The sequence below is a fragment of the Emys orbicularis genome, chromosome 9, assembly GCF_028017835.1.
Source record: "Emys orbicularis isolate rEmyOrb1 chromosome 9, rEmyOrb1.hap1, whole genome shotgun sequence".
NCBI lineage: Eukaryota > Metazoa > Chordata > Testudines > Emydidae > Emys > Emys orbicularis.
Genome location: NC_088691.1, coordinates 84,216,470 through 84,288,558, shown reverse-complemented (window position 1 = coordinate 84,288,558; position 72,089 = coordinate 84,216,470). Strand labels below are relative to the sequence as shown.

The following is a 72,089-nucleotide window of genomic DNA, read 5'->3' as shown; positions in this document are numbered from 1 at the left end:
TATGTGATTTTTAGCATTTTGTGGCAGATAAACAGGAGTCAAGTCAATTTAGACAGATGTTCTCACTAACAAGCAGACATGCTGAGCAATAAGCAATGAATCTGTAGTGACTATGTGCCTAGCAAATGCAAACTAAAAATATTGATGTAACAATAATTCAGTTCCCAAGGAAATTTTTATGATTTCTCTGTTTATTTGCCACAGTGATAAATTGTGCCTGATCCTGAAGAGCTTGAGAGGAATTTAAACATTTGGAAATGTTAAGCATATGTGAGTAAAACGGGAAACAGAATGTTGATATAAGATATTGAGAAACCTCCAGAGTGGGAACCTTTATGTGGCCTGTAGCTTGCCTGGAACACCTTAGAATACTGTAAAAGTGATAAAATTGACCTATAATATTCATTTGATAGCACTTGTGCCCTATGCTGCAAGAAAAATAAATGAAATTTTTTCAAGTTTCCCTTTTTATAACTAAAGACAACAAATACCAACTACAGATTTTTTTTAAATCAGCACTCCTAAGAAAGATACTGAATAATTCTGTTTTCTATAAGGAAAATATTTCTGCTTTCTGACACTGCATTTCCTACCACAATCTTGTCAGTCAGAATCACTACAGCAGTACAATATTTGAGGGGGGGAAAAAAGTCAGTTCCCAGAGGACTTGGAAAGGAGAGCGTTGCTGACCTTACAGTAACTTGAGTTCTTCAAGATGTTTTGTCCCTGTGGATGCTCCATCATTGGATGTGTGCACTCCCATGCACACTCAACCAGAACACACAAAGAAGTCTCTGTGAGCCAATCTGCGCAGAGCAGCTCCTCATGTTCCCAAATAAGGACATATACCTCTACCCCGATAGAACGCTGTCCTCGGGAGCCAAAAAAAATCTTACCGCGTTATAGGTGAAACTGCGTTACATTGAACTTGCTTTGATCCGCCGGCGCGCGCAGCCCCGCCCCCCCCCCAGCACTGCTTTACCGCGTTATATCCGAATTCGTGTTATATCGGGTCGCGTTATATCGGGGTAGAGGTGTATAAGCAGGTGCAGACCCATCACCACTCAGTTCCTTCTCAACCATGAAGTAGAGCCTCCATAGCTAAGGGAAAGGAGGATAGGAAGTGGAGCAGCCTTAGGGACAAAACAGCTTGAAGACCCCAAAGTAACCTCTCCTTCTTCAAGTATATGTCCCAATGGGTGCTCCACCATAGGAATTCAGCAAGAAGGTGGGCACTGAAGAGGCAAGTCCAAACACTGTTTGGAGGACTGTGTTACCAAAGCCAGTATCAACCCTGGAAGCACGTAAGATGGCATAATGCTTGACAAAGGTGTGAATGGAAGATCAAGTTGCAGTCCTACAAATTTCTGTTAGGGGAACATCTTTCAGTAGAACTTCTTCTTGTGTCATTCCACCGCACTCATAGGTTTTTCCGATGTTGGGCACATGATATGACCCATTCTATAGCCCTGGCAAGATATTCCATGGTGCAAGCTTCCTCCAGAAGCCAGCAGACCAACTGATGTTCCACGGTTTATGATTCACCGCAGTCACGTGTCTGGGTAGTTGGAATAGTCCCACTTCTGCATATTGACTTTTGACCTGGCAATTCTTGTTCAGAGGTGATTTAAACATCTTCAAGTTGATAAATTCTTCTCTGTGCCCGCAGGAAGGCATTCAGCAACATCATTGTGCATTTTGATGCCCTCAGAGTATTTTGGACCATGTGTACTACATTTCAAGTCATGTAGCTGTCAGCGATGTTTTAAGTGGTTCTGTTGCAGCTAGGAAGCTTTTCTGTGATTAGATGTCTGGTACCTGTAACCTTTTATAATCATGCCATTTTATTTGTGACCATTCTCCTGACTTTGGGTGGAGTGATTTCAGCAAGTACATAAAGACTTTTCATGTTTGTTTGTTTTCAACATTCTGTGATGTAACAGCAGCAATCATTCAGCACAGGGTCCAACTTCTTTGCATGAACCAAAACTTTCCCCCACCAGACATGCATACTTGGTCATTGTATAGCAACGTACAAGTGCGGTGCCTCTTAGTATTGTTGGGTTGGTTCCCCATTTTGAATATGCAACCTTTCTGCGTATGTGTCAGAATCCTGGGCGAAGGTAAGCATGACTAGTGGCAAGAGCTTGGGACCCTGGAACTGAAGCCAGGAGTCAGTATCAGGGTCAAGATGAGCATCAAGCTGGAGTCAGAGTCAGGTGCTAAGCCATGGATCAAAGACAGAGACAGAATCAGAAACTGGGATGAGGGTAAATACTAGGTATCTATGTTGGGATTCCAGGGGTCAATGGGGAGTCAGAATCCAAGTCAGAGCCAAAGTCAGTACCAGCAGTTCAGCAACAAGGAAGCAAGGAGGTCATGGTAGCTAGCTAGGGGTTCACATTGTTGCCTGGACACTTCCTGGTATACCCCAGGCTTATATAGGGCCAAAGAGCCAATCAAGGATCACAAACACTGCTGTTCCTAAGATCACTCAAGGCAGAACTTCCCATGGCATTCAACCACTGCAGACTGTGGGTAGCAGAAAGTGGCTAGGTTACAGCTGCCACTGAGTAGCAGTGTGGGGATGTTAGCTGTCTAGCAGCCCTGCATTCAAGTCCTTACAGTATGTTATTCTGAGTGCTAATTTTGCCTTTTGGTTTTCTCCACATGTGCCTTGAAGGAGAGAGTGCAATTTTAACATCACTCCAAGGTGGCTAGAATTCCAGCAGTGGGCACATTGTACCTCATTGTAGATGATGTTGAGTATTCTATTGGCCTCACGATTCCGAAATGGAAGACAGTCATTTGTATTTTGGCTGGATTGGCACACAGTTGGTTCTTGGTGTTATAGACTGAGATCCCAGACAGTGCCAATGTTAGTGTAGCCATAACAGGAGCATTCATGTTGAGGACCCAGTCAGATTCTGTGAATCCTGCTGAACACCTACCACTACAATATAACCAAAGAGTATGTCAGGAGACCTATGGATGTGGACTGAGCTCTAGTGGAGTGTGCTTCTACTCTCAGAGGAGATCTATTCCAGCAGATTCACAACAGGTAAAAATACAACCCGAAACCCACTGCAACAATCTTTGAGAGGAAGCAGGTTGTCTCTTCATTATCTCTGCAAACGATACAAATAATCTGGGTGGGGCCTTGAAGGTCTTTAGTCCTGTCAAGGTAGAAGGTGAGAGTCCTTTTAACATTTATTGTATGTAGGCAGGTTTCCTCTCTGGAAGCACGAGGCTTTGGTTAGAACACTGGTAGATGAAGTCTTGATTAATACGGTATTCCATAGGGAGGAAACAAGGATGGGGACGGAGTGTAACCAAATCTCTATAGAAGGTAGTAAATGGCTGGTCTGCCATGAGAGCACCGAGCTCTCCCATTCGCTTAGCTGAAGTAATGGCTATAGGGAACGAAGTCTTGAGGGAAAGGTGGAGAAGAGAACAGGCAGCCATTGGTTCAAAGGGGGTTTTCCTCAGGGAACTGAGAACCAAATTAAGGTCCAGTTGCAGGTTGGGTCCATACTGGGAGAAACAAGTTGTGGAAGCCCTTAAGGAATCTGGCCTGTAGTACAGTGGGCAAAAATTGAGAAGCTGTCAATGGGCAAGTGGAATGCTGTGATAGTGGCCCATGCATTCTGGCTGAGGACATTGATAGATCATGTCTTTAAATCCAACAAGTAGTCTAGGATCTTGGAAAGCAGAACCTCTGATGGTTGAGAAGACTGAAGAGAACAACAGGAGTGGAAGCATTTCCATTTCTGAAGTTTTACGAGTACTAGCTTTCCTGCTAGATAGGAGAACTGACTGAACCTTATCCAAACAGGGTAGCTCCATGCTTAAGAAACATCTAGGAATCATGCTCTCAGGTTCAAGGAGGAGGGGTTGGGATAAATGAGGGTCCCAGCATTCTTTGACAAGAGCCTTCCTGACTGGAAAGCATAGAGATATTGCCACAGAAAAGAGGAGGCTTGAGTACCACACTTGCTTTGGCCAGGAAGGCACTACAAGACTAAGTCTTCCTCTTTCCTGATACAGTTCAAGTAAGGTCTTGAGAATTAGAGGTAAAAGCAGGTAAGCATACAGCAGGGTACAAGGCCCTGGTATTTTCAGGGTATCTCCTAATGAGTTGTGACTGTAGCCTCTGTTGTGATAATTGAGCCTACAAATTTACTAGAATTGTGAGAACAACAACTGTAAGAAGTATGTGAAAGTTCCTAAGATGTCATAATAACAAATGTTGATGGGAAAAGGTGACATGAGATAGATGAAAAGAGACAAAGACTGAATCTAAAAAGAGGCCAACTGATATAATTCAAGGACTATGTAGAAATCATTCTTGGTAAAAAGAGAAGGTGTGGAACCAAAAATTAATAAACCAATAATGGTACATCAGATATTAGGCCTAATTGGGGGGACAAAATAACATGGGGATGGGCTATTCTACCCACCACTCCATTATTGGGTCCTTAAAGAAAGAGACTTTGGGAAGAAAAGAGGAAAGAACAGAGGGAGGCTACTGGAGCAAGTTTCACTATTATGGCTGCCACCCCCACCGTCTCCTGAGACCTTAGACTTTCTTCTTCCTAATCCTGAGATATTCTGACCAGATGAGGCCAGAGAGAGGGATGCAGATGACATCGCCACACCTATCAGCCCAGCTGAATCCCAACTACAACCTAATCTGAAATGGGATTGAACATTAACAATAGCAGCAGCAGCTCCAGCTCATTTCAACTAACTTCTTTTACCCAAGAGGACAGATATTACCATCTTTAATACCATCTAGGATACTGTAAAACAAAGGGGGTGGTCCTTTTAAGACCCTCTCCAGCTAAAGAGAAAAGAAGCAAGGGGTGTTGTTAAAATGAAAGCCTTATTTAATACTTAGTATTTCAAATGCTTTAACTGTTTTCCCTTCTTTTCTGTATCTTTAATAAAAGGATTTTTAATGGTGTTTTTTCCATGGTATTAAACAGGCTGCATTCTCTGTATACCAACCCCAGACCTTTTTTAACACTGTTTAATGTTGGACAATGACTGAGTTATGTTAACACTTTGACCTATATATTCCATCTAAATTAATGCAATGCCTCCCTGGGAGAAGAAAAGATGACATTTCATGTTGTTTGGGGCAGCAAAGAAGTTTGCTTCTGGAATATCCCAGGTATGGTGGATGCTGTGGAAGAAAGAATTGACAAGCTCCCATTCATGGTCCAGATAGAAGTTCCAGCTCAGGGAGTCTGCAGTCATATTGTGGAGGTCTGGTAGATAAACTGCTGAGATTTCTAACTGATGGGAAATAAACGAGTTCCACAGTTTTAGTGATTCTATGCATACAGCCTAGTATCTTGTTCCACCTTGCTGGGTGATGTAATACATTGCTGCCCTGTTCTCCAGTATTACCCTGACAGACTGGCTTTGTATGGTGTGAAGGAAGTGTTAACAAGCATATCAAACTGCTCTCAGCTCCAGAATATTGATGTGGATGGTGACCCCTTGTGAAGACCACTTGCCCTAGACCAGGGGTCTCAAACTCAAATGACCGCGAGGGCCACATGAGGACTAGTGCATTGGCCTGAGGGCCGCATCACTGACACCCCGCCTCGCTGCCCCTGGCCCTGCCCCCACTCCACCCCTTCCATGAGGCCCCGCCCCTGCCCTGTCTCTTCTCCACCTCCTCCTCCAAGCGGTTTTAATAATATATATAATACACACTCAGTAAAGCCCCCCCACTGCACTGGGCTGCACCACCACTCCACCCCTGCTCTGCCTCTTCCAGGGGTGGCAGGTTGGTAGAAATTTTGGTGGTGCCCAAAACCTGCCCCCCCAAAACTCCGCCCCCACCTGCCTAAGGCTCTGGGAGGGAGTTTGGATGGGGAAGGGGGTCTGGGGTGCAGACTCTGGGATGGAGTTTGGGTGCTGGGTGCAGCCTCCGGGCTGGGGCCGGGAGTGGGGGGTGCAGACTCTGGGATGGAGTTTGGGTGCTGGGTGCAGCCTCCGGGCTGGGGGTGCAGGCTCTGGGATGGAGTTTTGGGATAGGAGGGGGTGCAGGGGTGAGGACTGTGGAGCTGGGAATGAGGGTTTGGGGCATTGGAGAGGCTCAGGACTAGGGCAGGGGAAGGGCAGCCTGCACTGACCCTAGTGGAGGGGGGCACTAGGACCCTGCAGCAGCAAGTGATGCCAGAAGCCGGCAGAGCAGAGCAGAGGGTGAGCTGCAGGCTCCGGGGCAGTGAAGGGGCAGCAAGTGAGGCCAGGGGACACTCGGGGGAGGTGCGGGGGGGGCAGCAGGTGGGGCCGGGGGAGAGACCCGGCCCCAAACATTGGGGAGCTTAGCTGCCACATAAAATAACTGGGGGGGGGGGGGGGAGGGGGTGAGGGGAGTTTGGCGGCGACAGGAAGTAACTGGGGTGGGGGCGCCGGGAGCTTGGCGGGCCGCAGGGAAGAGCTCTGCGGGCCGCATGTTTGAGACCCCTGCCCTAGACTGTGGTCCTGTAAAGGGGAGACCTCCATCCAAAAAGAGAAGCATCTGTAGTGAGGATCTTTGAGGGTGGGGGATGTGAGAATGGCACTCTCACAGACCTTCCGTGGGTCCTTCCACCACCTAAGAGAGACCAGAACTTTGAGGTACGGTACTGTGATGCATTTGGAGAGATTGCCTCTATTTGGGGTATAAACAGTCCTTAGTCACATATGAAGGCACCTGAGATGCATTCTTGTGTAAAGTGTGATGAACATGGAGGCAGGCATGTGGCCAGATGTGTCCTTGCAGTTGTTTGAGGGCTGCACTGTGTTGTTGAGCTTAGACTAGACAGAGTAGAAAATCTCTCCTTGGAGAGGTAGGCTTTAGTGGTTAGGAAGGGCTCCAATGTAGTCTATTCTTTGGACTGGGGTCAAAGTAGACTTCCAATTGGCACAGCAGGCTCAGGGACTGAAAGTCTTGGAGATTGCCTACTGGACTTCTAGGGCGGATTGATCCCTAAGGAGCCAGTTGTCCAGGGATGGGAATACTGTAATTGATGTAAATGTGTCATCATTGGTGAGAGAAGCTTTGTAAAGACCCTCAAGGCCATGAAATGACTGAAGGGAAGGACTCAGTATTGGAAGTCTGAAATGTAGGAAAGTGTTTGCATGATGGGTGGATAGCTACATGAAAGCAGGTGTCCTGAAGTCGAAGGGGGCAAAGCAGGCTCCCAGATCTAGGGATGGGATTACAGTGGCTAGCATCACCATTCTGAAGTGCTGCAAAAGGATAGAGGCGTTTAGGTTTCGGAGATCAGTGATAGGTCTCCATATGCCGCACTTCTTGGGACCGAGGAAATAGTTGGAATAGAACCTTCCGATGAGCTCTGGGGGAACCAGTTCAAATCGCCGCCAAGAGGAGGAGAGACTTGTTTTAAGAGCTTTTAGTGAGAGGGGCCCCTGAAGAGGGGCAGAAATGAGGGGAATAATATGAAAGTAGATGGAAGATCCATTTGGCACATGTTTCCAGGCAGGGAGGAAGTGGACAGAATTGTGCAGTGCAGGATCTCTGAAAGTAGGTTGCTCGAGGCCCTCAACCAAGATGTCAAAGCTGTTTCTTAGAGGGAGGTGCAGATGGTGTTGTTGTAGAAGGGGAAGGTCCCCTTTTCTGAGGTCTGAAAGTCTATGTTGGATGGTACTGAAACAGTCTAGAGCACTGTGACATTTGGGACCTACTAAACCATCTCTTTGTTGCAGAGAAATAAATTCCAATAGAATGTAAGGTTGACCTTGAGTCCTTCAGGATGTGGAGGAAGGTATCCATGTCAGCACTGAAGGGCTTGGCCCTTAAAAGGGAAGGTCTTCAACCATATTCTGCACCTCCTTTGGGAGACCAGAAGATTGGAACCATGATGCTCTCCTCGTAACTGCAGTCATGGTGGCAGTATTGAGGGCAGCCTAGAGGGAGGTTTTTTTGCTATCAACTGACCCTCCAAAATGAGGGCCTCAAACTGTTCCCTCTTGTCCTGTGGCAGATTTTCAATAAAATGTGTGAACTTGGAATAAGTGTTAAAATCATATTTTGCCAACAGGATGTGGTAAATTGCCACCCAAAATTGGAGGGTCCTCGAGTAGCAGCTTTTTCTACCCAGGAGATCTAGACATTTGGACTTGTCATAAAGAGAGGGTCCGGAGTGAGTCTGTCAATCTTTCATGCAGAAGTGGGAACAGGGTGGGAAAAGAAATGCTCCATTCCCTTAGCTGGAATGTACTGCTTTTTATCTGTCCACTTAAAAGTAGGCTGAATAGTGGCAGATGTTTTCCAGACTGTGAGAGCAGGTGATAACAGAGCCTAATTGATTGTGAGGGTGATCATCCCCTGAGGGTTGATTTAAAAGATGTTCACCAAGGAGTGCTGAGACTCCTGGATCTTAGAAATAACAGGAGTACTTGTGGCACCTTAGAGACTAACAAATTTATTAGAGCATAAGCTTTCGTGGGCTACAACCCACTTCTTCGGATGCATCGTGGGTTGTAGCCCACGAAAGCTTATGCTCTAATAAATTTGTTAGTCTCTAAGGTGCCACAAGTACTCCTGTTATTTTTGCGGATACAGACTAACACGGCTGCTACTCTGAAACCTGGATCTTAGAAGACTTTTCTGCACACTGCTTCTTGTGCAGTACTTGTCGCTAGGTACCAGAATCAGAGAACCTCTGCTGTACTCCTTGAGGGACACGGGGTCTCCTTAGAGTGGGATTTATGGGGTTTCTTGTTTCCCTGGAGTGAGAGAGAAGTGACTTCTTCTTAGATGTCCTAACTTCTGAAGGTGCTGCTGGAGCTGCAACAGGCACCAGAGTGGCCTGGAATATTGAGGCCGACGTAGTGGGGGATAAGCAGACCCCGCTGGGGATAGTGAGCATTCCATTAGAAGGAGCTTCAATCTAGACTCTGTCTTTTCAAGACCTGGTTTTAAACCCCATACAGACCTTACACTTTGACAGGATGTGGGTGTTTCCGAGGCAGTTTAAATGCCTGTCGATACAGGGGAAAGACCTGTGGCAGGTTTGTCAGAACTTAAATCCTGGAGTCTTCAGGCAGAGTGCTAAAGGATCAAAACCAAGGGTCCTAAAGAAAAAGAAATGGGGGTGGGGAATAACCCCCTTTCCAAACAAAACTGTGCTGAAACTAAAAGAGAAATATAGTAATTAAACAAAATAAAGAAAAAAAGAATGAGTTGCTATGTAAAGAAAGACAGGAAGCTGAGAGCAGCGAACACACAATTGCTTCATCTCAAGCCCCAGGCAACTGAGAAGGAACTGAGTGGTGGCGGGTCTTCATCTCTTTATTCCCTCTATAGATGCATGAGGCGCTGCTCTGTACAGTGCAGATCCATGGACAATTCTTTGCATTCTCCCTTTGAGAGGGCATGAGCACATCCTATGACGAAGCACCCACAGGGACATGTACTCGAAGAAGATGTTTATTGTTGTTTATTGAGTGTTACCTTTGTTTGTTCAAGTTCATTTTTGGTGCCATTTTCTAGCTTTCATGCCTGAGTTCCTTTATGAATTCTTGCAAACCACATGTTGCCTCTGAGCATGACAATATTGTGTGACTGGAGGTGGTCCTTGCTCTTTGTTCCTCTCTGCAATTCCACAATCTTTTTTTCCAGTTTGGTGTCTGGGAAATCTTCTCTTGCCAAGCTGTAAAGTAGTTTTGTAGACTTCTAGTCTTATTCCTCTCTGAAGTCGAATGAACCATTGTCTATGCCTTGGCTCCACAAACTCTTATTACTGATTTCTCCCCCTCACAATGAAATGTTAGCCTTGTGACAAAAGCCATTGGATGGATGAGACTTTTTAATTTTTTGATTGTTTGTTAATTTATCTCCTGGCAAAAATTCTGTAGGGTTTTTAAAAAGCAATAAAGAGTCCTGTGGCACCTTAAAGACTAACAGATGTATTGGAGCATAAGCTTTTGTGGGTGAATGCCCACTTCGTCAGACGCATGTAGGGTTTTTGTAGGTGATTGGATTCAATGTTAGACTCAATCATTTGTTTACACAGTGATGAAACCACTGAAAGATTTAGGCAGAAGTCTAAATGTCATGTAATCTGCCTGGTCCTTTTGTCACCTTACTATGTTTTGTCGTAGCACCAAGTACCCTAGTCATGGACCAAGCCCCTATTGTGCTAGGTCCCATACAAAAAGACGGTCCCTCCCCCAAGGAGTTTACAATCTAAGTGAGTTATCAGCATACTCAGAAATCCTGAGAGTATCTTTGGTTTCTTAAGGTATTTTCTGACATCTAGTAGAGGTGGGTGAGCAAACTCAGCAATGAATAAATGAACAATTTCAAAATTCCCAAATGTATTTGTTATTTAGAACTATTCACAATTTTCTTCTATGATTAATTCCTAGCCTGCAGATAATGAACTGCATGTAAACTATGAATATTCAAAACTGAATATTCAGACTAAGTTGGTTAGCTACCTAATCATATGGTCCTCTTCCTTTTCACCGATTGGGTGATTTACACAATAACTAATTCTAGTGCACAAATCAGCAATTTAAATTACATGCTGTTAGCTAGTTGTAAAATTCAAAGTTGCTTTCTGATATTTGAATATTCAAGCTTAAGTTTACATTTTGGAATTATTTACAGCAGGAAAGCTTGTTCACTAGAACATTTGCAGGAGGTAAACACAAAAGATGTGCACATATTAAGCAAACTTGTTTAAAAACTGGAATATTCACGGAATGTATTTTGCTTTATTTTTTCAACTCTAACTCTCAGAGACAGAACAGCATGATGAAGTGAAGTTAGGAGGCTACATGAATTTTACAATAAATTCGGCAGACAGCTCACTGGTATTTAAAATGTAGGTGAAAGCGGGAAAGGAATTTACAAAGTACTGATGTTTTTGGGAATCGGGGAATTATCTTTAATATTTTAAATTAACTAGTAATGCTTGTTACAGGTGTCAGATTGGCAGCCCTGGATTATGAAGTCTTCTCTTTTCCTACTGAACAGGTGCAGCATGGGCAGAGGCACAGTACAAGTTTCCATACAAAGTGGAATTCCAATGTCTGTCTAACCTGAAAGTAGAGCCCACCTTTAAACATGAGAAGGTCTGTTTCCATGACACTTGAGACAGCCAGTTACATAGGCTGTTAGATAGCGCCAACTGCAATGTGGACATTTGGCCACTAGGAACTAGATTGAGACTAGCCAATTACGGTATTTCATTTACTTCGTCTTCTGATTTCAGGAGAGGGGATGCCAGGTGGGACCCTTGCTTCCCCCATGTTATGAGTCTTCCGGAACATGTGTTTACCCCACGACCCTCACTGAAGGAGTTGCAATTCCAGCTCCTGCTACAACACAGTTTGACAATTGTGGCCTGGGGGTCTGATCCAAGACCCATTCAATTCAATGGAAAGACTCAATACACTTTGGATCAGATTGAGTGACTTGGATCAAAGGGAATCTGTAAAAGAGCTGAGAGACTAATGTTCATGAGTTACCAACTCTTTCTTCTCCACTCAAAGCGCAGAAGTAATTTCAATTAGTCCCTAAAAAACTGACCCTTCTGGCCACAAAATATCTCAAAGTGAGTTGCTTTATTTGCTACACAGAAACAGTTTATTTGTTCCTCCTAACATCTTCACTGGATCAATATAAATATCATTCCCCAAGTCTGCAAGCAAGCAGACCACAGAAAGATGAGTAATGTCTTCCCTTATATTGCTCAGCTTTTCATTTCAGTCTCTCTACCTTTTGTGTGTGTTACAAATAAATGCCCATTTCTTGTATAGTATATTAATAAGCAGAGTCTTCTCACTTATATTTAGCTTGAGATAAGTGATTGCATTGACGCAGTAAAGTATGTGAGACATTTCTTCTCTTTCTCTCACTCTCTTGCTCTTTAAACCTTGAAGAAATCTCCTTTAGGGTAAAGATACCGGCAGCCTTCAAATACCTTAAAGTATAGTATCTGTATATCTCAGACACACTATAATGGCTGAAAAAAACAAAAACACTTCCACATTAAAAGTTCAAATAAGCTTTAAACAGAGGCCAAAGGCCTTCAGCAGCTGTTAATCTGTCTATGGCTAAGAAAAATCTAGAGTATTTTGTGGCACTGCCTAACAGGCATATGTGCCATCATTCCACTTTCCCCGGAGGTGTTCAACCCCGGCTCCACCCTAGTCCCTACCCTCACTCTACCCTCTCCCCCCAAGGCCCCACCCTGCCTTTTCCTGCCCCCGTGCTCCCTGCCCTCACTCCTCCCCTCAGCGCCTCCTGCACACCGCTAAACAGCTGATCCACGGCAGGGGGGAGTCACTGATCGGCGGGGCCCACTGGCAGGTGGGAGGACTGGGGGGAAGGAGGAAGGAGCTGATCAGTGTGGCTGCTGGTGGGAGCTCAGCACCCACTATTTTTTCCCCCATGGGTGCTCCAGCCCCAGAGCACCCACGGAGTCGGCGCCTATGCCAACAGGTTTGGTCTCCCTTTGCTTCCTACAGTGTCTGACCTTCATTTAACTTTCTACAATGTTTTCCTGTTTAAAATCAGATGAAAAATAGCCATTTTCTCAATGTGGTCTGAGAGAAACTGTTTGTAATATGCCTGGTCTGGACTTTCTTCCCAGCATCTACACACTGCATAGTCTTCCAGTTTTATCCACCAATTTCAACAAGTGTTTCACTTTTTCCATTAAGGAGTCTGCTATCAGTGTCAGAATTTCCCACCTTCCACCAATCTAAACCTCAGTATGAAGTTTTATCTTTAACAGTGCAATTACCCTCCCCCCTTTCAGTAGTGCCTCAGGGAGTCAGGAAGTGCCATGTGGATAACTATATTTATTATTTTACTATTTCCTGTAACATATCTGGCTGTGGCATATACCCTAGGTGGTTTACACAGAAAAATCAAATTGCGAACACAATAAAACTGTTAATCAAATGATAAACACAATAAATGTGTTTTCCATCTTGTCTTGAAGGTTCCCTAGACTCATATGCTGACAGACTGCAAAAGGGAGTGACTCACACTGATGGTGACCCTCACTTGAGAAAGCCGACAACGGAGAGGGATATTAAATTGGTCCAAAGAAAGCCCTTCCCTGACATCATAAAGTCATGGGGTAAAGAGTAAGAGGCAACATCTTAGATCAGTGGCTCTCAATCAGAGGTCTGGGGTCCACAAGCAGGTTTCAGGAAGTCCACCAAGCATGGCCAGAGTTAGACTCGCTAGGGCCCAGGGCAGAAAGCCGAAGCCCCGCTACACAAGACTGCAGCCAGGGCCACAACCCCCACCATCCGGGGCTGAAGCCAAACCTGAGCAATTTTGCTTCACATGGGCATGGGATCCCAGGCAATTGTCCTGCTTGCTACCACCTAACACCAGTCCTGGCTTTTATATACAGAAAAACTCCTGGGACAGGGAGCTTTAATAGCATGTTGCGGGGGCCTCAGAAAGAAAAAGCTTGAGAACCCCTTTCTTAGATCATACAGGTATTTAAAGATCTCCCCCCCACCCCCAATTCCATGAATTGCACCCAGTGGCAAACAGAAAGCCAATGCAGAAACTCGTGCAAAAAAGTGCTCTATATTCAACCCAATGCATATCACTCTGCTCCATTTTCACCTTATTATGTCCATTATATTTTCCTCTGCTGTCCTCCAGTCCTTTTACCACAGTCCCCTCTTACCTGAAGGCAAACCAAATAAATGTTAAAGTGTGAGTTGCACTTTGAAACCAACATTTCAAGCGGATTCAAAATATAGCAAAATAACTTAGCCTGTCCTGTTTCTTGCATTACATCTTCTACTGTGTAAATCCAATGGAGATATCCCTGCATGTTTTAAACTCCCATGAAAGTAGCAACAGTTGACAGGGCCGGTGCAAGGAAGTTTCACGCCCTAGGCGAAAAGCTTCCACCTTGTGCCACCCCCCAACCCAGCTAACCCCGCCCGTCCTGCCCCCCACAGCAGCTACGGCCCCCCTGCAGCTAACCCCGCCCGGGGAGCCCCCCCTCCACAGCAGCTAACCCCGCCCGGGGAGCCCCCCCCACCTGGGGAGCCCCCCCTCTGCAGCAGCTAACCCTACCCGGGGAGCCCCCCCCGCGGAAGCTAACCCTGCCCGGGGAGCCCACCCCAGCTCACTTCCGCTCCACCTCCTCCACTGAGCACGCCGGCGCCGCTCTAATTCTCTTCCCCTCCCAGGCTTGCGGCGCTGATTGGAGGAGAATTAGAGCGGGGGCTGTGTGCTCAGTGGAGGAGGCAGAGTGGAGGTGATCTGGGGCAGGGAGCGGTTCCCCTGTGCACCCCCCGCTGTTACTGCGGGCGGCCCTCCCCGCGCCCCCCCCCCCCCGCCCCCACTCACCTCCACTCCATCTCCTCGCCTGAGCAGGCTTTTAGGCGCCCTCAACCACTAGGCGCCCTAGGCGGCCGCCTAGTTCGCCTAGTGGTTGCACCGGCCCTGACGATTGAGCACTACTGCCCTAAATGTCCCTTCCAAGTGAGGAGAGGATTCTGCTCAGACAGATCTCTCAGAGGTGGAGATTATAAAGAGATATTATGCTCAAAAGGAGTATGACAGAAATATTCAATAAATATGCAGACATGTTGCATGGAGAACCTTCTGTACAATGGTGTGATACTAATGAAGTGTTCTGCTTGCTCAGCAGATGATTCAAATGGCACAATAAGGGCTATCGTTTTCCCTCCATCCTTTCTTTGTAGAGGTTCCCATCATGTTCTGATTAGACCACTTGATGGTTGTTTTCTAACACCACTGAATCAACAATAGGATGTCAGATGCCCCAGTACAGGTACCAGCCTAGAGCCTAGCCCTTATCCTGGTGAATCAATGGGAGTCTTGCCCTTGACTTCAATGGCATCCTGATGCAACTTTAAATAATAGGCAAAATATTCAAATGGGTTCCATAATACAATTTGCTATGTTAGTTAACTTCCTGTTTCTCCACATACAGTAGATCTATTTTTACTCTATGTAACACTAGGTTTATGTGCAGCAGTTAACATTCATTCAGAATTAAGTCGAATGCAATACCCAATGCATGCATATGTTTATTTATTCATATTTAAAGACTGTTAAATTAATCTCACTGAAATTACTGCATGCTACCAGGCACAATTACTATAATTTATTAGGTTAATTTCAGTATTTTATTTAATTCTGATGTAACCTTGAAGAAAGTGTATATTGCTTTTGGAATGCACCCATAAAATATTTTTAATGTTATTAATTCAGTATAGCTGTTTAGAATGCAAAGTCTATGGCAATTGTTTAAAAGGCAGCAACTTCATTACAAAGATACAGCCCACAATGTTGTCTGTCATAGATAAAGCAGTCTCATCTAGTCAGAGATTGCTAAAAACTCTCAGCACAGCAAGCTGAGTGGATGGAGGGCTATAGGCGGACAAAGATTCTGAAAGCATGATCCAAAGCACAGCAAGGTAAATGGAAAGATTCACATTGACTTCAGTGGGAGCATGTGCAGGTCCTTGGACCACACTTTTAGTTAGAGAAAATAGTTCAGTAAGTCTCATTTTCCCTTTCATTCAGAGCCACCCTCTGGCCGCCACCACCTCTCCTCCAAACTGATATGGGGAAAACTAGAAATGTAAAGGAGAATCTCAGCTTTATTTTTTTCCCCAAAGGGAAGTTTTTAGTCCTTTTCCTTGCAAATATGAGTGAGTAGTCAGCAGCATGGACCAACCTCAGGACCTCTGCCTGTTACAAGTTTGAGTCTGCTACAGCCTTGAGCTATGTGGTCCAGCCACCAGAAGGAGACAGAGCCACTCTGAGAATGCATGTGTTTCACTAGGATTACAAGGAATGCACATCTGGTCAGGAGGCTAGAGGTGTGGGAGCTAATGATGGGATCCACAAAGAGACTTAGGTGTTCAACACAGTGGGCTGGTCTACACTGGGGGGGGGTCGATGTAAGATATGCAACTTCAGCTACGGGAATAGCGTAGCTGAAGTCGACGTATCTTATTTCGACTTACCTCGGGTCCTCTCACAGCGCGGGATCGACGGACCCGGCTCCCCCGTCGACTCCGCTACCGCCGCTCGCCCTGGTGGAGTTCCGGAATCGACGGGAGCGCGTTCGGGGATCGATATATCGCGTCTAGACGAGATGCGATATACCGATCCCCGATAGATCGATTACTACCCGCCGATTCGGCAGGTAGTCTGGACGTACCCAGTGTCATGGCACCTTTTAAGCACCTAGAAAAAAAAATCACAGGAACAATATTGTGATCTACAAAGCCCAGTTAGGCACCTACACTCCCCATGCAGTGAATAGGGAGAGACAGGTGCCTTAAAATGCAAACTACGAAAGCCAGCATGTAGGTATGGAGCTGCCTCAGATGCAGACAAGAGGGCATGCTAAACCTTGTCCCTCTCATGCAGATAGGGAAGCCCTTATCTCTGCTAGTGATCCACAAATGGGAACTTGCTGCCTGGAGTCATGCAGCTTAGACACTTAAGCCACTTCTCGGGGGAATGAGTTAGGTGCCTGCCTTGCTCCACACAAAAAGAGAGGAGGCAGCAGCTCCATGCAAAACAAGCAGAAACAGTAGATGGTGGTAGTGCCCACATTATAACTTTTAGGCCAGTGGTTACAGCACATGCTTAGGATGTGGGAGACCCTGGCTCAATTCCCACTCTCTGCCAGGGGTCTCCCACCTCTCAGAAGAGGACTCTAACCCTTTAACTATGGGCTATTTTGATATGGGACTGCCTTAGTCTCTCCTGTTGAAGCTGTTCCACTACAAATAAATAATGAAAGACTGGTTGGAGCAGGAGTACTAGACGCAGGGTCTCCCACCTCCCAGGGGGGAGCCTTAACTGTTGGACTACAGAATCATATTCTCTCGCTTTCTCAGGCCCAGTAACTTTCTTCTGTGGATAAATACTTAAATAGTCACTGGGAGTGAGAGACACAGAGTAAGATTTTTAATGGGACCCCATCTAGGAGCAGGGCCGGCTCTGGCTTTTTGGCCGCCCCAAGCAAAAAAAAAAAAAAAAACCTGCGGTGTGGCCGGAGCGTGGGAGCAGGGGGACCAGCTGGGGGGGGGGGGCGGAGGAGGGAGCAGGCGGGAGAGAGAGAGAAGGGGGCGGCCAGGGCTACAGCAGGGGCGCTGCCACGCGGCCCCTTCCGCTGCGCCGCCTCCTGCCGCCTGCCGCGAGGGCTCTGCTCCAGTCGGCGGGGAGGGAAGGAAGAGGACTGCACTGCAGGGCGCTCTGGTTCTCTGCGCCGCCGCCCCCGACAGGGGGGCCGGAGCGGAACAACAACAACAAAAAAAGCGGCCATGCCGCCCTAGGATTGGGCAGAATGCTGCCTCGAACAATCTGCCGCCCCAAGCACCAGCTTGCTCAGCTGGTGCCTGGAGCCGGCCCTGTCTCGGAGTTGTGCTCAGAGGCAGCTTCTGGGTGAGGCCCAACCCATGATTTAGGTGGCTGAACGCTCATCTTTCTCCAGTTCATGAATTGTTCTGGGGCTTAGGTGGGAGATAGGTATCCAGGCACCTAGAGGGAAACAGAAGTGCCCATGCCTAAAACTTAGGCAACTAGAGAACTTTTGCCATAGAAAGTTACACGCAAAGTGAGTTTAGCCTCCTAACAGGGTTAGGTGGCAACCAAGCAGAAGTTTCATGGATCGCAATGGAGCTGCTCACAGGGACTTAGGACTAACTCTGGAGTTTAGGCACCTAAGTTGCTTTGTTGATCAAACCCTAAGTCCTCCTCCCTTCCACTTACCACACTCACTTTGAAATGAGTCATTTCAGTGTAGAGTATGTCCCCAATAATCACCGCACAATCCTCTGAAAAACCTTTAGGATGCCTCTGGATATTTGGACTGGAATAGGTTAGCTTGTGGGAGAGTGTAGCAAAGCAACTGTATGACTGTGGTAGCACAGGCAGCAGCAGCACAGCCTAGCCACCCCGTGTACATACCCAAAGAGTCTGGGCAGGTTCGTATCCGGGTGGCTTGACAGTGCCACTGCCTATGCTACTACAGCTACACTACTGTTTTTAGTATGCTAGTTCAAATGAGAGTGAATACAAGTCTACCTACTCAAGATGGGAATCACTCACCTAGCTCTAGTTGTAGACATAGCCTGAGTGTAACTGAGGAGGTGTTACCCACAGCAATAACTAGTTAGTTTCTGGACCTGGATTTTGCCACCAGAGGAAACCTTAGGGAACATCACCAATTCCTTTCTCCAGCTGTTGAGCAAAGAAGGATATTCCCTAAAGCTCAGGCAATATAACAGTCTCACTTACAAGATCTGAAAGATAGAAGATGGAACAGAGGACAGCCTTCACCGTTGTGCTGGGGAGAAATCCTCCCCACTTTTCTTCCAAAAGGAAACCAAACACGTCCAAAAAGAAACCATATACATATTTGCTTAACAGCAACATTTCTATTATTACATTTAATTACTACACTGAGGAGTTCCAAATTCAAAAAGCTTTTATGAAATTTAATTATTTCCCCCCAGGATTTGCAGAGTAAAAGGTACAGCTACTTTAAAATGGCTTCTACTCATGACAGCTTCTATTAAAAACTACATGATGATGGTGCAAGCTGCTAATGAAGGTCAGTTTCAAAGTGAAGATCTGTGATACATATTCTGGTTTTACCTTTAGTTGAGTGTTTTCATTTAGTTGCTCATTTTGTCATACAGAACAAAAGTGAAGAGGTTTGACACTGCATAAAGGGTCAACTTTGTCCTGTGTGTAAACCCATCAAGATTACACCAAGAATTTCTTTATTCCATGGCACTGTCCCAGCAGATGCTAGAAAGACAGTGTACACTGCATGCAGTGTCATCTAGTAGTTAGAGAACAAGACTGGGAGACAGACAGTATGGGTTTTAATTGTACTTATGACATCAGTGACCTTGGGAAAGCCATTTGCCCTCCTTGTAGCAGCTGCAAAAAATGGGGATAATACATACCAAACCTCACAAGGGTGTTGTGAGACTGTCAATCAATGCTTGTAAAGCACTATAATTATTTTATTACTTCTGTAAAACACACACCTTCCCTATGCATAGGAAAGACTATCCTACCTTCTGATGCAGGGGAAGAACATTGCTCTGAAACTGACCCACCAACTGTGCAGCGGTAACAGACTGGAATTCTGGCATCAGTACTACTAATGATGTTTTTTCTAAAATGACTATGCAGCATAAATTATTTTGAACTGAACTGCTTAGTCAGAAGAATAGCTGAAGCTGCAAGGATAAAGGACTACTTTTTTTGTATTAAAAAAAAAAATCTGCCTTGAATGAAGCGAATTGTTTTTTAAACACAAAGAATGCCCTGGAGACAGAAAGACAATGGCTTGTTTTTGATGCTACAAAAGAGTATTTGCGATTAATGGTCATACAGTTAACATTTTACTGAAATTATAATTCTCATAGCAAGTAATTAAATGCAACTTTCATCCTACCTAATAGGATACTGAATGCTATTGAACTTTAGATATTCTTTGATTATTTCAAATGAGTTTTAGAACAAAATCATTATCTTTTTTTAATCTGCATGCAAGATAATTTTCAGCATTCCTTTTCTGTGATATCTATCACTTTATACTGTGCCTTTTAAAATAGCTGGGTACATCTTTATTAACTAAGTGGAAAAGTGTAAATGCAAGATAACTTGAGATCAGAATCTGACCCTAACACTGGTATATAATAGGGCTGAAATGCTGGCTCCTGTGGGTTTGAAAGGGGTAATTTTAAATTGTTGGATGCTAAGTAATTTATTTTAAAATTACTACAATATTTAGTTTAGAGAAACAAGAAATCATAGGCCAGCTCTTACTAATTGTTTCTCTCACTAATACCTTAGGGGTGTGTCTCCCACTATTTAGTCACAGGGGCTCTTCACCTACCTTAGAGGGCACCATAACAAGACCAAGCAAAATAACCACTACAATTCACCATGACTAATTTATTATTAAAAAAAGGAAAAGAAAAAACTAAACAAAGACACAAAACAGGAGAATACAAGTGATAAACTGGTAAATTCCATTACAATCTTTTCTGTATGTCTCTCGGTGGAGAGCTTGAACAGGGTTTACACCTTTGGGAGTGAACCACCTCTTGCAGTTGCTTTATTTTTGGTAAGTTAAGACCAAAATATATGTTTTCCCCAAATTACTGTGAATTTTAGTTCTCAACACAGTCTTTTAAAATTAAATTACTTTTAGAAAGCCTTTGGCTTAAGTTGTTGACTGCATGATTTTCTTTTTCTTTTTTTTTGGCGAGGGGGGGGGGCTTCTGGGTTAATTGAGGGTTTGCTTGTGTACTAACAGTAATTAATTCCTCATTAATATATATATGCTATACTTATATGGCTTCTTACACTAGTTTAGCTTAGCATCAAATGACCTTGCTATATTTGTACATAAAACATTTCACTATTCATATAACAATATCAGGCAATTATTATATGAAGGCTTGCTTTAAGATGTAAAATGTATATTTACAAATATTTTGTAAGAAGCTTATGCCATCTTCAGCACTGGAGAAACATTAAGTTTAAATATGTTGGAAATAATCAATATTTTCTGTAAAATGTTTCCCACCAGAAATGTTCTCCAAGTTTAAAGAATGAAGATTTAGGTTTACAGAAGAAAACAGTTTCAATTAGGATATTTCTCTAATTCTTTTCTGGGTGGAATTATTTAGACTTAAAACCAGTGATGATATGCCTCCGAACTCAGTCCCCGTCTGGCTTAAAAATAAAAAACAAACAAACTACCACACAACTTTTACCTCAGGAGATGAGCCAGACTGCTTGTTGCCAGGCTCATTACGGTACCTGGACCTCTCCTGTCAGACATGGTGCCACCCAAGTTGATCCTTCCCGGCTGGCTGCAGTGGTCGCCCACCTAAAAGTGTAGAGGAAGAACTCAGGGGCCAGATGACCATAATTTCTTCCCTGAGGGCCCTGTCCAGGTCCAGTAAGATTCCCTGGAGTCCACTTCTTTAGGCATTTCAGAAGCCATTCCTATTGTTGGGGCTCCTGCCACTGCTATTGACTGGCAAGCTGCACCTCCTGCTGCTTCTGTTGACTCTGCAGGAGAACTGCCTTGGTCTGTTGCTGCTGTTCTGCCAGTAGACCAAAAAAAAAAAAATTTCCTCCATCTTTTCCCTTCATAATAATAATAATAAAAAACAAAACAAAAACAAAACAGTGGGATCAGTGGTGGGGCACCACACAAACCCCGACCAGCTATCACATATGCCACTGTCTTTTCTGTAGCTGCTTCCATTTTCCCCTAGTTCCAGGGTCCAATTACCTGCCTACATTCTCCACCACATACAGGCTGCTGGCCTGTTTGTTTCCCCAGCCCAGGAAAGATTAAAGGCCACACCCTGATTTCTCAGTCTCTTCCTTCAGGGAACTGTTTATTCTTCAAAACAAAAAATTCACTAAATTACACCCAAACAAAGCTACTCCCCTGACCAAGGTAGAGTGCAGGGAGCTCAGAGGCATCTCCCAGGCCCTAGTACCCCTCCCTTCAACTAATCCCTTTCAGCCCTTTATTATAATCACCTGGCCCCTTCTCAACTGGGTCTGATAATCTCCTCTACCAGGCCCAAACACTTGTTCTTAAAGGGGTCTTCCTTTGAACAGGGTTGGTTGCTCCTGACACGAAGGGTCAGATCACCCTATTACAGTGAGCAACGAAAGAAAACTCAAAACATTAAAAAGCTGCCATACAAAGGACAGTAAGTCAACTTTAGCCTCAACTAAATGGCTTCTTTCTTAAGTTTGCAGACCTAATTTCAATTTTTGGATATAACTTTTAACTCTAGAATATTTCAAAGTTTTCTCCTTTTGGATGTTTAGCCAAGCAATTCCAGAACACATCTAATACATTTGACACCTGGTGGGTTATTATTTTAAACACAGTTTCAATAAACCTCAAAAGTTGATAGTGTAAAGACTTAAAAATATGTGATTTCATTAAAAACTGCTAGAACTTAGAAAGATTACTAGTGGCCTCTCACAACTAGGGGTTGATGTAATTTATAACTTGGATCCACACAATTAAGCCATTCAATCTGATAATAAACATCAATCATAGATTTTTATTGCAACATTTTGCAGTCTAAGTGGAAAACATTGTTCTTGAGAACAAATTAGGCATCCCAAAGTGACTCTTGCAAGTATATATTAACTGTAATATTCAGTGTTAGAATTCAATTGGATCAGTTTTATTTTGATACATATATAAAGTGCTATTGAAGCTAGAAAAAATTGTAATTACAAAAAAATTCACAGAAAAATTCATGCAGCATAATGGCATCTGGTGACTATGAGATCTGCTTCTCTAGCAGCTTAATGACAATATGTACTTTCATTTATGCCTCCTATAGTTGTTGTCAGAAAGTTAGTGTCCAAATATCCTTTGTGTTGGTCCATAACTCACCATTAAAATGATGCAAGATCCTATTATGTTGACATGCAGACTCCCTCATTGGGACTAATCCACATTCTGCTACTCAACAATGGGAAAAACGTAGTGGTCAGACATAATACACTGCTGGAAAGGCTAATTGCCAGAAATAATGCCATTAAATCGGATGGACCCCATTAATATGGAATGATGCCCAATCTACTATTAATATAGATACTCTTTCCAAACCCAGCAAGCTATTAAAAAAGTAACTGGAATAATGATTTTCCCCTTCTGTAAATCAAGTATCATCGGTATTTAATTTCAGATTTTGCACTCAATGGAAAAAAGGTATTATTTCAAAGTACATTTTCTTGTGGTTTTCTTGAAACTATTTTTTTCCCCAAGGTACAAAAGTATATGGTATAAGATTACAGTTATTTTAGAGTATTTATAAAAACAAAATTAAAAAAAATCAAAACACAAACACACTATTTAAAGTCCTACAATTTAACATCCACAAGGATGGAACAGTGGTTCGGCAACGGAAGAAATGAATGAGCAGATTCAGCAATTTGTTGGGCGCATTTGCCCTGGAAACCTAGAAAAACAGGTTACATTTCTGCTGTATTGGTGTGTGAGGGAAGATGACATTTATGATTCACTACCCAACAATGCATGTGTTAGAGATTAATGGCTCTTTCCAGGGGGTCTTTGTTTTTATTGACCACTTCTCTTAAAAAAGAAAAAAAAATGGGGTCTGAAACATTTGTCTTCAGGCAAGTTCCAAGACAGGACCCAAGTGAGACACTGACTTTTATGCCAGATTTTACTAACTGGCAGACACATGAGAGTTTGAGAACTTTGATCAAGAGGCAAATTATGCAACCATGTTCTTCCATCAGGTTTCAGAGTGGAGTTCTAGGTCTGTTCCTGAATCAACTGAAGTCAATTGGAGTCTTTCAGTGGACTTCAATGGGCTTTGTATCAGGTACTTACTTAGTCAGAGCTCACTCTGGACAGACTTTTGGACACTGAATGAGGTATGGAAGAGGCAGAGTGGCCCTCCGCATTGAAAACAATGTTGGCATCCCTGTAGTTCCAGCAAGCTAAGTATGAAGTAGTAAGCTTGGGTTTCAAAGTACTAACAGAAAGAATGTTGGGTCATAACCCCCAACCCAGGACAAGAAAAAAAAAATTCAGATATCAGACAATAATTGAACCACTATCAAAAATAAAGAATATTTTTATTAGCCATAAGTGGTAAGGATCAAGCCAATAGAAATGCATTGCTAAGGCTTTGGGGAATGTGTTCTGAAGTCAAATTACAGTCCACCAGCATATATTGATTTTCTTTAATTACCTCTACAGGGCATACTTTACTCTAAAGAGAATATCTTATATGAAAAATGTATTACCTTTGTGTCAGGCATGTAAAATTTATGAAGGCACTTTCATTCAGACCTTATAGCCTTGCAACTCTATGCACTCATTTTGGTTACTGATGATAAATATTTTAGCTGATCTACTCAAGGTGAAACTAAAAAAATTTCCCAGTAAACTGCCAATTTCATAGGTAAGGCAGTTTTAATATAGATTCACTCAACTTTGTAAATGTTGCATTACTTTAAATCCAAACAATTGCTATCTTGGGATAGAAAAACACAAATTATTAGCTCATATTAAAGCAATGGATAAAAGATTTAAAGCTTCTTTTGCCACTGGAAAGAAAGCACATTCTTTGCTAGACAAGACATCAAGTCAATTTGGTTCATTTTGAGTCCATATAGTAACTTTATTAGGCATTAGTCAGATGATGGATTTCAAAAGGATATTCACTGTAGCAACATTATTTGCTTCCAAAAACAATAATTAAGTTAACACCATGAATAAATTCTTCATTATCTTCAGCCCAAATAAGGTGACAGTGGAAAAAAATAGGAGAAAATAAGGCCATTAGACAAAACTCTCTCACACAAAAGTAAATAATAATTTGCACATATATAGCACCCTTCATCTGAGAACCTCAAAGCAACTTACAAACATGAGCACTATGTGTGGTACTCTATATTCTCATAATTATCAGGATCCCCGTTTTGAAGATGAGTAAATTGAAACAAGAAGAAGTTAAGGCTAACATTTCTTTACACTGTTCACTAATTTTGGGTGCCCAATTTGAGATACCTAGCACTGATTTTTCAGAGGTGCTTTTGAGCACCTGTAACTCCCAAGCATATCAACTACAATAGTAGGTGCTCAGCACCTCAATAAATCAAGCCCCAGGTGTCTCAAGATGGGCATACAAAATCTTAGGAACTAAAAATTAAATGGCCATTTTGGAAAACTTTGGTTTAAGTGACTTGTCCAAGGTGAAACAGTGACTCATCAGCAGTGTCAAGAATAGAACCTACCAGTAGGACTCCTGCTTCTCAACCCATTGCACTAAACAGTAAGCCACATCAATTTCCATAAATCTGTATATTAAGCTTATGGAATAACTTTCTAGGAGAGATGCCTGGGCTGCAGAAGGAGGAGATGAGGAGAACGGAGAGAAGAAAAATAGAAAGGTGGAAACAATTAAATTAATGCAGTTTGTCTTAGAGGGGATCAAGTTAAGAAAACACTTATTTCTGATCTCTGTCAGCTCCTGTTTTCTCATGTTTGTTGATATCTTTCCACCACTGTGACCTCCTTGTGCCACTGCTGGTTCTCACCACCACATTAGAAATGTCTTATGGGGTCCAGCAGCCTCTTGGTCCTTGGCATCACCATTCATTTCCACGGGCTCCCATGTGCAGTCAAGCTCAAATGTCTGTGATACATTAATACAGAGGCCCACAGTCTAGCAGAGTCGGCTGAACACTTCCACGCACTTTTAATGGAGCCCTACTTGGGTTGGGAGGAGAGAAGATACAGAAGATTAGGAGGAAAAGGAAGGCTAGCATATGGGCAGACAGCCAAAAGGAGCTGGGTGGGAAATGGATTGGAGTCTACAGGTTAAATGAGCATCCAGAGATGAGGGGGAAGGGAGAGGTGCAGTCCCATTTTTGGCAAAATTTTCATCACTTTCCTAATGGTGGAGCCAACTTGAGTTGAGCACGCATCACTAAGTTCAGGAACAGCTAACTTCAAAAGTGTCACCACCCAAAACTTGGAGCAGAAAATAAAGAAAAAGGCAGACAAACCAAACCAACAAAGCAAAGACCAGGCACACATTAAAACTCTTAAAATCCTAAGGAAATTCCCAGACTAAATACTTTGTTAAGGTAAGGTTAAGGTTGAGAGTATCTCTCAGTATTCTACCAGTAAAATTCCTTACATGAATGCTGTGATGGGGAAAAACACAATTACTAAAAAGCCATGACATTCAGAAGTAAGGGATTAAACTTGCAAGAATTAAACATTTGAAAGTAGCAAATTCACAGCTCAGATACCCTGAGTACCCTACCTCTGTCCTTGGAAACTCAGATTCCTTTATCCATCCGTTCACCCTATAAGTTACCACAAAAACTAGAATGCATCTGAGAGGTACAGAAGTAGCACTTCACATGGGTAACTGAATTGAACAATACATGAGGCTTATTTGGGGACTTTTCAGCCATAGGAGGCTTGTTCATCCTACAGCTCCAGTTGACTTAGTGTCACACAAGATATACAGGGGGGTGGGGAGAGAAGCTACTTTTCAAATCCTTAATGGATAAATAGCACAATAAAAGGAATTATTCTCTTTCACTCATTAAGGAGGTCCAAGGGTGAAATCCTTACCCCATTGAAGTCAATGGACTTTTGCCATTAGATTCAATGGGGCCAAGATTACATCCAAGTCCTTAGATGTGCTAAGGGTCTTCAGTACCTTGGAGGAGGTACTCAGTTTCTATGGTGCTATGTGTCAACAGAAGACTCACTCAGAACCAGCTTGCTCTCCCGTGGAGACATGAAACCAGTTACAAACTAGTGCTCAGTGATTGACATTTTCCATGCTTTGCTTGCAAAGTTATATAAGTATATTGGTTAATCAAAATGTAATTGGTAAGATGTGGATTTCTTAAAAACTATAAAGCTAAGGGTTGTACACTTTGTAGCTTGTATAAGATGAGCTTATTGTACCTTCCATTTCCCCACCACACACTCCCTATGTAACGCACCCCTATCCTATTCACCTGCATTTCAGAGACTCCCTACAACTCCTCTGAATCTTTCCATTGATGGGGGTTCTTTGTGCCTCATTCCTCTAATGCCAGGGGCTCTGTGCCCCCACCCCCATTACCAGGGTCTCCCACCCCAGTCTCCCCTTCTGCCAGGAGTTCTGTGCGCCCCATTCTGTCTGGGTGAAAAGTCATTCATGGTATCAACATGTTAAACTCTGTGGGAAGGGTAGGCAGAGATGAGATAGAAGTATTGTTATGCTGGAAGTTGTTAATGGATGCCATCAATCAGTTTGATCTATAAACAAGTGCAGAGGGGCATGAAGTTGTGGCTGCTCTAAATAGCTGGAAGAGACTTCATACGTCTCCCATTTTCCCCTCTTTCAGTCTTCCAATTTCCCCAAAAATCAATAGGGGTATGGACATTGATTTGTAGAACATTTCCTGAAATTTTGGAATTGATCAGATTCAATGTTCAAAAGTTATGTTATGTATATACAGACAGACAAACACAGAAATGCGGTTGAGTTGAATACAAGGCCTTTGCAAGTTGGCCAAAAAGCCCTTGAAACAAAAACATACATTACAAAATAGGGAAGTTGGAATTACGAAGAGGGCAGAGTTAGGAGAGAGAAGATTCCTTAATTATGAATCCTGAACACTCTCAAATGTTTGGGTTTCTTGAAAGTTTAACCTTAACTTCAAATATCCTGGTTTTTAATAGTTGTGGGGTTTGGGGGTTTGTTGTTGTTGTTGTTTTGTTTGCTAACTATAATATTCTTGGAATATTTACCCATACGTTACTAATATGGTGTCTCAACCTTAACCACTTTAAATGAAGGTTTTTGCCTGACAATTAGCTTTATGATGAGCTAGCCTATTTATGGTATGCTATAACACTTGAAATCCTTTGACAACTTTAGGATATATGGCTCACAGACAAGAAAAGATCACCTGTGTTGTTCATTTTGAATACTGTGAACTCCCTTAAAAATACATTTACAGTGGGTGGGAAGAAAGAGGTTAACTTTTGACCAAATTTTCAAGAGGGTTCTTTCAATGAAAGAGTATATATCCATACTAACAATGAGATTTTTTTCTGTAGTCACCTTTAAAATAATGTGACATAGGTCAGTGTGTTTATGTCAGAACTTATTGGCATAAAAATAAATCAAAGTATAAGCTTTGTATTTAAATTAAGCTCTACAATCCTAGATCTTTTCTTCATATTTCACTCTGCCTCTCAAATATATCATTTCTGACAGGTTTCACAGATCATGAAATCAAAATCTATTCTTGCTTATAAAGACTGGAAATATGCTCTTTTTCAGCCCTCCTTTACTGATAATATAAATTTCTATTGGCGCTACACTGAAAGTGAAAATTTACAGTTAATCTCAAGCTAAAGGGCAAAAGTTTAATAAATTATAGCCTTGATAAACTTAAATTTAAAGACAACTTTGAAAAGACCTTTCACATCTTCTGTATTTCTCTGTTAATGCATCTATGCCCATAGGATGGATTCATTTAATTTACATTATTGTGGAAGACTATACTGTCTCTTCACAGCTGTAAAGAAATAGGTGACATCTTTATGCAATATACTCTAACAAACGGTACCCACAGCACTTATGTACGCCAGTTTGTTTGAATGAACACATGTTCAATATTTGATTAGTAATACTATCATCAGTTCATATAGTGACATTTCTGCTTACCCCAAAAATAAACAACTCAGGGGTTTTCAGATAAACAAGAATCACTTACCAAACTGATAATTTCATTTAGGAAAAGGTGGGGGAAGATTGTAGAGGCTGATCTGATAAGTTGTAAGTGCCCTCAGCAGCCACTGACTTACAATCCTGCCCACTGACTTCACCGGTGTGGGCCCTTAATTGTTACATGTCATCATTCAACAATTTGGACTCAGTTCTGCCAGCAGCAGAAAGAAGTTAAGAAACACAGCCAGGTAGTCAATGCCTCCTGATGTATACAAAGTACAGTGTTATTGCTAGCCTACTCCCCTACTCTTACATATGATCCAGTAAGGGGAAGTAATTAAGCTCCATGCTCAGCTGCCCTGCTGATGGCTAAATGTTAGTCTCACTAATGTTGTCTGCAGGATCAAATCTTTTAAGTTAAAGTAAAGACTTCCGCTATGAAGCAACACTATTAACAAAACTGACAGTGAAACAGAAAGCCGTAGGAAACACTGCTATTCATGCTAAAAGAGATCAAACCATTCTCAGGAGTTCTTTGGTATCATATTCATTGTTCCTTAGCTGGGTATTTTTAGTGAAGTAGAATAAGACGGTAAATAGTAAACGAGAAGTTAGAAAATATTTTATATGCAACATGATTAATAGCAAGTATTGTATTTTACATACATCTTCGTGCTTTATTGAAGCAAGTTAGACGGCTCCAGAAACAATTACAGCCAACATTCAAGCCTGTGTCCTGGGCCTGGAAATTAGTCAGAACCGATTTAAATTTTCACATCACTAAAATACTAATTGACTAAACAAGCTCAGAAGCAGCTAGAAGAAGTTTGGTTGGTTTATTGTCCCTCCCTTATTTTCTTTGCATCAGAAGAATTAAAAACCAACAGCTATTGAATAGTATTGGTGCTAATATTAAGACTTCAGGACCCCACTTCTGATAACATGTAAAAAAATTACACTGTTTAAGTGCATGGAGTCTTCATCCATTGCAGCAACTGCAGCTTTAGAAAATGTAACTATTGTTGTAGATTCCAGTATGAATTCTGTCATTAATGCAGAAAAACTATTTTCTGTGTATTAATGGGCCATCAGTGACATCCAGTGGCTGGTCAGTCATAGAACACATAGGTATACAATAGAATAACCTGCCCCTCTGAGACCTTCTGTTATAATTAAATCTGCTAATCTCGAAACAGATTCCGTCTCAACTGCCTTATGAAATGGGCAAACTCCATCTGTTATATCATATGTTTAATTACTGGTCTGTTTGTATTTTATGTTAGGGATAGTAGCAAGGGAATTCTTGTATCATTCAAAATTATGTCTCAGTGGATGGAATATTGGAAGTGATCAGAGGAAAATGTTGGTCTGAAAAAATGAAAGTTGAGGTTGCAAACACATTTTGTCACTTAGGGCTAGTCTACACTTACCGGGTAGTTCGACGGCTGCGGAAGTGATCCCCGTCGACTGCGGTACTCCAGCTAGACGAGAGGAGTACCGCGAAGTCGACGGGGGAGCCTGCCTGCCGCGTGTGGACCGCGTCTGAACCGCGGTAAGTTCGAAGTAAGGTATGTCGAATTCAGCTACGTTATTCACGTAGCTGAATTTGCGTACCTTACTTCGACTTGGGGGGTAAGTGGAGACCAGGCCTTAGATTAAAGACAAGTAAATTATTGATTTCCAATACACTCTTCATTGTGCTGCCATCTCCTTATTATGGTATTAAGTGGAACAAAGTAACAATGCCAGTCTTAAAGCAAATATTGTAACATCTTTATTGGCAAGTTATTTCATTATTTATATCAATCATTATTATATCATTATTTTGGTATATAAAAATTATATACCAAAGACACTTTTATATTATTACATATGGTTGTATCTAATATGCACTAGCTACTTTCTTGCCATTCAAGAGAGAACAGTCCCTACCTTGAGGATTTACAGTCTAAGGACAGTCAAACAGGCAGAGAGAAGTTAGGGGAAGAGGAGCAACAAAGAGGGACTTATTATTTAAGTCAGCTACATTTGCTGTGGGCAGATGGCAGAAATGATTCATTAAGAGGGATTTGAATATGTTCAGGTTGGGGCTTTGCAGATGAGCTCAGGGAGGTCAATATGATGCATAGAATAGCGCTCAGAGGAGACTGGGTGAGAAGCTGACAAATAGAAAAGAGGGCACAAATAGAACACTAGCAGAATGGAAGGCATACGGGGGCAACTTGAAGCTCACTAAGGAAGTAGAAGTAGGAAGGGGAAGAGTTATATAGAATTTTGAAGGTGGTGACAAGAAACTTAAATTTGATACTATAGCAGATGAGGATCTAGTAGAGGGATTCAAAGAGGGGAGCAGCATGATCACATGAATGGGAAAGGAAGATGCCTTAGTGGCTATAATCTGAACAGAGTGGAAGGGGACAATGTTTGTCTGGGACGTCAGGGAGGAGGATTATTATTGTTTGTATTGTGGTAGCACTTATCAGTCCAGTCCTGGAGAGGGACTCCATTGTGCTAGTAGCTGTACAAACACAAAACTAAAATGTTGTCATTGTGACAATAGCAGCTTACACGGTTTTGATAATGGCTATACCCCAAAATGATTGTGTTCATTGTGTAGACGCAGAGCTTAGACAACAGACTAGGTAGGATTTTTAATGACAGAGCAAAATCTAAGAAGCAACAAACTTTTCTGATTAAGGTTCCTACTCTACATTTGATAAAAGGATTGTATGGCTCAGCTAGCAATGACAAGAAAATGGATCTGTAGCTGTTTTGCCAATATGTATGATAAAATCCATATGCACTGAAATCATATAAAATGGTTACACAAAACTTTCAAGTGAACGTGCTAAATTTAGCATGGCTCGAATACAAATACTTGCAGAGTTTAAATGCGTCCCTTTGCTGAGCCCTTTAGAGTGCCAGGCCCTCTATGGAACATTCAGCCCCCCAAAGCCAGCATCCCAGACTTACAGAATTAGTGTACATCACATATAGTGTCCATTGTGCACATTAGCAACAAGCCATACCATTCATGCATTGAAACACCACTACCACTGCAAGGAAAAGGATAATTTTGGCCTTGCGGATTAGTACTGGAAACTGAATGAGCTTTAGCCTAGCCTAAACTTTTGAGGAGCTAAAAGGTAATATGTCATTTCTATCATCTCTCTGCTTTGGATCAATTTCAAATAATGAGGATTGTAAGCATGTCTCCTGGATCATTGGAATTTTTGCTGTTTTATGATATTCCACAGCTAATGCTAAATTGGGTATAAAACATAAAAAGTTTTCTTAATTTTCCTAATTAAGCTTGAAAATATTCAAAGAAGATTGACTAAGAGGAAACAGGAAAGTCTCTTTCCTACCTTTTGGTATAAGAACAATTCTATCCTATCTTCTTGGAATGTAGTGAACATATATTTCTGAACCATGATGAAACCCTATCCGTCCCTCAGCTCTTTGGACCTATTTCTACATCAGTAACCACTTCCACCTGTGGCTATCAAATCAGCTTTGTTTTCTTTCTATGTCAAGCTGTTATGGTTAGGCTGAAAATTTGCCTCCTATTTAAAATAAACTACTTATAATACTAAACCAAACAAATCAGAAATTGCAAGCAGCACTCTATGCAAAAAATCTATGCTTCCCCCTATAACAGTTCCATTGTAATGTATTGCAGCAGGGCACTGTCACCAGATATCACCAGCACTGCACTCCAGTCCCAAGTATACCTTCAGCATAGTTAGCTGCATAAAGAATTCCCATCTCTACAGAAAGAAAAGGACTCCTCTTGCCCTCAGAAGAGTTTTGTGACTAGCACTGTAGCGGACTATACTAAATGGACTCTAAGAAGCAGAGGCGCTTGTAAGTAAATCCTCAACTCATGCACAAGGTCAAAGCTGAAGACCCTTTCTTCAGTGTTTGCTTGTTGTTTCAATGTCTAGATTTGTTGCAAGTTTTATTTAATTGTCTTGACCTAGTAGTGTCTGCATGTGTCTTGCAAGCTTATTTTGCAGCAGTTGCTGCTTGCTTTGAATCCAACTAATAAAGAGAATATGTAGCATTTCCATAGCTTCTTACGTATTCTGGGAACTTTACAAACCGTAATTAAGACGCTGAAGCCGTTCTGAGATGGCGAGAGGCAAGGGTAGCAATTGTGACTGTGTGCGCTTGTTTCTATTTCTGGCAGGGGAAGGACATGGTTTTAAAGCAGCAGCAAAGCAGTGAGTGGTGACTGAGGCTGCATCTCCCATGAAGATGCTGAACAAAACAGTGAATGATACATCGGAAGCAGACATCTGCCCCCTAGAAGAGAGCTATAAGCACATCTTACTCCCCCTTGCATACAGCGTTGTGTTTGTGCTGGGGCTGCTCCTAAATGGTGCCATGCTGTGGCTGTGCTGCTGCCACACCAAGGAATGGACATGCACCACTATCTACCTGGTGAACCTGGCTGTGGCTGATCTGCTCTACATCTTCTCTCTGCCCTTGCTCATCATTAATTATGCCATGCAGGACATCTGGCTCTTTGGAGAGCTGCTCTGCAAAATGGTACGTTTCTTATTTTACAACAATCTGTATGGCAGCATCTTGCTGCTGACTTGCATAAGTGTCCATCGTTTTCTGGGGATTTGCTACCCCATCCGGTCACTGGCTTATAAAACCAGAAGACTAGCTGTCATTGGCACTGCTGTATCCTGGATACTGGTACTCATTCAAGTCTTGCCCAGCTTGATCTATGCTCGCACTGGCTTCATCAATAACCGTACAGTCTGCTATGACCTGACTAGCCCTGATAACTTCAGCAACTATTACCTTTATGGTATGGTTCTCACCGTGTCTGGTTTCCTCTGTCCTTTTCTTATCATTTTAATCTGCTACTGTTTGATGATCAGAAGCTTGATTCAAACCACTGGCAAGACCAACCTCATGAGCAGCGCTGCCCGGGCTAAATCAATCCGGACCATCCTGCTAGTGTGTGGGCTTTTTGCAGTTTGCTTAGCTCCTTTCCATATCACTCGTGCCATCTACCTTTATGTCCGAGTCCATCGGAAACCTGACTGCCGTCTCTTACAAGGAGCTACCTTATTTTATAAGAGTTGGAGGCCGCTGGTGGGCCTTAACAGTTGCTTTTCCCCACTCTTGTATTTTCTTTCTGGCCAAACCAACACAGTCAGACTCATTCTGGAACTGAGGCTGCATAAAGTGGATCCCCTTCCTAGGCCTACAGTGAAGGGTAAAGTATCAGAGGGGTAGCCGTGTTAGTCTGGATCTGTAAAAGCAGCAAAGAGTCCTGTGGCACCTTGTAGACTAACAGACGTATTGGAGCATGAGCTTTCGTGGGTGAATACCCACTTTGTCGGATGCATGGGTATTTCGTGGGTATTCACCCACAAAAGCTCATGCTCCAATACGTCTGTTAGCCTATAAGGTGCCACAGGACTCCTTGCTGCTTTTACAGTGAAGGGTAAGGAGACAGTAGCACCCAGGGGGGCTCCTACCCTTGCTGTAGAATGAAGCCTGAGGAAAGTGATCTGAGACCTTCCCTTCATGGCAGATTTACTCCAAAGAAGAGAGACTGTAGCAGCTTAAATTATTGCATGCACGCCTTTGAGAGGAGCCGTAAAACACTCACCTGCACCGATAAAAGAGATCCTGTATAACGGCAATTCCCCTAATGCCGAGACAAGCTTTGGTAGAGAGCGGCTAGGAGTGAAGACTAAATATTTTAAAGGACTAGAAGGCAAGTTGTTAGCATTTCATGTCAAGCAACAGCAGCAGCAGTTGAGAAATAAAACTAAACTGCACCACCTCCAAAAAACAAACAAACCCCAGATCCCCACTACTCACTATTCTTTTCCCAATGGAAAGGGAAGCCATATACACATATGGAGAGGAATAAGTATAGCTGAGAAAGACGCTCATTGAAATCGAGAGGAGGTAGAGCTTCCAGTCATTTGTCACGTACCACTTCATACAATTTTAAAGCTTATTATACACTACATTCCCAAAGCCATTTTCAGGAATCCCTGTTGCTGTTTCAGTGACTGGACCTACTACTACAGAGTGAGAATGGCCAGCTTTTCAGAGACGATTCTGGCTAATCTAGTAGATATTCATTATTTAACATTTTAATTTTTTCAATGTTCTTTCATTAGAATCTTGATACACAAGCGTTTTGAGATGAAAAGCACTATAGGATAGTTAAGCACCAGAACAATATGTAGGGAGGCTGTGGAATCTCTGTCATGGGAATTTTTAAGAACAGCTCAGATAAACACCGGTCAGGGATGATCTAGTTATACTTGGATCCTGCTTCAGCACATGGGGTGGGGGGGGGGGAAGAAGAGTAGGTGACCCCTTGAGGTCCCTTCCAGCCCTACATTACTACAGTTCTGTAAGAACTACTGTTAATCTTTAAAAAAAAATTCCAGCTGCCACTGGAATGCTACTGACTTAAAAAAAAAAAAAAGTCACAGTTGGATGAAAAGGCAGAAAGCACAAGACCTCTACAGCAGTGGTTCTCAACAAGGGGTATGTGTGCCCCCCTGGAGGGGGTTTTTTCCAAGGGGTACATCAAGTCATTTAGACATTTGCCTAGTTTTACAACAGGCTACATAAAAAGCCTAGCGCAGTCAGTACAAACTAAAATTTAATAGACAAAATGAGAAAGCAAGCAATTTTTCAGTAATAGCGTACTGATATACTTTTGAATTTTTATGTCTGATTTTGTTAACAAGTAGTTTAAGTGAGGTGAAACTTGGTGTACACAGGACAAATCAAATCAGACTCCTGAAAGGGCTACAGTAGTCTGGAAATGTTGAGACTCACTGCTATATAGAGCACCATGGGGCTGATTATATTAGACCAAAAATCTGGCCAATGTTTTGGCCAGAGATTGTTGATCTACTTCCAGTTGGATGTTGTCTCTGAAAAGCAGTTACCCTAAAAAGAGGAAATGAACACATTTTATATATTGAAGTTTCATATAATTGCAAGTTAGTGACATACACTGTACAGCACGTGCAGCACTTAAAGTCTTGTTTCCAAACTCTTCAATGCCCCGTTGCAAAGACAGCTCTATGCAATAACCAAGTCACCAAAAAAAGCTTGAAGCGTGGCTAAAAGTTAGATTGTGAGCTCTCTGGGATTGTACAAATGAATAAAACAAAGTTTGTCCCTGTGCATGGTATGATGAGACCCTTATAGGGCTCCTTAGTGGGAAATAAAACAGTGATAAGCTTGTACAGTGCCCTCAGCCCAACATCCTGTTTGTCCATCACAGATGGAAGAGAAACTGTATAGGCATATTGCAGTAAGATGTCATTAGCCAGTAGCACCCATATCATACAACATTCCATATCTCATAACAGACTTTTCATCCCACAACAGACACAATTGGGAGTTGTATGTTTGACTCTAAACAGCACATCCGTTACGGAACGGAAAGGGTCCCACCAAACAGAGAACAACAGTTACGCAAGGCTATCAGTTTGAATTTTAACATTAGTAGTAGTTTCCCCTCTTGTTTAGATTTAAGTAATTTTAAAAAATAAATAGACACCTATTCACCTGACAATGTTAAAACAGAATAATATAGCCAGAACTGAAACAAACATTTGGGCAAGTTACTCAACCAGTGAGCAAGTCAGCTACTTAAAAAAGCGCCTTTCCATATCCTCATCCTCTCTATCAACACCCCCCCCAACATTTACCAAAACACCTAATAAACAGCTTTTGAAATGTGCCTACTTGGAGAACTCTCTGGGGGAATTGCATGTATTCTTACATTACTCATGGAATTGGAAATGAAGATCAAGGGGTTTCCTGTAATAAGAGACCAACTATGTTTGACTTTTAGTGTCTGGACTGAGCTATTGAATAAGGAAACACTTAAAGATGTTACTATTTCTTTTTCTCCAGTGTTTAGGAACTGAATGACTCAGGATCAGTAATGGGATATGGAGCCTTTAATCTCCAATATGCTTGTTCAAATTGAGCCCAGGTTGGAAGCAACCTGGAGTTACCACTAGCTGACAGCCATTTAGTGGTTCAAGTGAGTTGGTCTCAATCCAGCTCCTGGTAGATGGTGTCTCTATCAAACAAAATCACCACTCTTGGCATTTTCCATAGAGGCCAATGATTGAAGGGGCCTGGCGGTTGAAATAGCTTCTTACTGCTAGAGGCACACTTCAAGGCTAAAGTACAAGGTTAAGTGTAAAGAAGTCTTCACTGTTAATCCTATTGTGAATAAAGGCTTCTAATTCTCAGCTGATGGCAAGCATTTTCTCTAGCACTCTTTCCAGCAAAACCCCTCACACAGCATTACGCGTACTGACCAATTCTTATAGATAACTGCTGGCAGACTCTTCTACTTGGAGAGCACCACGAAGTCTGAAACACTTGAGAAAAATACAAGATACGAGCAGATTAGCCTGCCAGACTGAAGTTTGATTTCCCAACGAGCCAGTGACTCAATATTATTTGAATGTTTGAAATAGTATACTTCTAAAATATGAAAGTGTTTAAATATTGACGGAATGTTTGTCTAATCCTGTCAAACATTGATTTTTAAAATGTTTACATGGTACACTATATAAAATATTCAGTAAAGTCTGGGATTGGCCTTTGTCATGCATTGACACTGTTATACTACCCAATGGAGTGCAGCTTATAGTCTAAGTGGGATTTTGGTTAGTAATATTACCAATTAGGGAGAAGTTTAGAGATGAGCACACAGAGAACTGGAACTCAGCAAATCTGAAAATTCCTCCCAACTTGGCACATAAATTTGCTTTCAGATCTGTAAAATAAGGGGTAGTATTTTAGACACTTAATTTGTAAATATTTGTAAACTACTTAGAAATCAGATAAGATGCTATGGCAATATTCTAACCCATATCTAATGATAAAAGCAACTGAGGAAGGAAGGACAACAGAACATCCCCCACTGGAAAGTAGGGCCCCTTTTATCAAAAAGGAAGAGTTGCACCTAGAAAAACCAGGTTGGACAGCAGGAGTAAGAGCTGTACAATCTGACCTGTCCTAAGAAAAATAAGTAGGAGTGGAGACTTTTATAACACTTCTATTAGAAATTGTAGCTCACCAATTATTTTGTTTGAATTAAACTTGCATTATGCAATAGCAACAAAGACTGTTTGGGGAAATAGTAAAGACCATTGTAAAACATGCATTTAGTAAGTTATTTCTTTACCATGTTAGCTCTTCTATACAGCCTTGCACAGGCATTGTAAACAAGCGTGCTTCTTCACTGATAACTGTTCAAAGTGCAGCACTGCAGCGATGAGGGAAGTCCATGTACTAAAAAGGCCTTAGTACACGAAAAGAATTTCTATGAACAGTTCCATGCCACCAGCATAGCCTTTGCTCTTAAGAGAAAAAAAATCTAAAGCAAATATGTATGCAGAGGTACAACTGTTTTCATTTATACAGAACCTTTCAGCTCTAGTTCAAACAGGAAGTAATTCCAGAAAGTCCTATGGCCAGTTTATACAGGAGGTTAGATTAGATGATCACAACAGTCCCCCCCACTCCCACCCCAAAAAACCCCCAAACCAAACCCCAAATCATTCCAAGGAATTTTAAACTATATAGATACAAATAGTGCCAAAGTACACCCCAACAGCACTTGCTGACTGTAATGATTCTTCTCAGTGGCAAAGGGCTGAAGCCCATTCATTTGTTGCAGCTGCTGGACTATGCCCACCTTGAGAGAGGGAAGATGAAAGCCCCTTGCCTTTGCTGACAAAGGCATCAAATTGTAGCTGGAACAAGCACATATGAACAGTTGAAGCACTCATGCTTCAGCCAGCATGTGAGATATGTTGTGATAATTGGGCCTACAAAATTAGCCTAATTGTGAACTCAGCTGTAAAAAGTGAGTGAATGTGAATGAGAGGTCACAATAACCTATAACATGTTCATGGGACAAGATGCAAAAAAGATGGAAAGACTGAATTAGTCCAAATGAAAAGGTCTACTGATATAATTTCTACTGTGTTAAGATCATGCCTGGTAAACAAGGAAGGCCTAATTGTTGGACAAAAAATGTGAGTAATTAGTGATGTCCTGCGTAGCTTGTCTTTTTGCGGTCCTCAAAGAGACTTTGGAGGGAGAAAGCAGGGTACTGCTGCTACACTGGCTAACTGAAAAAAAGGGGAAGGAGTAAGCTTCACCATCATGGCTGTTACCACCACCCCTACCCCTAAGTCTCCTGGACCTTTCTCCATCCTGATCCTGCCCAGACCAGAGGGACCCAGGTGACATCACCACCTCCACCAGCTCAATCCTGAACACCAATGGGGAGGTCAGACTGGCACACACCACCCATTGTCCTCTTCCTTCACCAGTTTATTTCTTCTTTCCAATCCCTCTTATGAGTTTGGCTTAGCCATCCTAGTCTGCTCTGCAACACTGCTGTAAGCCTTTGACCAGAAGCGAAGCAAAGTGCAATGCCCTAGAGAGAATCACATAGAATGTTGCCAGGTCTCAAAGTGGCTGGTAAGTCTGAGTGCTGTGCCTACATTTTTCAGCAGTGAGGTTGCAAGTGAGAGTGATCATCAGAAACAAACTGCATTCACTCTCTCTGCTATTTTCTCTCCCTCTTTTGTACATCTTCTAGGAACTGGGATTGGACTTTAACAGTTCCAGCCCATCTCAACTGACTACTTTTTCCACAAAAAGGATAGTTACTACCATTTAACAGACTGTCAAACAAGGAGTTTTGGTTTTGTTTTTTTTAAAGAAAAAACACACCTCTCCAGCTGAAGGGAACAAGAGATGTTAAAATGAAACACTTAAATGGCTTTTCCTTTTTCTCCCTGTAGCTTAATAAAAGGTTAAAAGAATGTTTAATGCTGTGCTTGACACGGTACTAAGCAGGCTGAGATCTCTATACTAAGCCCCGAACAGTGTTTACCACTGTTGAATGAGGGGGATACAGAAGCCATATGCACTAATGCTCCATAATAAAGTGATATAGGAAAGCCACTGAACTAAGAACAGAAATAGGAAAGCTGGAGTTTTGAGTTGAGGCAACATTACATAGAGCATGAGAGCACTCTATTGGCATGTCCACACCGCAGTTGAAGGCGTGACTGCATCTAAAGCTAGCACAGGTATGCGGACCTAAATCTAGCTAGCATAACAGTTAAGACCCTGGGCTTTAAGCCTGGGCTTCAGCACAGGTTAGCAATGTGATGAAGTGTCCAGGGAGCTGGTGCAGCCCCGTCTGAAGCCTGCCATTTCTTCACTATTTGTAGTCTAGATAATAGCTAGCATGGGTGTGCTTACCCTAGGTGCAGTCACACTTGATTGCACTGTAGACATACCCCATGAGGATTAAGGCCTCTGCATACTGATCAGTTCACCCACCGTTTAAATACAGCAAATGTTTAAGACCAGAGGGAATTTGGACAGGATGCCAATATTAACACACACATTTGTACAGATTACCATGTCATTTGTGAAATTATTTCTTGGCCCATGCTCCACTAGTACAGTACTGCCATGGATAGAGAGCCATGAGATCTGGGGGGGGGGGGGGGGGCAGGAAGAGAAGAGGGCAAAAACAAGAATATCTTGTTTCTTTCTTTAGAGGAAGAACACAGCTCTACCCTCCTCGACTACCAACTGCATAAGTTTCCTCAAGTTATCCTTCCCTGAAGCCCTCCCTCCACAGAAGACAGCAGTCATGTGCACTGACCACTATACAACACTGCTTAAAAAGCAATTAAGCATTAAACACAGAGAGCCAAGTGGCCCTATCCATTTAGTTTTATTTACTAAAAAAAGATCAGCATCTATAAGTATATAAGCAAATCAACTGTACACAATCCAGCCATGGATGGTTTATGCTGCTTTTTTCCTGAAGATAGCATAGTAAAAAAACCAAACAAAAAGGTTTAGCACTACCATGTGTAAATGCAATCTTCAACAGTAACACATAAAAGCACCAAGTTTTATACTATCTTCCTGGATAGATTTAATGAGGCCAGACTATGGCAGTTCTACACAATTCATAATACTATCTTTGATAAAGTTTGTAGAATACTGAAAAAGTCATAGAAAAGTAACTCACTTCAAAAAAGAGTATATTTGCATATACAAAATTCTTAATAGAACCAAAAGTTCCAGATATAAATGTCAACATTCCTCAAGTTACTTCTGATTTATTAAATTAATACAACTGTTAGGGTAACAAGCTATTAGAAAAAAATACTGGCTTCCCTGTGCAGTTAAGACAAATTTTAAGCAATAAAGGTCAGAGTATAATAATTTAGCTCAGATTAAGACCACACTTTAAAAGACTGAAAATTCAGTCAAAGTTAGTCTACTTTTTTAGTTTTCTACTATCCACTTAAGAAATATATATGTTGTATGAGATTTTAGGGTCCAGTTCTGCTTACATTGCAAGCATGGGAGCCCACACATCTTTGGGATAAAGTTGGTCCTAAAGCCATTTTTCTCATTGCAGATAATATTAAAAGTAGTAGATACTCCACACTACATTTGTATAAATATTACGCTGATTGAAAGTTACACATTACAGTTAACAATTTGATAGTTATGACACTTGATACAGTTTTTATTTCCACAGGAAAATAGCTCAGCTTTCATTAACACCATCACCATGTACTAGTGCAACTTCCAAGTCTGGCTTTAATGAATATACTGTGTTTTGTTTTTTTTAAATAAATAAAACAGCCAAGTTTTTGTAAAAATCTCAATTTGACAGAACTTAAAAAGGCAGTCCTATTTCTACTGTTTCTTTCACTATGGAAAATGTTAGTAAAACTGAATTATTGCAGGAAGTTAACAAGGATGTCCAGCATAAAATGTAGTATGACCGGACTAATGCCTACATCAAGAATATGTAGAATGGCTAACAGGCTATTGTTTCCCAAGGCTTTAAAGTTTCAGATTTGGTTTTGTATGGCACACAGAAGCCAAACCTCACCTAATGCTTCAAACCTGAACTAATGTTTCACATTACCATAGGAGCCACTTATTGACACTACATTTTTAAAGGTAAGGTGCTTGCTGATGACAGCATGTGGATTCAAATATAGAACATGGTGCATTATTCTGCTTTTGTTCTATGTGTATTTCTTGACTAGTAAGATCAAGTTTCTGTCTGCATAAACTTCAGAGCACTTCCATCTCTTGACAAACTTGTGCAGAGTGATGCTATTTCAGCACACTTCTGTGTGCCAATGCAGGTAAGTAGGAAGCGTAATTATCGGGCAGCTGCAAAAAAAAAAAAAAAAAAAAAAGTTTGAAAGAACGATGAATCTTATTGATAACTATTCTCCAGCTTATCTGTCTTTCAAGTTAAAACTATTGATTTATTCTACCCCTTCAGTTTGGTTTTTATTTTTTTTAATTGTAGGCAAGATTCATTTCTAATAGCAATGGGATAAATTTAGCTCTTTCATAAAAACCAATATACTGCTTATGTGAAGACACATATTAGATGTAGATTTTTTTTTTTTTTAATTGCACTGTCTTCTGTAGGGAAAAACTGCTTTGCTACTAATACCTGAGCTCCTAGTTTGGAGAGATACCTATTCCTTAAACTAAAGTCATTCTTTGGCTGTAATTTGGCCAAGTCATCTTCGTTTTCACGTCTGAGTTTCTCTTGTTTTTCTGCTCTGTAAAACAAAAATGGATTAAATTAAGTGATGCGCAAACCAGAATCTCTGTTAATCTGATTGTTAATTTTACTTCTAGTAACTAACAAGTTATAACGTTTACAGGTGTAAAACTGCAGGTTAACAAAAAGCTGAGACACAAACATTTGGCAAGCCACACTAATTAGATATTCAAGAAAAACAGACTATTTTCTGCAATTTTTTAATTTCACATTTAGAACTTTATTGGAAAGTTACAACATGCAGACTCATTTTTTAAACAAAATTCAGACTATGCCTTTATCAGTTAAACAAGATTTGATCCCTTAAAATATATTAAGATTATAGCACAAAAAAGAGAAGTGACAAACAACCTTACTAAAGAGACTGCTCAGCAGTCTTACAGAGTTAATAGCAATCAGGATTTGGTTTTATCACAGATTAAAGAACCAGTATTTGGCCATACAGTACTTGTTAGAGACAGCTCCCCACTCCCACTTATTTTCAATTTGAGCCCTTTCCGTAAAGAGTAAAAAAGTCTTGAAGACTGAACTGTGTTTTACTGCTACACGTGATTGTGTTTTGCATGAAGAATGTGACAAAAGCCACATTAACAGAGACCTGTTAACAAGTTTTGGAAGGCAATGATCTTTTCAGTACACAAAATACAAGTCAAATAATTGCTTAAAACCATTATTAGGCAAAAACTCTTGACACCAACCAAAGAGACACTATTTAAGTGCTGCTCCTGTAAGTGAGATACGTGATCTAGTTTATACTGCAAGAATGTTTGCTTCAGGTTGAAAAGGAAACATTTTGCAATTGCATGAAACTTCAGTTCAGTTTAAAATGCTATGACCCAACACAGTGCAACTGCTCTGAGAAAGATGAATGTTTGGTAGCTATTAAAAATTGTTACAAAGCATAAGTGTCATCATAAAATAGTTTACTGTAAAATCCTCGGCATGTTAGTATGTTTTCCAATCAACTGTATTGTCCAGTGCTAAGCATCGAGCTCTAAATACACTATAAATTCTTCAAGCTGATAAGTTGCTGATCAAATGCTCCCCACTTCTGGATGATATTTGCTATTCAAATTTCTTTTCTGAAAAAAACATTGTAGTGAGAATTATTGAAAACATGCTACAAGGAACCCTGACATTCAGGGTGCTTTATCAAACAAAATGTTATCTTTTGAATTATATATTGGAAACACTGCACACATCTTGCATTGACCAGAAAAATTGGCAAGTCAAGTAAAAATATGTATCTGCTTCTGGTGACGGAATGTGCTCCACGTACTGACAAGAGCCTTACGTAGACTCTTCTTCTGCTCCTTTACCATCCAAAGCAGCTTCACATCTTGGTCACTATCTGTTAGCTCATGTGCTATATCTTTTGGAACCAAGTTTTCATCAGGTTTCAACAAGTTACGTTGCTGAAGTGGGATCTTAGATGCCCTCTTCCCATCTCTGTAGTGCCACCCCACAGGCTGGGAACAGAAACCCAAGCCAAATTTGCCACATGCCAGTATGAAACCACTACCACCAACTACTGTGGGAGAGATGGCTTTGGTTGAGAGATTTCATTCTGAAGTCACGGGCATGTAAGATGTTGTAAAATTGTTTTTATATACAGACAATACATACAGAAATCTTCTATCTTTCACTTTACAGAAAAACTAAACTTAGTTCTGTAGCCACTGCAGTAAAAGTGTCTATTTGCAATTCACTACAGACAGATTACATATGCAAGTTTAGTGCCTCACATTTTAGCATTGACAATAAATGGTCTTCTGCCTAAACTACAATACTTTTGTTCATGTATGTTAATTTCTGTAACATACAACTATATACCTAAGCAGCAGCACTGAGAGGGTAAAGGTGTTTTACTGTTCACAACAAGAAGTGTATCAAATAAAAATATTCATCTGGTTCACTTGTAAGTTATCTGAATGAAGTATTCATATTACCTAGCTAGAACACATAATTAAACATTGTGAAACATATTTAAAGATAAATCATCTTTGTGTAAAAAAAATAAAATAAAAAAATAAAAACAAACACACACACAAATGGAAAGAATGGACCTTATAGCTTTATAACTGTCCCATCCTTTAAGTGTCTGCTTCAAAAATGTGCCTGACCCTAAAGCCAGTTATATCTACTTCTATAGTCATCTCCATATTATCTGATTACTAGATTTTATCCTCGCAACACCACTGAGACAAGGAAGTATTAACCACCCCATTTTATAGCTGAGGAATTGAGTAACTTGTTCAAGATTACATAGGAAATCTGTGGTTGAGATAGAAATTGAACTCAAGGAGATTTTAGTCTTATGTCCTTCTAAACAGGATACTAGACTAAGTTTTTAGGAAAAACCTATCTAAAAGCAGGCAGCTTTTTGTTGTTGTTTTTTGGAGTTTACAAGTGGGTTGTATTTTCCAGCCATGCTGGATTTCTACATTTGTAGAATTAAACCCTAAACAAGTTTGTTATATATCAAAGTTCAACTTCACCTTCACTGTAGCGTTGTTAATGCCCTTTTGGTCACACACTACTAAGGGCTTGGCTACACTGGCGCTTTACAGCGCTGCAACTTTCTTGCTCAGAGGTGTAAAAAAACACACCCCTGAGCGCAGCAGTTACAGCGCTGTAAAGCGCCAGTGTAAACAGTGCCCCAGCGCTGGTAGCCAGCACTGTAAGTTAATCCCCTCGTGCAGCGCTTTGAAGTTTCGAGTGTAGCCACGGCCTAAGTCCTAGTCTACACCAGGACATTAGGTCAGTATAACTACATTGCTCAAGCGTGTGAAAAATCTACACCCCTCAGAGACACAGTTAAGCCGGTGGTGTAGACAGTGCTAGGTCGATGGGAGACTTCTCTCGTCGACCTAGCTACCGCCTTTTGGGGAGCTGAAGTACCTACATAGACAGGAGAGGTGTACCTACATAGCTGAAGTACCTACATAGACTACCATCGGCATCGGTAGTGTCTCCACTGAAGCATTACCATGGCACTGCTGCTGCAGTGCAGCCATAGCTGTGTGTGTGTCGACATACCTTCAGTTAGGGAAGTTACCTTCCATGAAACCCAGATGTCAGTGACAGTAAAAATAAACTTGAAATAAATCCAGTGTCTTGACAGGAGGCAATTTTTCTTCTAATAACTAGAAGGAGACTTTTTAATGTCCATTGCACTAGATAAGAATGGATACGAATTACAGTAGTGTTTTGATAGCTTCCCATTCACAACCAGAAGCCAAGATTTTCAGAAATAGGACCCTTAAGTTCAACTCTTCAGTAACCTGAAGGGCAGTGCAAGCTGTGAGCGCTCAGCACTCTTTAAATTATTAGGCTTCTAAAGCCATATTTATGCACCTGTTTCTATATATGGCTTTAGAAGCCTAACTTTAGGATCCTATTTTGGAAAAAAAAAAAAAAAAAATATCAGTCTTCATTTGTCTTGCTTTTGATATTAAACCCAGATAATCTTACTTGACTCGTAAGTGGCCCCAGATATACTCTGCTCTATATTTTACTTTTGCAGTGGCAATTAAAAAGTATGCCATTACCCAAAAGCATGACTAAAGAATATGACAACATGCTACTTGTCTTTTCTTAACTAGTCACACCTACATAAAAAGGTCACCAACAAGCAGTTTTAGTTCAGTAGTTTTTTTTTTTGTTTTTGTTTTTTTTTAAATATACTTGGGCTTGTCTACACTCATTTCAGTGGAAACACAACCTATGACAATGGTAAGGATTCTCCTGTTGGCATAGGTGCTCTAGCTCCCCAATAGGCAGTAGCTAGGTCGACAGGAGTATTCTCTGGGGGTTAAGCCAGTTTATCTGCGTCACACAGGGGGTGTTTTCTCTCACCTCCCTGAATGATGTACTTATACAAAAGATAATTTTCTAGTGCAGGCCAGGCCTTAGAACTTTCATTCAGCTGGAAGGAACTCTGTATTTTCTTCTTTAATATAAAGGTATGTTTTCAAGAGTTAGGACCAGCAAGATATGATGCCTGGGCAGTAGACATAAGCCAGTGTTTGCTTTACTCAATAACAGGAGGCAGGAGCATGTAATTCAGAGATGGAGAAAGCCACAAGCCACACAGCAGACTAAATTTTGACAGGATTTGGTCCAATAAAAGGTATCCCCACCCCATCTCTCAAATGGGCAATTGCAAATAGTTGTGTATTTTAAAAGGATAACGCCAACACTCACTACAGTGCAAATTTTAGGCACCCAACTTCAGATACTGAGATGGCCTCTTTTTCATAGGTGCTGAGCATCTTCAACTCCAGTTGGCTTCAACTTTTTGCAGAATGAAGTTGTGAAGAGTATTTCTACTGTAGTAAAGTTATTCTTGCCTCATTCATTCCTGACAGTATATTGCAAAATACATTGGACTACAAAGGTGTGGTTAAGGGGAGACTGTGCCAAAAGTCTAGAATCAGGTATGACATTGAACTATGTGTATGTTTAAAAAAATAAATAAATAAATAAGATTTCTAAGTTAATAAAGCTTTTAAAAGGACACCAATTCTCAGCTTTATATACTTACTCAGCTGCAGCTAGCTTTTGCAGTTTTTCCCTTTTCTTTGCAGACCAGTTAAGATCACCTCCTACAAACAGAAGTTATACTGATTTAGGAACTTCTGAAATATTTGTCTTTGTATGGTATACTCCACTAGAAACACCTCTATAACTTGAGAAAATGAAAGTCAATATACATATGGAAAAATCAGTAATATTGAGAGACCTTGGGATAAGACAAGACTACAATTCGATATGGCAGCTAAAAGTCAATGCATTTCTATGCTGCATAAACAAATAGACATGTCATAGAGCAAGGACATAATAGCTATGGGTCTAGAATCTATTAGAGTGAATTCAGTCCTAAGTAACAAGTTGAGTTCAGAGAAGTAGTAGTTTCTTCTAGCACTTAAAGATTTTTAGAAAGTTAACTATTTAGCTATCCCCTCACCTAAGCTATAATGTGGTAGGAACAAAAATTTAAAGGGATAATCACCCAAAAAGGAGAGGAATTTAGGATGATAATCCTAGCCCTAACAGCATGTAGTAAAGAAAAAAGTTTCAGGCTGAACATCAGGAACAGCTTTCTTGAGTGAAAAATGTTTTAAACCAAGGAAAGTGGTGGAAGCCCTACACAGCTTGGGGCATTTACATGTATACAGGATAAAATGCTAGCATGTCCTGGATAGAAACAACCCAATATTAGCAGCAAAATGGACTGAATGTAGCAGCTTTATCGTTATCCAACCCCAATGTTGGAAATACAATTAGACGTGCAACAACAGTCAAGGGGGAACGAAGATAATTTGCTTTCTGAAGAGCCAATGCAACTTTTACATATGCGAACACATAGCACTTGAACAGTTACTATGAGGTCTACAAAAGCAATCTGAAATTTTTCCAAAGAGGGATAGGGAAATGGTCACAGTCTTACTCAAAGCCTAGTATAAATGACCAAATCAGATATCCATGTGCAGCTGTTCTGTACTCCTTTAATATTAGTTAGTTCAACCTTATTAAGTACCAGGTATGTTAAAACTAGTGCTCAAGTTAGTTCAAAGGATAGGTTCTGAATCCCCTGCTTACCCTGACTATTGGGAGCATTCATATTGATAAGGTTGAGGGAATTTTGATGGTAATCGGCAAAGGAAACTTTTATATTGAGGTGATTTAAAAATGTCTCCATTACCCTCCATTAAGAGGGTAAAATTTTTAATCTACAAAGAGTTGGGCCAGAACAGCTTCTGTTACCCTGTGTAATACTAGTTAGAGAGGAAAAATTTAGATCATTGTTGTAACTAAAATTACTGACTCAAACAGAACAGAGAAAATAATGTAGAGAGACAATATAAACATGCACCTACCAGTGAGGTGATTCACAAAATACAGCATGACTACAGCTATTAGTGACACTAGAAAAGCAGAAGAGAGTTATAGTCAGCAAGGTTACTGTGAGGGGAGGAAAACCAAACTCTTACCCTAAAATGCAATTAAGTAACAGTCAAATCTTTTAGGTAGCAGCGTTGACAGACGTTGAGATTTTAAAGAATGAGCTAAGTGAGTTAGGAGCACGTCCTAGTGACATGCTCCTAACTCACTTAGCCACTTTGAAAACACCACCTAGAGTGTTTAAAGCAAGATCAGGAAAATGGTCACTTAACATGGGGGGGGGGGGGAAATCTCTTTCCCTGAAGATCCCCTTTTAGCATAAGTAGTGTGTTTCAGTGTTACCTAAAAAGGTTCTGACTATACTTAATATCCATCTGACCTCATTTTCCCCCTCAAAAATTTCTTCAGTACCCAGTATAGATTATATAAAGTCCATTGAGAGTAAATGATCAATACTCCAGTGAGAATTAATTACTTTCAACATCAGTTTATAAAACAAGCATCCAACTATCAATCTACACAACAGAAAGTATTCACTGACGTGGCTACAAACACACTGAGCATTAAGGAAAAAATGTCATGTGAGCTCCCCAATATTCAGGGGCCATAAGTTCCCACAGTAATGTACTTACAGCAAATACAAGCACTGAAGAAGACTTCTAGAAACAGATACCCTCGAGAATCCAGTATCGTACCAGCTGCTATGGCAATAATTGCCAGACCCAGATTTTGGATAGACTGCATACTAAAACACAGGGTAAACAATCTTGTTATCCACATTACATGGGGAATTTTTTTTTATTATTTTTAAAGAAGCCAACATGCTTAAGGTCTGAAGAGTACCTAGAATTTCCTTATTTGCATTTATAAGTACAACTACAAGAAAGACACTGTACACTGGCACAAGCTGCATCATGGCATACAGAGGCAGATATGCAACAAGTACATTCTCTAATTGTACAAACTGCACCCACAAATCTGAGGGCAGAATCAAGTTCTACATCTGTGACCTGTTAATTTTGCCAGTAATCCTTTAAATGTGAAAAGCAAAAGCTATTTTGGAGACAGTAATTTCAGAAGAATGAAAACGTATTAGATTTGTTTGATATCAAAACAAGCATATCTTGAAGAATTTGAGGACTGTTCCTAGCTTGAGTAATTGTATAAGATATGTTCATTGCAATGAAACTATTAACAGCCACTCTGGAATAAGCTACTCAAAATTTAAATAGTGGTTCTGTATTTGGAAGTACCCGCTGTAGACCTCCCCTGGGAGACAAATATATAAATACTTACAAGCCATAAGCAGTTCCCAGCTGATGTTCCGGAACAACAAATGCTACCATTGGCCACAAAGCACAGGCAAGCAGTGAATAGGCTACTCCCAACATACACTGTTGAAAACAAGATTATATATATGCTGGTGTTAAGGTACTAAAATGTAGTACTTGGTATAGAATTTTAATAAAAGGATGACATTTCTGTCAACCGCTTCCTATGAGCATAAGCCAAGAAGAAGTGGTTTGGCAACAAGTTTCTGGGTGAGCTTTGCAGAAGCAGAACCAGCCAGTTAGGAAAAAAGTTTAATTATGTATATATACACACAGAAAAGCCAATTTATTAAAAAAACACACCACCCACAAGCTGAGTGGTTAAATTGTACCAGGTATGATTAGGGATAACCTGGTACATTGTAGGGATCTTTAACAACTCATGGTGGAAGCTCTGAATTGGGGAATTAATATTAAAAAAACCCATGGGTTTCTGAACAGTACAATCAAGCACCAATGAAACCTTTACACCAATCACCACATATGCCACGTTTTACAGGAAGCTTTTAGACTATCCTCATACCAATAAGAAAAGAATTACAAACTCTTCTCTCCTACCACCTGGAAAGCCAGGTGCCTTAGTAAAAGTCCACTGTACAGGCCTTCAGAGGAGTGAACATGTTTTAATGATATCCAAGTTGGATGAAATAGCTTTTCAGCACATAACTACTATTTTAAGGCCCGACAGATATCAAAACAAGTACTGTGTCACACTGTAAAGCAGGAAAACACACTGCTAGCCCTGATGGGTTGTTAGGTATTGATCTTCAGTCCGTCACTGCTTTAGGACTGACTTTTTTGAGCCTCAAGCAGTATGTCTTGGGAAGGTGGTATGGACAGAAGGTGGGGGTTTTCTGGTTGTCTCTTCACACACACAGGCCCAAGTCAATAAAATGGGTGCGTGAAGCTGTTTAGAGGTTTCAGGTATTTGTACACAACTGCCAGAACAGAAGACAGCCGATCATAGAATCACAGAACTAGAAGGGACCTCAAGAGGTCATCTAGTCCAGTCCCCTGCACTAGTGGCAGGACTAATTATCTAGACCATTCCTGACAGGTTCCACAACCCCCCTATGCAATTTATTCCAGTGCTTAACCACCCTGACAGTTAGGAAGATTTTCCTAATGTCTAACCTAAACCTCCCTTGCTGCAATTTAAGCCCATTGCTTCTTGTCCTATCCTCAGAGGTTAAGAAAAACAATTTTTCTTCCTTCTTGTAACAACTTATTACATACTTGAAAACTGTTTTGTCTCCTCTCAGTCTTCTCTTTTCCAGACTAAATAAACCCAATTTTTTCAATCTTCCCCTATAGGTCATGTTCTCTAGACCTTTAATCATTTTTGTTGCTCTTCTCTGGACTCTCTCCAATTTGTCCACATCCTTCCTGAAATGTGGCACCCAGAACTGGACACAATACTCCAGTTGAGGCCTAATCAGCACAGAGTAGAGTGGAAGAATTACTTCTCATGTCTTGCCTACAACACTCCTGCCAATACATCCCAGAACGATGTTCACTTTTTTTGCAATAGCATTACATCTAGCCTAGTATCTCATTTACCAGTAGCCAATACCAGAGGAAAATGCAAGTATATTCCAGGGGCAGACTGGGGAAAGCCTCAAACCCTGGGAGCTTTTTCCTATAGCTGTCAGCTCCATGCAAGTAGTAGGAGGCTGCTGCAGAACTGCAGTCTTACAACCCACCCTCTGCCCCCTACCAGATTCCAAAGGAGCATAGGAATTACCCTAATGGATCAGACCTGAGATAACAGTTCTAGAATGACCTACCTATAGGGGAAGTGTCCTGCTAACCTCCCACACCCCCAGTGGTTGGCTTGTATCCTGAAGCATAAAGGCTTATAATCTTTATAAAAGTTTGCTTAGCTAATGTAACTGGGGTGCTCATTAGCCAGAAATGTCTAATCTGGTGTCTAATCCTACTAAGCTGTCTATGTCTACACTACCGCAGGATCAACGCTATTGCGATTGATGCACTGGGGGTCAATTTAGTGGGTCTAGTTAAGACCTGCTAAATCGACAACAGATCGCTCTCCAGTCAACTCCAGTTCTCCACCGGAATGAGATGAGTAAGGTAAGTCAACGGGAGAGCGTCTCCTGTCGACCCAGTGTGATGTAGACACTGCAATAAGTGGACCTAAACTATGTCGACTCCAGCTACGTTATTCATGTAGCTAAAGTAGCATAACTTCGGTCGACTTACCGTGGTAGTGTAGACATAGCCATAACTTCAAGCAGATAATCATGTTGTGCAAAATATTCCCTAACTTCACTTTTAATTTCTGTTTCATGTAGCGTTCCCTTGTTCTTGTATTCAAAGAGAGTAAACATTCATCATTCTCTCTCATATCTCCATGGTGGTGGACTAGTGGGCACAGTGCCAGCAATATGGTCAAAAGAGCATGATAAATACAATTTATCATATGGCTATCAGATAAGATCACGTATGTACACAATTAAAGTCATTATTACTAGTAAGAATTACCATAGCAATCCAAGGGTTCCAGAACGTAAAGGCCAACATAACGTGAGAAGCAAGGGTTGCCACTACAGCAAACATAACCCAGATAATATTTCTTCCAAGTTTATCCACCAGGAATCCAAAGACAGGGGACATGGGTGCTGATATGATGTATACAATGCTACAAAGAAGTGATAAAGGTAGTTTGAAAACACATTTATTCTACATTTTAAACCACAAGGCAACTTCTGTCTTTCCATCATGAAGCATCACTATCTACAACACCAAATTCCCTCTTCACTGTGGAGCCCCCATGCTTGAATTGTTCTGGGACGCTTGAGTGCATAACAAATACATTCCCTCTCCAAAAAATAAATATCAAAGCAGCATAATTAGTGTCTGGTAGTTGAGGGACAGGGGCAAATTTAGTGTTCACCACCTTGATAATTCAGGGATCAGCCTCAAGAGAAGAAATCTAGCCCACTTGTATTGCAGAAAGGTGATTAGCCATTTGTAGAAGTCAGAAGGGCATCAGCCCAGAGACCAAGATGTCTAGGTAGCCAACAGCGTGGTCTACTGGTTAGAACACAGGAATGATTTAGGAGCAATGGATTCTGTTTCTGGCACTAACGGTCACTTGTATGATGTTGAGCAACTCATTCACCCTCTCTGTTTCCTCAGTCTACCTCACAGATTTGTTATTATACTTTAGTTCGTTGATTGCCGAGTACTATATAGCTACAAAGCATAATTAGCCTGCTTTAATAAGCTCTGCTTGGGAAAGGAGTGCTTCTCAGTCCATGACTCCTAACAGGTGTCACAAGGCAGATCTTTCCTTGCCTAAACAAAGCCCCATGATTCATTTTTATAGTCTGGACTTCCCACAAGGGAGGGACTGATGCTCCTTGATAGAATAGCCTACCCATGCCCCCGGGAATGCATTAGTCATACAGCACAACACAAATATGTCTGAAGACAAGATTTTTGGGAAAGACTCTCTACTGTCTCCCTAGACTAACATGTGACTGACATGCTCTTACATAAAAGCCTTTAATCAAATAAATTGGCAGGCATACCTGTTAATTGCACTTGCTTCTTGAGAAGAAAATTTGAATTTCTCAATGAAGAAAACCCTAAAGTAAAATCCATAGAGGAGTTTTAGAATTTTTTTACCCATTTAAAATGTTACCGTTTTAGCTTAAATTTGAAAGTGAAAATAGGAAAAAATTCAAATTTACTAAGTTTTTTTTTAAAAACAGTTTGACGTAAACATAAGAATGCATGTTACAGAAAAATGAAATCTTCCAGAGAACATAGATACTGCATATAGAATTTCATAAGGTATTTAGGAGCTGGATTTCTATAGTAGAAGGTTCTAAAAATGTTTTTTTCTACATCAGAAGAAGTCATCAAAAGCACAACTCACTGGTGGCTAACCTAGTGATGGCACAGCAAGGACCAAGCCTCTGTATTAGACCGGCCAAAGCAGGACCTTTTGGAGATGATGCATAAGCAAAATGGAAAAGCCGGACAACTATCTTAGCTTGGAGAAGTCTGATGGTTAATGATGCTTAGTCAAATCTCCACTTAACGTGACAGTGGAGAACACTAAATGGCAGCCTTCCATGGCTCTTGCTGCATTAAGATTTCAAGTTTTAAGTAACCCAATTCCAAGTTTTAGGTAACAAATGTAACATGCATTACACCAGCTCAACCAATGCTAAAACCTGAAGTGTATTTTTAAGAAAGTGCAACAGATAAGAAAATCCACATCACAACTCTCAAATGGTAAGAGATGGCACAAGCAATGTCACTGAAGAAACATCAAAAGCAGACTAACAGGCAGAACTGCTACAAAAACGTTTCCTAATGATTTCTTGAAAAATAAAAAAGCAATAATTTTTTTATTTTAAATATATCTTTAAAAATTTACATTGTCTCTACAAGGAGTTCTGTCCGTTAACTTTGTGCCAAACTGGTATGGTATGTTAGGAAGTGATGTTTCTGATGCAGCTGTTTATATTTCATTTAAAAAGGGGGGGTGGGGGAGAGGAGAGAGAGACACTTACTTCCCAAGTCCAATGAAAGGAAACACAGCCGCATAATAACAAACACAGATTATAAATATGAGCCACAAGGACAACGAGAAGTCTTTCACATCAGTTAATTTAATCACTTCACCTTCAGAAAGAAAGACAGATATTGGGATCAATGCAAGTTATCTATAGATAAGTTTAATTTTTTTAAAGATGAATAAAACTAAATGCATTGTAGAACTGAGCATTCATGTAGTTAGATTTTGTAGGATAAATATAATCTCACTATATAATAAATTATGCAAGAGGGAGCTAATGACAAGTTTCAACTAGCATTTTCATTGATCCTGTCTTAACGCTATAGAACTGCCAAAACTGAAGACCAAAGTCCAATGTATTCCATGGCAAGCTGGACTTAAATTCTGCAGCACGGTCCCTAGAGTCAGAGACAGTCTGGTTTAGCAGAGTGGAACATCTGCAACGACTTCTATTTAAATAAAGAAGTTGTCAATTGAAAAAAGTGAAATTTTGCTGCAACCCCGAACTACGGAGAAGTGATTAAATGTGGGGAGAGAGCAAAACAAATTATTTCCAGTATGCCTCAGATTTTTGTATAGACAACACATCACTACAGATTGTTGGGGGAAGATGTATACTCAGGGCCACCCGGGGGGGGGGGGCAAGTGGGGCAATTTGCCCCAGGCCCCACAGGGGCCCCCACGAGAGTTTTTCGGGGGCCCTGGAGCAGGGTCCTTCCTCGCTCCGGGGGCCCCGGAAAACTCTTGTGGAGCCCGGGCCCCCGGAGCTTCTTCCGCTCCGGGTCTTCGGCGGCAGTTCGGCGGCGGGGGGTCCCTCCGCTCCGGGACCCACCGCCGAAGTGCCCCGAAGACCCGCCGCCAAAGACCCAAGGCCCCCGGAATCCTCTGGGCGGCCCTGTGTATACTGGGTGTAACCTGTGTAAAAGAAAGTTGGACTCTTTACACCTAGAGAGCACAGGAGGCTTTTGAGGTTGCAGGACACATATTAGCTGGATGTTTCTATTAATAATAAGCAGTTATTAAATAGCTACGGCTTACATTTATATGGTCTTCACTTCAGCATCAGCCCTGACAGAGTAAGACATGGGGCATGAACTGTCCTTTCTGTAGGCTCTAGAAGAGGACATTGCATCCAGTTTTCACTCATGTTTTCGATCATGACAGCTAGAAGCAGGGTTTGTTTTGCAGCAAGGAGAGGATGAGAGGTGGTAAAATCAGAGCACCGGGAGCCTGATATGACTAATGGACAGATAACTGGAATTTAAGTTTAAAGGGTATTTTGTTCTAGAGTGAAAGATATGAATCCAGGTTACATACACACTTCTAAGTAACTGATCTAGTACTATAGATGAACATACTATGCAAATTGAGCGTTTTAACGATTTTTATCACTCACCAGTTTTTCCTTGCTCTTTACAAAGGATTTTTTCTGCTCTCTTGTCCAGATAAGCGAGAATTAGTGCACAGATTAGTGAAAAGATACATGTTACACCACCTGGAAGAAGAGAAGGAGTTCACTGAACAGTAGTAACTCCAGAAAGGACTTAGTTCGTGTATGTTTTATCATACACCTCTAAACAGAACAGACCAGTCTAACAATTGCAGAGTTTACTATGACCAAACACCAGTTGCTAGCATTATAAAACTAAGTGGACTAATTCAAAGTCTGAAGAATGTAAAGATATTTTGGCTTACTAAACACTACCTTATACAGACACCACCTCAAAATCTTTTACCTTTTATTTTCAAAAACAAGTGTTGCAAGTACAATTGTGCCTGTATTTGATTACAGATAACTGCACTTTATCTAGAAATATAGTTACGTGACTCCACGCACAAAACAGCAGTTACAGGATAGTGAGTGCAATGCGTGAGCAATTCTGCACCAAAAGTTAGTTGTACTTGGAATATCAGAATCAAAGCTCAAGCCCAAATGTAAGCAGGAGCAATGTCTTAATACCCATGGTTTGGTTTTGTGGAGGGGAAAAAGGGGACAAAGACCTCACCCAAGTGGAAATTTTCTCTCTTCATAGTACAGATGAATAAACATGTACAAGAACTTTGACATGCTGCCTTTCTGAGGGACAAGGGATGCACATAGTTCAATGGAAGATTTAAAAAAAAAAAAAAAAAAATCTACCCATGATTTCCAAGCATATGCAAGACATGAAGGCCATTATACATCCCCATAATGAAGACTAACTTTGGTTTCAGTTGCTGGCTATACACACCACTAACTGTCAATCAAATGTGAGAACTACCCAGATGTTGACTTTGCTTAAAGTCTTAACTTATTGCTGGCCATGAAGACTTACCTTGCCAGTTATACTGCTACTCTCAGACTGATCTATAGTTTATTTTCAACACTATCAAGCAAATTTTCAGCTGAAGAACTTATAAATACTCACTCATTTAGCTTTTTCTAGTTCATGCATATTCTTTAAAATGTTCAGTGTATGTTGCTTATGTCATGTAGCATTCAGGATTTTCAGACATGTGTTATTGATGACTTTTTAAAAAAATATTTACTAACCTATCATGAGTGTAAATCCAAGTGTACTGTGACCTGTAGAGCCCAGCAGATCTTGAACTCTGGAGTATATCCATCCCATGATATTCATATTCACAGTGCTCCCCTAGACAGAAAAGACAGTCATGAAGAATATTGCAGTTTACAATTCTATTATAGTTTTAAAAGGATCAGCTCAGGTGAACAGTTTAAGTTTCACCAATTTCCCAATAAATATAAAAGCCATCTAAAAAAGAATAGATCTACAAAATAAGCTTGATTTATGCATCCCAAGGTATAAAATTAAAATTGCAACTAGTACAAGAATTGAATAGGTTCAAGATTACAAAGATAAGAATCCAGTCACATACAAAGTTTCAGAAGAAACCCATATTAGATGTTTCTGCACTAGCAGCAATACCACCATGAAGTCTATATTATTCACTGCAACGACTTATGTGTTATATGTATGATTTGTTTAACCCATATTTTAAGTAGACTTCAGGAGGACATGTCTAACCAGAGCAGAAGATAGTCCTCCCAGAACAAGGGATATTCCAATGCTCTGTTAAGGGAAGGCTGGAAAAGGAAAAAGAAAAAAGGAATTTTTTGCCAGAAGCTGGGAATGGGCAACAGGGGATTGATCACTTGGGGATTACCTGTTCTGTTCATTCCCTCTGGGGCACCTGGCATTGGCCACTATCGGAAGACAAGATACTGGGCTAGATGGACCTTTGGTCTGACCCAGTATGGCTGTTCTTATGTTCTTAATATAGCCGATTTCCTAGCCCAAACAGAATGAACAGCAGGCCCATCGTTGGATGGCAGGTCAGATATATTTATATAAAGTCCATAAAATACTATTTTAATATTTCTATACTGAACAGTTATGTTGTAGAGTAAGCACAATTAGAAGCTCAGGTCCCAAATCAATTGATGTATATTGCAAATTAAAATGCAAAAAAAACGCAAGCAAAATTCAGCCAAGTTGACACTCATGGTGTATGCTGCATGAGTAAAGTCTGTTGTACATTTTAAAAATTCACCCTTGAAGGCAGCAGACATTACTGCCATTCCTGTCCTGACTTTGTAGGCAGTATTAGTTTTCACCAGGGCCTCTTCAGAAGTTTGACAGTTAACACCTCAAGGAACTGCTGTGTCCTGGTGGTTACATCATGCAAACTGTAATGCACAACATCCACATTGGAGTTTAAAATGCTCTCTTATCAGATTCTTCGTAAATGGAGTTTTGGCAATTTTCCACCAGTGCATCCTGACCTCACCACACAGTTCCCACTTCCAAGGAGTGGAAAGTCGAATTTTAAACATATGATTATATAAAAAAAAAAAAAAAATTGCGTTTATAGGTCTTCATACTTACAATTCTGGCCATGCTAAGTTGTAATCCAAACACGAGGTTTAATTCCTTGCCTTTAAACCAACTGACAGCATAGGCATTTTGTGCTACTGCTAAGGATTCCCCACCAATTCTAAATGAGGGAAAGAAAAATATATGAAAAAATGTAATCTGAACACCTGTTGTGATATAACAATTCAGTACACTGAATTGACTTCAGTTTGTGTACTGCTGTGTAGGTTCACTTGAATTTTACATGCACACATCTAATGTAACATGAATCATAACTAACAAACGTGTAGGAAAGGCAATGGTTTTGCATTTTGAAGACTATAGCAAAAAGTGGAAAAGAATAAGCTGAAGTATATGAAAATGGATTTGGTTGTGCAAAGAGAGCAATGTGAAGACAGCAGAGGCAAAAGTGAAATAAGTGAGATTGCAGCACCTTCTTAGCTGAGATGGAATAGTGTAAGCGCCAAGGGGTGATGACTGAAGCTAACAGAGCCAGGATTTCACAAAACTAAAGTATGTGTTTATTGTTGCTCATCTACAGTATGTCATGGATTGTCAAACTTTTTCATACTGTCGATCACACCTTAATAAAGGTATCTTATAGCCCACCTCTTTTCATTTTTGATCCTGCAACACCCCAATTATTTACATGTTAAATTGTATTAAATGCTAAAACACATTACTTTTACAACTGGAGACAAGGAGCACCAGCACCTCAGCGCTATTCAGATCTTTACAGACGACTGCTTGGCCTGCTGGTTATGTATGGTTTAGTTATTGTTTAAATTAAGTAAAGACATTAAATACAGCACTGAAACATTAGAAAGTCATTTCTAATTTCTAATTCTTTAATAAATTTAGGAATGCAATTGCAACCCTTTGCAGACCTCACTGAAGATATATCAAGACCTAAGTATGTAGGCTGTGGGAGCACAAGTATGCTAGGCACTTTGCAGAACACAGAAAAAGGTGGTCATTCCTCTAAGTGCATACAATCCGATGTTGACCTTTTACCTAGACTTACCCAAATACAAATCTGCCAGCTTCCATTAGCCAAAAAGCATTAAATAGAGCTCCCGTCGCAAAGATCACCTGTAAAATAGTAACATTTAAACAAAAAACAGAACAAATTTTAACCACCCAACTTTAAACTAAAATGATTCTGGAACATCAAACTACACAAATCACATACCACGTGAGCTAACAAGCTGTTTTTTGCTTTGTGGTTTTTTTTTCTGAAAGCTAGCAAACATATGGAACTTTGCAATATTTTAATGCTTAATGTGCTGCTAATGAGCATTTAAATACACACATTTGTAAGTATGGACAACACTACCTAGGAAATTTAATCAAATGCCTATTGATGAATATCCAGTTGTTAAGTGATGCAAATTGAATTTCTGTTTAAGCATTTAAGTTTAAAAAGCTAAAAAGAAAGCAAGTCTCTTTGTAAAAGTATTCTTCATACTAGCTGCTGAAGGCATCCTAAAGTGTGAATGAACATTTGAACCTATGGAAAGGATTTTTTTTTTTTAAATAAATTACTAATTATAGTCAGTCCCTGTCACTAATAGGTTATCATGCACAGAATATGGATTAATGCATTACCTAGTTACTATAGTTTCAATTAATATAAACAAGCTAATAAACTTGAAAACTGCTACAAAATCCTTATAAAAATATTGTTTGCAAAGTCGGATTAATTGTACCCAAACCTACAGCAGTTTATGTATATGCAGTATTCCCATAACTAAAAATATAGGAAATATAAAACTGTGAAATAGTTTTTCCTAGCTTAAAAGGAGCTTAATTATTGGCCATGTTATCGGATTACCCCTCCCGGCAGGAAGATGGACACAGGTTACTGCAAGGCCACGTGGGAGGAAGGATGTTTACGGGGCACTGTACTTTACCACTACATAGAGTCAATCAGAACTACTACAGAACATATGCACCCGATGTGCTCTATGTTTTAAGGCCGTGCAGGTTTCAGGTAGAAGGGAAGAATCAGGACAACTGTTAACAAGGCACATGATTCACTTCAAAAAAATCAAGTACAGGTGAATGCACTAACAATAACCATCCTGGAAAAATGTGGGCAACAGCAAGTCTTTACGTAACTCCAGGCCAAAATGGACGCTGTAAACCGTAAATAACTCTTTGCAATAATAAAGAATCTTTATTTGAACAATATAAGCAGGTATCTTAGAAAATACCTCGATGGGTTTCTTAAGGCAATTCCACAATTGTTAATCCTAGCCTGGTTTTTGCCTGCAACCCTCTATCTGAAATGCACACTGTTATGGAAGGGTATGATGCATATTAATTAGCACAGATTAATTATGCTATCTATGCCTTTTGTTCAGCAAACCCTTCAACAACAACATGACACAGCCCGTTGTGCCCCCTTTTGTTTGCACTTACTTGTCCAACACAAACAAAGGAGCTGAATATTACGGTGCCCAACCTGTCAATGAAAATTTGAGATATTTAAAACTTTAAAATAAAGCCAGAGGTATTAGAGTACATTGAAAATATTTAACACTACTACACATTAAAAACAGAAGTGCTTCTGAAGCATTCTTAGGTTTGGAGATTTAAATCAAACTGCCCAGAAATCTCTTTTCTACCTGTTACTAACCATGTGCCCCAGGATGAGGAAACTGCTATTGCCTATGACCAGCAGAAACATTATTTGGAAGAGTAAATGTGTTCAGTGTGTGGCTCAGGACTTCTAGCTCTATTTGAGAGAATTTACATCAGAAAGCTCCATATTACATGGACATGCCAGAGCTCTCTCTGGCTAAATATTGCTTATCTGACCATTAGCAGTAAAAAAAAGTCTGGCACTCTTCATACAAGCTTTCTTTGTGCTAAAGTGATGTATCTGTTACATTAATTGCATTGGAAATACCATACTTCCTTCCCTGAAACTTTAAAATTTAATATGTAAACATATTAAGGGGACTGGACTAGATGATCTCTGGAGGCCCCTTCCAGTCCTATGATTCTTTTATAGTTTACAAACAATACTTGATCCTTTCTTTTGCACTGGGTTTGGTGTTCATAGATACACGTCTGAGGTGATAACAGATTTGAGAAACAGGAGTGCATATGTTCTGGTTTTCAAGTACCATGATCAGTTTCCAATTCATTTAAAACCTGTAACTTTAATCTTCATTGTTAGGAGGAAGGCAGTGTAATACATAAAGTGACATAACTAGAATACAGTGAAAACATTACAGCATAGGCACTGACTCCGTGGGTGCTCCAAGGCTAAAGCACCGACTGAAAAAAGTGAGTGGGTGCTTAGCACCCACCAGCAGCCAGCTTCCCTCCCACCCCCTCAGCATCTCCCATCCACCGGTGGCCCTACCAATCAACTTCTCCCCTTCCCTCCCAGCGCCTCTCGCCTGCCACGATCAGGCGGGGGGAGGAGCAGGGACAGGGCACACTCAGAGGAGAGGCAGAACTGGGCGGGAAGAGGCAGAGCGGGGGATTGGCCGGCGCCCGGGCCCGGAGGAAGCCTCATAGCAAAGGACACACATGCCTCATTTTTATCGTGATTTGATTAATACTTTTAAAAAAAACTGAAGAAAATGTATTCTTTCCACTTTCCATTTTTAATGTTCGAAATGTATTAGCTCCATTCAGCACTTTGTAGTAAAAATCTAATAGTTTGCTCTGTAGTGAGTGCATAACTTAATATTTACTCCAGAGGCTGGAGGAATCAAAGCTCCTCTACAGTTTTTCCACTTCCAGACTCTCATACTATTACTGCATATACAAGAGATTCATATACCCAGTAGTTCAAAAATAGTACTGTGGTGTTTTTTTAAAGTACAGCTGTTAAGACACTATTCCCCTTTAAATAAGCCTGTATTAGATACATGAATCTGCCTACCCTTGGAACAGTTTCTTAGTAAAACTTAGTACACAAACCAGAAAACTAAAGTTGTGAAATATTTCCTAACAGGGTGGATTGATTTAAATCACTGAATTCAAATCATGCTTAAATCAGCAAGCAGGAAACCTTGACTTAAAAATGTTATTCTTGTTTTACATTTGTACTTCGGGTATGTCTACATATAGAGCTGGGGTGTAATTCCCAACCTGAGGAGACATTTGTGCTAGCTCTGATCTAGTTTGCCGAGCATAGGTGTGGCAGCGTGAGCCATGGAAAGGGCTAGCCACCCCACAAGTACATGCCTACAGTCTCTGATGGGTACATACTTGGGGCTGCTAGCCCATCCTGCCACTCACGCCTCCCCAGCTACAATCCATTTCTAAACATGCTAGTTAAATCAGAGCTAGCGCAGATGTCTCCCCTTGAGCTGGGAATCACATCCTTAGATTCAAGTGTACACAGTCTTAGTCTAAAGGAAGGTTACACCAAATAATGACAATGAAGCATTAAAACACATTCATTAGCAACAAATATAGCCTTTCCACTAAATTTAGTACTTTGTTAATCTGAAGAATACATTAAATCTATAAACATTTATTTAAGCAGTTATATAAACTAACATACATTTGTCCAGATTCTTAATTTTTATATTTTATGTTAAGAAACGTGTTGTGCCATTTTCTATTTGCTAGATTACCGTATTTTACTTACCTTATATACCCGATCATAAGCCGGTTCGTTTATAAGCCGACCCCCACAAGATGGATAAGTAAAAATGGAAATTTTTTATAATCTGGTCATAAGCCGACCCTATAATTCAGGGGTCAGCAAACTTTGCTCCCGGGGCATCAGGATAAGCCGCTGGTGGGCCGAGATGGTTTGTTTACCTTGCGCGTCCGCGGGCACGGAGGTAAACCTAAGTAAACAAAGTGTCCCGGCGCACCAGCTGCTTACCCTGATGGGCCAGGACAGCAACTGGTGGGGACATTTTTTTTGGGGGGGGGGGGAAGAGGGGGAACAAGCTGGGAGTCAGGGGAGTAACCCCTGTGACCACCCCCCACATGACCCCACCCCTAGCCCGGGACCCCCACACTCTCCCCATCCCATCCCTTCCCACCTTATCTGGGGAGGACCAGGGGAGGATATCTCTGGCCTGGCTGGAGCTGCTCCGGCAGGCTGGGCAGCGCGGCCGCAGCCTGCTCTGGGGGGGTGCGGGGGGGAGGCGGGCCGAGCGGCACGGCTGCAGCCTACCAGCCCCTGAGCTGCAGCTGCTTCGGAGGCTGGGGGGAGAGCAGCGGAAAGACTCTGGCCGCACCTCTTCCCTTCTGGCTCTGCTGCCTCTCCTTGCTCCCTCTGTTGGGGGGGGGGGGGGGGGAAGGGCTGTGTCCCACCTCTCTCTCTATACCCGTTCATAAGCAGACCCCCTTCTCTGGTACTTCCCTTTTTTACTAAAAAAAATTCGGCTTATGAACGAGTATATACACGTTTGTGTCAAGCTGCATTTGGATGGAAATTGGAATTCAGTTAAAAGTGTATTGTAAAATGCATTTTTGTACTTTATGAAGCCACTTTACATGTGCTGATATATAACAAAGTTTCCCAAAACATAATTACATTTAGTTTTAAATGCAAAACAAGCAGAATGGAAGTATTAGCTGTAGTTCACGAATTGACTGATTGTTTCTGATCACTATGATCCAGAATTTCAAAAGTAAGTGTGCTTAGGGAGCTAAGACACTTTTGAAAAATCCCACTAGGCACCTAAATCTGGCCTTACTTCTCAAAACTAGATCTCATCCTCTCCATAACTAGTTTTTAATCCTAGATTGGATTAGGAAAACAAACTTTCCTGCTTTTTCATCTTCCAGTTAGTTTCTCAACTTTGAATAAAATAGTCCACATGAAGAAAAGTCTCTCCACATTTGCTACTTAAACTGAAACCCAGAAGTAATTAAGGCAAAAGTTTTTCTGCACAATAAAAACTGAAAGTACTTACATTTGGAAAAACAAATACCAGTATTTGCTCCATTGTAATATGAATACTTCATGCAGTACCTGACTTTGGGATTCTTAGAAACCTTGAGTTGACCTCAAAATAAAGATATTTTACCCTGATTCTGTACATAATTAAAAAAAGGTATGCCGCCTTTTAACTCATTAAAATTTGAGGATTACTCAGTGATGCAGCATATTTTTATTTACATAATTGTGCTGCATTAGAGTAAATGTAGGCCTTAACATAAGTTGTCAATTTCAAGTCTCATTTTAAACAGGGTTGTGGGGTTTTTTTTAAAATGCATTTAAGTAAAAAAAAAAAAAGACCCTGATTTTAAGTCACCTTTTTTTTTTTTTTTTTTTTTTTTTTTTAAGAATCAAAACGTATTATTCACCTTAGAGAAAAACATTTGTGAAAGAAACAGATTTTGCAGCTTGTTCAGATTCAAACACTCAAAGAAACTCAGTGAAAGCTGATAGAATGTCATCTACACTGAAAATGTAGATGAGATTTTTCTGGACGTGCATCTCCCCTTCTAATGACCTGATCCTTAGAAGTGTGACACTGTTGTCATGCTTACCTTATTCCAAATACTCTGTCTATCAGAAAGCCTCCAAAGAAACAGAGAACCACATTGGGCCAGGAATACCAGGCATATAATGCCATGAATGTAGCTGTGTTCACCTTCATATCCTAAGAATACGCAAAGTTTACAAAAAGAGAGTGTCATTTAGCACTATTTTAATTACAGTGACAAGACAGCATCTAATAATTAAAACATTAAAAATGCAGCCTTCCTTTTAAGAGATAAACGGTCATCAGGTGTTTAGAAATCCAAAGGCAAGTCTTGATAAATCCAATTACCATAGGTAAGGAGAAAACTTCCAGGGGCAAGCATTGCCTATAAAGCTTCTGTAGAATTTGAATGGGAAGATTTTTAAAAGGCACAAAAGGCCACTTAGGCACCCACTGAAAGTCAATGGAAATGTTGGGCCCTTAACTGTCCTTTGTGCCTCTGAAAATCCCCCCAAGTTAGTTACTTTTAAACTGGTTTCTAGCTCTTGCTGTAAAGAAATCATTCCAAATGTGACACAAATGTATCCAATGCAGACAGAGTCTGAAATGAGAGATTTTAACCACCTGAGGTTCAAATTCTAAACCCAGACAAATTGTTCATATGCTGGGGAGCTCATCCAGGAGAAAACAAGGAAAAGAAAAGAATAGAGAGGGGTGGTGGAGAGGATCTCTTCCTGGGAGATACTGTACTCCAGGCTCAGCTAGAAATCCCCAGGTACTTGCTTTGCCTCCAGAGATGCGCAGAATAGATTCCACCCCGAGCATGGCTCAATGGGATGCAGCAAATGCAAATCTTCTGTATGGGATCCCCAAATCCTGCTGCCTCCTCATCCCCTGTAGTCTTAGGGCTAGTCTACAGTAGCACGCTATATCAGCACAGCCTGTAGCATGTCTGGTAAAGACACGCTATGCTGACAGGAGAGTGCTCTCCCATTGGCTTAATTACTCTACCTCAACAAGAGACAGAAGCTATGTCAGTGTCTCCCCCCCGACTTAAGCACTGTCCACACCAGCACTAGGTCAATGTAACTTGCATCACTCGGAGAGGCGGCTTTTTCACACCCTTGAGCGATGTAAGTTACATTGACTTAAGCAGTAGTGTAGACAAGCCCTTAGATTTTCCCCTAAAACTGCTTTTACATCTACAATTTTTGGAAGATTTCAGTCATACTGCTCCTGCCCACCCCAAACCTTAAGCACAAGTGAAGCCTGGATATAGAGGAGAAGTCTTCTTACTGCTGACATGCAGAAGAATGGTGTCAAGCAACACAAAAGGCAAATACCCTAGAACAGTCAGATGTGAACTGTATTCTTACAGAACGTTAAAATTAAAACTAACCTCCAAGCTGATTTCTATAATCTCTTGAAAAACAACATGGTTCAGTGTTGAATTTAGGGTTAAGATAACACAAGAAATAAGCAAAATTTTGACAGGTATATAAACACAGTTTAAATCGAGAACCTTCAACATGCAAAATACCGATGGATTTTGCATACCAATTTATCTTTGAGTAAACTACACTAGTGTAATTATTTCCTCTTGGTGTTGGGCTCTCTGTAAACCAAATATGCAATTTTTACTTGTAATGAGTAGCATTTACCCACATGATTAGCCCCAACTAAGTGAGTGGGATTATTTGTGCACAGATACTACTCAGTGAGAGTAAGGGTCATGGATGTTAATCACACTGCTTAATGCACTACCAGAAGGTGATCAGGTACTATGGTGATAAGCACAGTATAAGAACTTAGATAGAATCAATAGTTACAGAATAATGGCCCAGACTTTTTCCATGTCCTCAACTCCTTCCTTGCGACATAATCAATAAATTTTCAGATGGTCATCACTTCTCTAGAGTTTGAGAACTTCAATTAGAGAGCAATTTGAAAGCAACATTTCAGTCATTTTCACCCTTGATTTTAAAGCAAGAGGCCGTTTGAATGCTTACTGCAATCACATAAAGAGAAGAATCTGGTAGATTTTATGCAGCATTATTCCACAAGCTCATCTATAACTAAATGCAGAAAGCTACTCGAATGTTATATAGCAGTTCATTTCAAAAGCAAAAAGTCATTGAATAAAAATATCGTTCCCAAATCAACTCTAACTCTGCTACATTCAATATATGCAGTATTTTTGTTTTACTCCTGCATAGGACACTAGCCTTAGGCTTTGTCTACACTAGCACTTTGTCCACAAAACTTTTTTTTGTTAGGGGTTGTGGGAGGAAACCACCCGTTTTAGCGACATACGTTTCACCAAGCGTTGGTGTGGATACCACTAGGTCAGCAGAAAATCGCTTCCGCCACTTGTTGGGGGTGGTTTAATTATGCTGGTGGCAGAACTCTCCCTCGCTGGCATAGAGCGACTACACAGGAGACCTTACAGCAGCGCAGCAGTACAGCTGTGCCGCTGTAAGGTCCGTAGTGTGGACATCACCTTAATGCCTTTAATACATGCAGCATGGGAGAGTTATGGTTCCTTAGGGAAAAATCAGCACCAAGTCTCAGCCATAGTTCTACCCCCCAACTCCTTTTTTAAATAAAGAAGGAACTGGCAGGTGTAACTGACCACGGCCAAATGGACATGCAAATGTACTATTCCATATAGGCAGGTTGCAGCTCATGTAGAGAACACTGTGAAGGGTCACAAGAAGGTCTCACTCATGAGTATCCGGTTATTTGCATGTACACCGAGTTAATTACTCCAGTTCATGAACTCTCACCTTGATAAGGAACATCAAGTATTGCACATAACAGTAGTTTTAGATTTAAAACCTAAACTACAGTACTTGACAATGCTCTTGTTAGAAAGGTAAGTAGTCAACCCACTGGTTAATTAAATTACATGGCTGATTTCCCCATTCCACTAATGCATGGTTAAAGTCCTCTTCATATGTTATTCAGAAGTAAGCTTATTACTGAAAACAATCCCCCCAAAAGAGTCAGTTATTATATGTAAGGAATTTTCACCACTTACCCTTTGAACCTGAGTCTGCAGAGCTGCTGGATTGTCATAGCAAAAATAGCTACCTACAGGGAGAATGAAGATACTAAATCAGCTTAGACAAACTATTTAGAAATACAGAATACAAAACTAAGATTATCTTAATAAAGACGATCTAGTCACTTTCCATGTGGAAGGTACAACAAATCAAGTTGGATTGCATTTTAAATGACATTTGCAAGAAATCATGTCACAGATAACAGAAGTTGCTTCCATTTCTGCCTATTAAATTCATTTTTCTCAGAACTTAATGAAGAATATTGCAAAAGTTTGTGATAAATTTACAAACAAAACAAATGGTATATTTACAGTGCTATTTTAACAGCTTTAAAGCTATTAATCTTTCCAGTTAAAACAAGTTTCTTACTAAATGTAAAAAACCATCCAACCAGTAATACTCATCTTCAGTTTGTTTAACAAACTGCTAGGAAATAAATTAAGCAGACAATACCAGACATTCACATACTTAAATAGTAACTGGTCTTGTGAATAAAAGCAAGTTCTCGTCCATGTCAATGCAAGATATAACTTTTTGGACAGGTATTTCGTTTAAATTAGTTTCATACCACAGCATCATTACTAGCCCTTGAACAGAGAAACACTTATCTTAACCATTACTGCCCCTCTGGAACATCTATTCTTCTGCATTTACACTAACCACACCCAAGGTTTGTTACTGCAAAAATACAAGTGCCAGTGCTCATATAGGAGCCATTTTTCTTTTGATAACACAAGGCCCTTCCTGCTATCAGGAATCTGCTCATAACTGTACCGAATAAGCAATGAACCTTCAAAAACCACATAAACGGCATTTGATTAAAATGTGGTTCTTTTAACTGAAGATGTCCATGCTTCTGACAGGTTTTACTTTTGTAAAAAGTCTATAAAACCTACTGCAAACATTTTAATTACTTTAAAAAAACCATCAGTGAAAGGGGGTTTGGATTCAAATATTCCTGTGCAGTGTTCACAATTTAAAAACATTGTAGCACTGCACTAGTGCACCAGAAAGTCAGACTGAAAAATAAAAGTGACTACTCCATCCAACCTGGGCAAGGAAAATAAAGTACAAAAAGAGAAAAGTTAATTAAGTTTTTAGTAACTCAAAGAATTAGTAAAGTAAGATTTAACTTGAATGTCTCTCTACATACTGTTTGCATCAAGTTCAGTGCATAATAACCACTATTATTAACACATATCTAAACATGTTTTAGCCCACGATCGTTTGGAATGAAACTTCTCAACTCTGAGGACTGTCATATTACAATCACAAGCTGTGAGAGTTTATACTAGCCGAGAGGTAGACAGTGATTTTGGTGTGCAGTGATAACTTCTATGCAGGCAAGAAGACCAGACCCAGCCCTGATTTTCTTGTTCAGAACTTGCAGAGGCTTCAAACTCAAGAAAAGCACATTTGCATCAATAATGGGTTTGTATGTTTTGCCACAGTGTGGTGAAATACAAAGAAGGCCAAAAGAAAATAAACTTAGCGCCTGCCTATACAGCATAATTCATGTCAGGGAACCACATCTCAAATTTGAAAGAAAATAAAACAAGAGGGAAGGTTTATATAGAAGAATTTTTAAAACTTAAGATGGAAGAAATAAGAACAAATACTAAACCTATCAGCCTCCCAACCTTTAACAAGCCCTGCCATAAAATGTAACTGTTCATCTCCAGGAGGACTCTTAATCCTACCTGTGGCAACAGACCTGTGCAGACGGGACACGGCTGTAGGTTTAGCGTTTACAGCCCCGGACACGGTTTGGCCCCAGGAACAAAGACAGAACAAAGCCAGGAGATAACAGGGACCCGGTCCCAGGACCCTGTTGTGGGGACAGGACCCAAGGTTGGGGGCTTGTTTTTCCCACCGACACTTTAGAAATATTGCGGCAGCGCCGCGGCTCCACCAGGGAACTGCGCGGCGGTGGGTAGGGCAGAGTGAGGCTCTGCCGCCCTCCTAACCATGGGCAGATGAGGAGCCCGGTCCCAGTCCTGCCGCTAAGGAACTGGGCATGGGGGGAGAGGGGGGCTGGGACAGAGGGGATGCACGAGGCTGGCTGCCGCTGGGGCGGCTCCAGAGAGGCGGGACTTACCGAAGCCCAGGAAGCACATGAAGGCCAGGACCAGCAGCCGGTGGGCCAGCCGCCGCGGGTCGCACAGGGCCGGCAGCGCCTTGCGCTGGGGACAGTCATTGTGCGCCGAGTCCAGCAGCGGCCGCGCCTCCTCGCCGCCCGGCTCCACCATCGCGGCGCGGCCCCGGCTTTCCGGAGTAGGATCCGAGAAGCTGTAGCAGGTCACGTGAGAACAAGTCAGCTGACCCCCGTCCACTGGCTGTCACGTGGGAAAGATAACGGACCATGGTGCCCGCCTCTTAGGCCAGCAGGCGTTACCCATAATGCAGCGCGGCCTAGCAGCACCCCGCCCTCTTCGTCGCAGGCGTTCACGTCACCTGCTGTGGCGCTGCTGAGCTCAGGAGAACACCCTTGGCTCTGCCCCTTCCCTGTGCCCTGCCCCCACTCTCCCCATCCTCCCTTGCTCGTTTTCACTGGGCTGGGGCAGGAGTCCTATCTTAAGAAAAGCTGACACTGGTGTTATTTTACCAGGTGATGTCACTCTGTGACTGCATAAGAACAGGCACACAAAGTAGGTTGAACGCCCAGTAGAAGTGATCATAGAATCATAGGACTGGAAGGAACCTCAAGAGGTCTTTTAGCCCAGTCCCCTGTACTCAAGGCAGGACTAAGTATTAGCACCATCCCTGCTCTTTAAAATCTCCAATGACGGAGATTCTACAACTTCCCTAGGCAATTTATTCCAGTGCTTAACTAGCCTGACAGGAAGTTTTTTCTAATGTCCAGCCTAAACTGCCCTTGCTGCAGTTTAAGCCCATTGCTTCTTGTCCTATCCTCAGAGGTTAAGGAGAATAATTTTTCTCCCTCTTCCTTGTAACAACCTTTTATGTACTTGAAAACTATTATCATGTCCCCCCTCACTTTTCTCTTCTCCAGACTAAACAAAGACTTTTTTTTTCAATTTTCCCTCATATTTATCTACAATTTGCATAGATTTTTTGCAAATTCATAAATTAGTAGAAAATAACTTATTTAAAGCCAATTAAAACATAAGATGTAGATAAAACATGCAGGAATGTCTTTATGTATACTGTCCTTTTTTGAAAAATGACAGTTAAATATGCTTGACTAAAGAGCAGAACTAGAGTAGCATAAAGAAAAACAATTCAGTTTATTGAATAATAAATGCACAATATTATTTGCTTCTTACCTGTTAATTTTACTGTAGAGACAAGGTGGGTGAGATAATATCTTTTATCAGACCAGCTTCTGTAGGTGAGAGAGACAAGCTTTCAGGCTTACATGGTGCTCTTCTTCAGGTCCAATAAAAGATTCAAAATTTGATCTCATAAAAAGCATTACCTCACCCGCCTTGTCTCTCTAATATCCTGGGACCGACACAGCTACAACCACAGTGCATGTAACAATGAAGATACTGAATTTTACAGTAGTTAGTTTAAGTTACAATGAATTAAGAACAGGATTTAAAATTAATATGAACTAAAATTTAAAATACTTTGACTTATGAAAATATTAAAAGCTGAAGGCCAGATTCTGATCTCAATTACACCAGGGTAAATCAAGAGTAATTCCATGGCCTCTCCTCTGATGAGGCTTGCTGAACCTGATTATTCTCTAACTTATACCAACTTTACACTGTTGTAACTGCATTGATGTCAATAGAGTTCCTTCCTATTCACATTGGTGCAAGTGAGATCAGAATCAGGTCTACTGTTGGGAATCATCTCTCAGAGCTAAGGAATGGGTCCCACATTTACTTAGTGGTTCTTCTGCCACTGGGGTTGTGGCTGAGGCAGGGCCGGCTCCAGGTTTTCTGCTGCCACCAAGCGGCAGGAAAAAAAAAACCGCAGCAGCGCAATCGCGCCGCTCCATTCTTCGGCGGCAGTTCGGCAGTGGGTCCTTCACTCCCTCTCTTCCTCTTCGGCAGCACTTCGGCAGCAGCTCAAAGAGGAGGAGAGGGACTGAGGGACCCGTGCCGAATTCCCACCGAAGACCCGGATGTGCAGCCTCTTTGTATTGGCCGCCCCAAGCACCTGCTTCCTTAGCTGGTGCCTGGAGCCAGCCCTGGGCTGAGGTTCCTTCACTCTGTCTTCTCTGTTCCATCATGAATTGTGCCAGGGATTCCTTCTTGAACTGCTAGAGCCTAGTCCTGGAATAATTCCAACGCTGAGGAGACTATCAGAACTACTGAAAAACTAACTAAAAAAACTTCCTGAAACTTTTCAGAGTTGTATTGATAATCTAGTATTCTTGAAGGCATAAATAAGAGATGGAAATAGTGAAAGATACCTGTCATAAAGTCAATATCCATCTCCTTAACTTCATCTAAGACTGAGGGGCTCATTCTGATCTCATATACACCAATTTCATACCAGTGTAATATCATGGACTTCAGTGGAGGTATTACTCCTGGTTTCCAGAGGTGTGAGATCAGAATTAGGCCCTAAGTGCTATACAATCACTTGTTCTGTGCACATGCTATTATTTACATAACGTGGGCTAGATCACAGCTGTATGGCCAAAAAGGTGCAGTGGCGCATAGCAAGCTATATAATAGTTAATAAAAGGCAGCATCTGCTGAATGTGGTAGGAGTTTGATGTTCCTTTGTCCATGAGGAAGATCATTGGCCCTCTTTCTACTTAACAACACTGTTCCTCCTGTTGCGCCACTCATAGCGTTAGCATGGCATATCTGATTCTGTACATGGCTGCACATTTTGTGGTACCAGAAATCATACCTGCATCAATGAATGTAAGCATCTTAAGTATTCCTATTGCTTCAGCAAGGACAAGATTGTGTCCTATACATGCAACTGGAAACAGACTATTTTGTTATTTAGCAAATCTTGGTTTTGA

At 41.1% G+C, this 72,089-nt stretch overlaps 2 protein-coding genes across 3 annotated transcripts; one reads left to right on the top strand and one right to left on the bottom strand.

Annotated features, from left to right (window-relative positions):
* Positions 1-32,559: 32,559 nt before the first annotated feature.
* On the top strand, positions 32,560-33,564 carry LOC135884135 (P2Y purinoceptor 3-like). Its single transcript, XM_065411427.1, has one exon. The coding sequence runs from the start codon at positions 32,560-32,562 to the stop codon at positions 33,562-33,564; it is 1,005 nt and encodes a 334-aa protein (XP_065267499.1).
* Positions 33,565-40,103: 6,539 nt separating this feature from the next.
* MFSD1 (major facilitator superfamily domain containing 1) lies at positions 40,104-69,315 on the bottom strand. Of its 2 annotated transcripts, XM_065410752.1 has the most exons (17): positions 69,234-69,314; positions 67,111-67,163; positions 64,135-64,247; positions 60,076-60,118; positions 58,676-58,743; positions 57,664-57,772; positions 56,307-56,409; positions 55,170-55,268; positions 53,769-53,880; positions 52,776-52,832; positions 51,724-51,880; positions 49,187-49,284; positions 48,523-48,635; positions 47,866-47,913; positions 46,530-46,590; positions 41,870-41,981; positions 40,104-41,577 (listed from the first exon to the last, which is right to left on the bottom strand). In XM_065410752.1, the coding sequence occupies exons 1-17, from the start codon at positions 69,250-69,252 to the stop codon at positions 41,518-41,520; spliced, it is 1,425 nt and encodes a 474-aa protein (XP_065266824.1). In that variant the 5' UTR covers positions 69,253-69,314; the 3' UTR covers positions 40,104-41,517. The 2 variants fall into 2 exon arrangements, with proteins under 2 accessions (XP_065266824.1, XP_065266823.1); XM_065410751.1 differs by lacking the exon at positions 40,104-41,577 and having other exon boundaries at positions 41,783-41,981; positions 69,234-69,315.
* Between the last annotated feature and the right edge of the window lie 2,774 nt (positions 69,316-72,089).

What these genes read in the sequence shown, in the direction of transcription:
- MFSD1 (XM_065410751.1), bottom strand. An exon ending in GGAACCCTTGGATTGCTATG is followed by an intron (nt 49,285 to 51,723) that starts GTAATTCTTACT and finishes TGTTTTCAACAG; the next exon opens with TGTATGTTGGGAGTAGCCTA. An exon ending in CAAAAGCTAGCTGCAGCTGA is followed by an intron (nt 41,982 to 46,529) that starts GTAAGTATATAA and finishes TTTGTTTTACAG; the next exon opens with AGCAGAAAAACAAGAGAAAC.
- LOC135884135 (XM_065411427.1), top strand. Translation starts at nt 32,560, where the DNA reads ATGAAGATGCTGAACAAAACAGTGAATGATACATCGGAAGCAGACATC.